The 72,089-nt window shown below is 43.0% G+C and overlaps 2 protein-coding genes across 7 annotated transcripts in view; both read right to left on the reverse strand.

The window, feature by feature from the left end:
- Positions 1 to 7,624: 7,624 nt before the first annotated feature.
- On the reverse strand, positions 7,625 to 29,757 carry Tbc1d7 (TBC1 domain family member 7). Of its 4 annotated transcripts, none has more exons than XM_015494024.2 (8): positions 29,443 to 29,755; positions 28,015 to 28,134; positions 26,783 to 26,863; positions 23,722 to 23,909; positions 18,276 to 18,413; positions 11,190 to 11,335; positions 9,072 to 9,201; positions 7,625 to 7,843 (listed from the first exon to the last, which is right to left on the reverse strand). In XM_015494024.2, exons 2-8 carry the CDS (start codon positions 28,124 to 28,126, stop codon positions 7,757 to 7,759), a joined length of 882 nt encoding a protein of 293 aa, XP_015349510.1. In that variant the 5' UTR covers positions 28,127 to 28,134; positions 29,443 to 29,755; the 3' UTR covers positions 7,625 to 7,756. The 4 variants fall into 4 exon arrangements, with proteins under 4 accessions (XP_015349510.1, XP_015349509.1, XP_048655769.1 ...); XM_015494023.2 differs by having other exon boundaries at positions 29,532 to 29,754; XM_048799812.1 differs by lacking the exon at positions 29,443 to 29,755 and adding an exon at positions 29,059 to 29,270.
- A 34,336-nt stretch (positions 29,758 to 64,093) lies between these two features.
- Gfod1 (glucose-fructose oxidoreductase domain containing 1) overlaps positions 64,094 to 72,089 on the reverse strand; it is a 98,057-nt gene continuing 90,061 nt past the window's right edge. For all 3 annotated transcript variants that reach the window (XM_015494025.2, XM_048799815.1, XM_048799814.1), the window contains exon 2: positions 64,094 to 70,624. In XM_015494025.2, the coding sequence (XP_015349511.1) occupies positions 69,705 to 70,624 (920 nt within the window). In that variant the 3' untranslated portion in view covers positions 64,094 to 69,704. The remainder of the gene's footprint in view (positions 70,625 to 72,089) is intronic.

Consider the following 72,089-nt stretch of genomic DNA (forward strand, 5'->3'; position numbering starts at 1 on the left):
GACAGCCGGGGTGTGGGTGATTCTGTTGTGGTTGAAAACACCTTACCATGGGCTCCCGTGAACAGGAGAGCCCATCCTCACTGATGATCAGTAGAATCTCTGGCCAGCTTGGAGCCCGCCGCTGGAGAACAGTCAGTGGACGGTCGTTTGGAGTCAGCAGCCGTGCAATGGGGGCAGCTGACGTGTTCTCTAGGCTCGCTCCCAGCCTGGCATTAAGCTCAGGAACTGGGAGGCGGGTTTCTCAAGGCCCTTGTCAAAGCTGCTGGTGCTGCCCTGGCCTCCCTCCAGACAAGTGACACTTAGCCCAGCCAGGGTGGCAGTGGAGGCAGCCTGCTCTGCAGCCCTCAGACATCAAGGTGGGCACACAAAAGAAAGTGCCAGAAGGTGTGTCACTGCTGGTGCCTAAGCATCCCCTCCCCTACCCTCTGCTCTGTCAGCGTTGCTCTCTGCTTTGCATCCATCCATCCGTCACCTGGGCCACTTCCTGAGACACACCCACTCAACACCAGTGTGACACGTTCTGCACTGGGACATTGTGCCAGTCACTCCAGGGGAGGGGACAGAGGCTTACAGAACACAGCACACAGGAAATAGCAGAGTTGAGAACTCCTGGATTCTGACTCAATTCAGTCCTCTTGTCCCCAAATAGCTAAAATATCCTGCGGAGAGGGGTCAGAGGACGATAGTTCTAGACAGAGGGTGTAAGGGTAAAAGAAATTGAAGTTAAAGCGTAAAAGTTAAAGTATAAAAGACCGGGCATTGTAAAGTTTCTAAGCTGCAAGGCCTGAGTTAAAATGTAAAGGACCAGGTATTGTTAAGTTCCTATGCTACATGCAAAACCTGAAATTCCTGCAGCTGTTAAGACAATACTCAAACTGCCCAGTAAATATTCCCCCTGACCCCCTGGTTGTTTAATAACTTAGGGCCCTGTGTGGCCTTGCACGTAGGCATCGCAGGGCCTGGACCAATCAGTTTGAATGTGTACCCCGCTTTAGAACTGACCTGTCACCCCCGCCCGACCTGTTCCCGCCAATGAATGTACTAATCATGTCTCAGAGTTGTTGTTTGATTTTCCCGTGGTGTACGATGATTTGTTAAAGGAGACTGTGATGTATGTAAAGTCCCGCCCTCCCCAAAAAGTGTACTTAAGCATTGCACAACCCCTGCTCTGGGCTCTGGGCCGCTGTCCCTTCTTGAGTGGGCACGGAGCCCCAGCATGCTGGATCAATAAATCCCCTTCTGCCAATTGCATGAGTGGTCTCTTGGTGGTCTCTCCCTCCAACGCTTCGCCGGTCCCTTACAAGGGAACCTGTGTCTGCACTGCCAAACTGCGTCTGGTCTGGTGGCGTGGGTTAGCATGGGGTTGGGCAGTGCTCAGCACTGGAAACTCACCCAACCGTGACTGGAATAAATCGTGCTTTGGGTATTTTTAAAAAATTTATTTAAAAGAAGTCTAGAGTTAAGGGAGAGCTTCTGTGGTGGCCCTGGGACACCACTGATATGTCACAGATCTATTCTGCCCCCTTGTTACTGGGGTCCTTTGGGGAAGGTCCCAACCCCAGGGGTCCCAACACACCAGGCTCAGCACCCATCCCAATGTGCCAAAGAGACGAGCGTGGTGGAGGCAGGAGAGGAGCTTTAATCAGCGTGGCTGTGCCGAGAGCACAGGTGCCAGGCCACAGTGGCCGACAAAGGTCTGTCTCCATGGACTGGCAGAACCCTGAGGCTTTAGAGAAAGGGGGACAGAGGCAGGGCTGGGGGCTTGCATGGATGGGCATTCACAGAGCTGGAAGATAGGACATCCTGGCCGGGCTGGTCTGGTTGACCATTATCTTAAGACTGATTCTGTGAAGCTCTGAGAAGGTCATCTGCACTCAGGGGGCAACTGTTCCCATCGTGAGATGATTGCTCCTGCTTAGGGGACAGTCTCAGCTCTGTCAGGGGGTAACGGCTCCCGCTCAGGGACCCCATCTCATCATGTGGTGATCTGTTCTGGGAGGTTTGCCATGGCTCAGGGGTAGTTTCGGTTCCTGATATAAAGATGCTTATCAATCAGACCTGTTGTTCCTGGAATCCAAGGTAACTGCAGAACAAAGTAGCTCATAAGGGAAAAAAAGTTAAAAAGGGCTTCAGAGAGAGGGACAAAATGGAGTTGGTTAGGTCAGGGACTGGGCCCTCTGTAACCACCAATCTTATTTTATTATGGAAGTTGCTGCATGTTCCAATACAGTTGATAAAGTGCCAGTCATTGTGTATGTGTTCCAGGCAGGAGGATGGAAAGATTACCTGCCAGCTGAGTAAATCCTCTTTAAGAACCTTGTCTACAAATTCTGCCTAATGACTCTGCACACTGAAAATTTAATCCCATGCAAAGCCAGCCACAGGGAAAGTTCAAGACAAAGGGGCCGAGGAGGGAGGCGTGGAGAGAGGACACAGCTGGCAGGAGGGGTCATTTCTGACCTTCTGTGGCACAGGAGGATAACGGGTTGGCAACAATTAGCTGAATCTTTCAAAATAGCTAATAGGATTTTGAATGTTCCCAAAACAAAGACATGAGAATGTGCTGATGGAGATGCCATGACCTTGATCTGATCGGTATGTGTTGTGTACACTTCTCAAAATGCCACATTAACATATTCAATTACTACGTGTCAACTTAAGATACACTTTTTTAAAACCAAGTTCGGTCTGTGCTGCAGCTCAGAGGGAGAGCACTTGCCTAGCATCTGCACGGGCCTGGACTCCACCCCAACACCAAAGCAAAAGAGGGAGTTGAACACGCCCAAGCTCAGTGGTGTTGGAAACACCACACGAGCTCAGAGGAAGGACAGCGACTCTCGCTCAGAAGTCAACAAGGGGCTTTTTGGAGCCAGCAGGGCTCAGTGAGGCCTTGAGGACAGAGCAGATGGTCCTAGGTTTACTGCTGCCAATGGGGCTGGTAAAACCCCGGACGTTCCATGGAGCGCCATGTTTGTTAAGAACGTCTTCACAGCCGCCAGGCCTGGTGCTGGCCAGTACTGGGGACGAGGGCTGGTCAGAGCCAGGCAGGAGGCTCAGGACCCTGGGACGCAGACAACACTGGGTGAAGGTGGCAGAACAGTGGAGGGGGGGGGGTGCAGAGGCTCCGGGCCCCTCCCCTGTCCAAGGTTCTTGTCACTTCTTCCATTATTGAGGGAGGGGACAAAACCCACTCATCTCAGAGAAATGCTAACCTGCCCTGGAGCTCCCGGCTGGCTCAGGTCACCTTCTCCCTCGCATGGAGCTCAGGACAAAACAGGTGTGGGCAGTATCTGTCTCCCCTGCATGATGAGAAGCTGCAAGAGGTCAGGTGCCACGCTTCTTCCTCGGCAGTTGACGCTCCGTACCTGGCTCCCAACTGCAGGTTTATGCACGTTTATTTCATGTCTCAGTGACAAAGACAGGAACAAAGGAGCACTCCAGGAGGGGGACAGGAGCCTGGAAGCGGATCACCCAGTCCACCTCCCGCCTGTGGCTCCTGTGGGCTCCCATCACGGGGAGGGAGGACGCTGGAACTGCCTAGGTTGGCACTCAGGGAAAGAAGGTGAGGTGTGCAGCCCAAGTTCTCGGTCACTAGGGAGGGACACCTGCCAGTCAGGCGTGACTCGAGGCCTGAGCCCTGAGGGCTGCTGGGGCACTTAGGGTCGGTCAGTCAGGACAGCTTCCTGGAGTCGACTCGCGGTTCTCTGATCACGTTCTCCAGCTCTCTGAGTAAAAGCAGCCCCCAGAGGTGGGAAGGGGGTGAACTGTCACCTCATCTCACGACTGTCCACTTAGTTTGAGCCCCCACAAGGCCAGGCTGAAAGGGGAGCCAGCGGGGAGGGGGAGGGGCAGTGAGGACAGTAGGGAAGGCCAGCCTCCCGGGCCTCCCCCTTCCTCCCATCCCTCCTTCCCGCTTCAGCTCTGGGGCCTGAGCCAAGAGCCACCGGTAGTTTCATTTGGCAGAGCCTCAAGGAGAACCGGCCTTTCAACTAGCAGAGGGAACGCCACCAACTGCTGCTACTCCCCTGGTCCTGCCCTCCTGTCCCCCTGCCCCACTGTGACCACTGTGCCAAGTGCAGAGCCAGGGAACCCGCCCACGGTCGCATGTCCACACCCCACAGCAGCCTGAGGCTGTAGGGCTGGGCTCAGGGATGGGCTATGCTCAGCAGTGACGCCACAGCAGCCACTGCCACATGGCCATCCAAGCAAGGCCAGGCCTGGGGTCCAGCCTGGGCATCTATGCTGCGAATCCCGAAGGGGACGTGCTCCCTCCAGCTCTGAGGACACAGAAGTCACAGCAGGGAAATGACAACCACATGACAGGGATGTGAGCAATCAAGACAGCAGGCCACCCATGCCAGAGCAAGCGGGAGGCCTGCCGGGCCCTGGGCCCCGCACGCACGGAGCTTCCATTAGCAAAGAGCAAGCCGTTTCCAGGGACCCCGGCCACCTCCGGAAGCCACTGCCACACACAGCCACGAGTGCGTCACTTGGCTACTCAACCTGTCATCAGGTAAAACCACACCACGTAATGGCCACAGTCCACCCAGAGAGCCACTTGCACACAGGCACATCACATGACACAAACACCCCCACGTCCACACCCACTGTACCACACAGTCCACACACAAGCCCACACACACCACACGACACCCCCACATACACACCCGCTGTACCACACAGTCCACACACAAACCCACACACACCTACACACCTCAGATAACACCCCCACACCCCCCCCACACCACAGTCCACACACAAACCCACACACCCCTACATACCTCAGATAACACCCACACACCCCACACTCCCCCACACCACACAGTCCGCACACACAAGCCCACACACCACATATCACACAAATACCCTCACCTATATACACCACACAAAACCCCCACATACACCCCCCATATCGCAGTTCACATACACCTACACACCACACATAACACCCCCCCACATACACACGCACTGTACCAGACATACCCTACACACACCACACAACACCCCCCCACACACAAGCCCCCACACACACCGCACCTAACACCCTCCACATACACCCCCATACCAGTTCGCACACACATATGAACACCCCCCACATAACACCCCCCACAGGCCACACACCCCCACATACCCTACACACACTATATACGTCACACACATACACATCCCACATAATGCCCCCTGCCCCCACATACACACTACATAACCCCTACACATACCATATACCTCCCACCCCACAAATATACACACTCCCACCCCCACTTGTACCTCACACACACACAACACCCCCCACATACATATAAAACCCACACACCCCACACATACACTTCCCACACACTCACACACGTCTAACACACACACACACAATTCTCCCTGGGTCCTCAGAGTCTCGTAGCCCAGCAGGTTGAGGCTTCTCTCATCTGCATTTAAGAACCTCCAGAGGAGAAGTGTAGGAACCAAACTGAACCACGTCAAACCCCGCTTTTCTGAGGCAGAGGGAGGATCTGCGCCTCAGCTGCAGCAGTCGGGCTGGGGCACACTCTGGGCTTTAACACAGAGGACCGTGCCATGGCGCCCTGACAGAATGTTCTGGAGGCAAGGAATAGGGAGGCATTTTTATTAGGAACTGTGCTCCTCCCTCGACCTCTCAGCAAAGTAAAATTAGGATATTAAATGAAATTGGGCCCTTACCTACTCCACGTGGGCTTTTAAAAATCTTCACTGTGGATTTTTAAATTCTCTGATGTTAAGTTTTTCAATAAGAAAGACTTTTGATGGTATCAAATTCAATCACTTAAAAAAAAAAAAAACAACCCTCAGCCCACCCCCATGGCTAGAAAGGCTTTACCACACTAGGTTTGAGACGATACTTGTGTTGACTTTAGGTCCCTAGCAGTTGAGCAGCAGCCTTCCGTTTCAGATCCTCTGGGCCTCAGCCAGAGGGTGGGGTAAGAGGTCAGCCAGCCCCAGCCCTCCTCCAGCCCTCCTCCCCGAGCCCCAGGCCCTGGCTGGCTCCCAGCCCTGCTCCCCAGCACCCCAGCCTTCCCCGATTCCAGCAGGGGTTCCCAGGAGAACCGCCTTCACAGCACCCTCTTACTCAGAGATGGTGGCCAATCCTTTCTCCTCTGGAACTGGAGGCCACTAGCATCCCTTGACTTCATCGCTTCTGTTCTACTAAGAACTCATCAGATGACACGTGGCTCTTGAACAGAGTAATGTGATTCCTGCTTCACCACCTCTCTGTGAATTTCACCTCCCTCAAGATCACTAGACAGCAGACAACTGGGGCAGGGGTTCCTCTGCGTGTCCTTTCTTAGTCCCCACAGTTCTCCAGGGGCAGAGGAGGTCACTGGACAAATGGTGGGTGGCCAGTTTTTAGGACAACTTGGGTCTGTGATGTACTGCCGCAGTCTGGCTGGGCACAATCAGGAGCCACTTGTCAAAAGAAACTAACTTTATTTTTAGAACCACACACGCCAAACAAAACAGCCTCTCAGGAAAAACCCTCAGAGCCTAAACTGCCACCACCGGCTTTCCACAAGCCTCTCTCTCCCCCACAAGCTTCTCTCCACCTCCCACAATCCTCCTGCTCTTGAGGCCAACTGGCTGGGTCACGTGGGCGGAGCCAAAAAAGTCCCCCAATGAGCAGCTCCGTGGTCTGAAAGGGCAGGGAAACAGCCCAATGAGCATCACCGCAGAGGAGCCAATCAGCTAGATGTTGCTGGGGCCGCTGTGAGCCAATCATCAGCCGGCAGCTGGAAGTTTGCTGGGGCCCCTTCGGCTGTGGCTCTCAACAATGTACAGAGGTCCCTGCTGGGTTTATCAGCTCCATTTTCTCTGAACTCTTTCTCAACAGGTATTTTACACCTTGGGGGCTCTGTTCTTGGGATTATAACTGTCCATAATTTCATCGTCTGCCTCCCAGTTGAGGGGCGGGCTGGGGTGGGATGGAGACTTCTATTCACTACTCAGGCCCTTGCAGGTCAGACAGCTGAGTAAATTTGAAACAAAGGGCCCCATTTCACTCCCCAGTCTCAAAGCCGGCAACTGTCCCGTGAACAGTGACGACTGTGTGGCACCATGTGCCCAGGGGTCACTGGCTATTAATCTTCACCTGCCATCCCTCCCACGCCCTTTGTGTGCAGCACGGCTCCCTCAAGTCTACCCGGCATTTAACAGCCAGTGAGGAGAACGCAAGGGTGCAGCGACTTCCAAACAAGCACCGCGCCTAATTGGTAGATCCAGACATATTTTGTTCAATAAAGGCTTTGTTCAACTGTCACAGGGAAAAAGAGCGAAACGACTATTTCTAAGCCTATTTAGCAAGATGAGGCCTGAGAAGGAAGCTTAGATTTAAACAAGTTCTGCACCAACAAAAGATAAAACTGAGGTGTCAACCAAAGGAAATTGCTTTTTATCCCAGAAATAGAGCTTCAACAGTGACGAGTTGGTGCTAATTAGAGAGAGGTGGGGCAGGCTGCTCTCTGCTCCTGAGTACACCCACCCCCAGACAGAACTGCTTCCAGAACTAGAAGCTTTTTCCTAACCACCCTTGAACAGTGAACTTGGCATTCCAGTGTGAGTGAAGATGCTGATCCACAACACGGCAACACCAGCTTTTTTCATTAAATTATTTTACTGGGGAAAAAAATTTCACGTTGAGCACCAGAGCAAGACAACTGTTCCAATCAGCTTAGTAGACTGGTGACAAGAACAAAGTGCCCAGAGGACAGACCATCCCCAACCATCAGGAGGCTCAGGCTGAATGCACCGGTGTCCCACAGTGCTTGTGCCACAAGTCAATGGCCTTGCTCACGATGGCATCCGAGCTGTCCTGGGGAATCTGTGAACAGCAACCAGTCTGGGTGAGACAGACGTGTGTGTCTGGAACTTGAGGACCTTCTCTCATTCACTGCTCACTGATAAAACTGATTTCCGTGGGAGATTTTACTACTGTTCAGAAAGTACAGCATAAAAGGATTGTTTTAAAGTCACCTGAGAACATACCAAGTAGACAGCCAGGTTCAAATTCTGTACTGCCCACTGATCGTGGGGCTCAGGGTGGGTTCAGAGCCCCTAGAATGGGGGAAATGACAGCCCAACCTCACAGAGCTGTTCACAGGATCATGAAAAATACTCAGCACAGACACTGATGTTTTTGATTCATTTGCTGAACACATCTTCACTTAGTACTAATTATTTTCCAAGCCACTATTCAAATGTTAATATTAATTAAAAAAAAATGGAGGAGGGGGGCCGGGGTTGTGGCTCAGTGGTGGAGCACTTGCCTGGCACATGAAAGGCACAGGGTTTAATCCTCAGCACCACATAAAAATAAATAAAAATAAAACAAAGGTTTTGTGTACACCTATTTTTTGAAAAAAGGATAGATTTGGGGTCCTATCTATGATATATTATTCATGCAGGCCTAGCTCTCCTTCCTTTCACCTCTTATATAGTAGAAGATACTTCAAGATACTCAGAGGGCAAAGCTGATTCATTTGGGTCTTTTTTCAATATGTATTAGATAATACTTTAGCACACTGACTAACCCTACTGAGATTACACCAGAGACAGTAACAGAAATGAAAGAATATACAAAATCTAAGACATCAGGGTTCTTACTCCATTGAAAAAATTGCAGCTACATCTCCAAACATGCCTGTTTGGTAGTCACTTAGGAAAGGCGCTCTGATCCCCAGTGGGCACACTAGAGCAACGGCCTTGCTGCTCAGACCAGCAGCCCCCAGACAGGGGTACACACATTACAATCCAGAGGCTAACTTTAAAAAGACATGTTTTAAGGAAAAAAAAAAACAAAAACGTTTATTTTAGTGTTAAAAAGATACTATATTATTTCTCGGAAATAATTTAATGCAATAAGAAATCTGGCTTGCTAACCTGACTTCATTTCTAGATTCAAAATTGAATCAAGATGTTGGGAGTGTGGCTGGCAGTGGAGCACTTGATTCCCACGTGGGAGGCCCTGGGTTCAATCCCTAGCACCAAAACAAAACAAAGAAACAAAGAGTCCCCGACACAAAAAAATGAATCAAATAAAGTACACTTACATTTTCCAGGAATTTCGTTATCTTCTCCGCATTGTTCAGTGCCATTACTTTTATTTTAAAAGTTAATAAAATTTCCACAGCTACAAAAACTAAGATTTTACAGGATCCACTTACAACTTTATCCCAAACCCTACAAAAATAAGGAGATATAATCAAATTACATAAATTTTAAATTTATATTCACCTAGACATCTCAAATTACAAAATAAGATTACATTACTCCTATTTTAAGTATAAGCTTCAGATAAGAACTACTGCTAAATAATCATCAAAAACAACAAAATAGATGAACCACTGAAATATATTCTTGACATAATCATCAGCAAAGGAAAGTGGAAAGTTCACTAAAAATTACTGCCCTGAAATTGGGAACAAATTTTTACCACACGCACATCAGATAGAGCACTAATCTCTAGGATATATAAGGAAGTCAAAAATCTTAACACCAAAAAAACAAATAACCCAATCAATAAATGGGCAAAGGAATTGAACAGACACTTCTCAGAAGAGGATATACAATCAATCAACAAATATATGAAAAAATGTTCAACCTCTCTAGCAATTAGAGAAATTCAAATCAAAACTACTCTAACATTTCATCTCGCTCCAGTCAGAATGGCAGCTATTAAGAATATAAACAACAATAAGTGTTGGTGAGGATGTGGGGGAAAAGGCACACTCATACATTGCTGGTGGGACTGCAAACTGGTGCAGCCAATCTGGAAAACAGTAATGGAGATTCCTTGGAAAACTGGGAATGGAACCACCATTTGACCCAGCTATCCCATTCCTCGGTCTATACCCAAAGGACTTAAAATTAGCATACTACAGGGACACAGCCACATCAATGTTTATAGCAGCACAATTCACAATAGCTAAACTGCAGAACCAATCTAGATGCCTTCAGTAGATGAATGGATAAAGAAAAAGGGGTATATATACATAATGGAATATTAAAAGAGAATAAAATCATGGCATTTACAGGTAAATGGACGGAGTTGGAGAATAAAATGCTAAGTGAAGTTAGCCAATCCCAAAAAACCAAATGTTGAATGTTTTCTCTGATATAAGGAGGCTGATTCACAGTGGGGGTTTTGGGGGAGGAGCATGGGAGGAATAGACGAGTTCTAGATAAGGCAGAGGGGTTGGAGGGGAAGGGAGGGGGCGTGGGGGTAGGAAAGACGGCGAATGAGATGGAAATCATTACCCTAAGTAAGTGTATAAAGACACGAATGGTGTGACTCTACTTTGTGTACGACCAGAGATATGAAAAATTGTGCTCCATATGTGTAATATGAATTGTAATGCATTCTTTTATCACATATAACAAAGTAAAATTTTTAAAACCTCAAAAAAAATTACTACTCTGCTAGGAATGTGCCAAAGGCCCATTCCCTCCTGTTACAAACCCAACATCTTCAGGGAAAGAAAAGAAGATCCTAAACCAAAGGTTTTGTTTTACTAACATCCCCCAATGCTATACAATTAGGCAACAACAAAAGAAGGACACGAAATATGAGATAAAGTCAATATCACTGCTATCTGGAGACAGATTCCTTAAACTTCTCCAATGGCTGAGGAGCCACTACCAATCTAACATGATCATTGTAATAATTCCTAAAACTTTGAAGGTTGGTGTTAGACTCTACACTTCACTGCCTAGTCTAATGCTCGGTGTCCAGCGTTTCTTCTCAATGAAGTCCTGGAGGGGTAGGGCTGGGACTCAGAAATGCCTAAAACACGTGCCTAAGAATGACTTGCTTACGCCTCATATCTTTGCCCTCAGCTCCTTTAAGGATGTCATGATTAAAATAAGACGAAGATTCCTGCTAGATTAGGATCTGCCAACTTCTGGAAAGAAGAGCTCACACTTCCGTGAACTTCTGGAGACATTTCAGGTGTGACTGCTGCACAGCTACACATAGGGGACCCTCCATTTTTCTAAGTGTGTATTCAGAAATAAGCAGAATCATGTGCAGATATGGCAGCTGCTGGAGAACGTAGCTTCAAACTACCCTCTCCTTCTAAAGCAATTTACATGCTGGGGGATGGTCACATGAAAACCAGGATTCTTCCTGAACTCCAGGTCTTTGGTCTGTCTGTGAAAAAAATACTTGCCTCTGTAAACTGGATTCAGGCAGGCATCCTGCGAAGCACCTCTTGAACCAGAGATCGTAAGGAAGCTTGGACACTGCAGAACATGCTCTCAGATGAGTCAGCAGTCTGCTATCTTCCAGATTCAAGTATTGTTCAAAAGCCTTTGGCTAAAATTCAACAGGAAGAGAGATTACTCATTTCCTATGACATAATGTCACCTGATATTATAGCCTGTGATGAAAAAAAGTTTGCATGCTGAATTCAAGGAAGTGCTAGAGGATGAAACTTCAGAATCTCCCAGTCCTATGTGACACAGCAGTGCCCAGGTCAGCAACGGACAAGACCGGAGACTCCCAAGACCGGAGGCCTTCCAGGGACATAATACTCTCAGTACTAAACCTGGGACAGTTCCAGGCAGAACAGAAGAGCTGGTCACTCTAATTGCATTAAGTCGATTCAACAGCCTAAGGCTAAATCCAAAACAAAGTTGGAATGTTATGGAAGCTGAAAAAGGCCACAACCTTAATGGCTGGTCTGCAGCAGCTGTACATTGCAGATGAGGAGGAGATAAGGAAAGGTCAAGCCAAATAAACAGAGTGGGGTTAAGGTGTGGAGAAAGAGGAAGAATGGGACAGATAAATGGTGGCAAGAAGGAGCCAATCAGCCACTGACCAGATATGCACCACTGCTCTACTGAGCACAGGAAGCTCCGCCAACAGGGCTTCCCGAGGATGAGCACTGTACCACACAAGCCTGCACGGGGATTTCTTGGAACAGATACATAACTCAGGCACCTGGATTCTGTCTGGTAGCCTCCCTCACCTGAGCCAAATCTGGAAGACCCGCGGAGCCAATAGAGCCAGCTCTCCAGACCCGCACTGGATTTAGGGTCCACTGGCAAGGAACGGACACTGAGGGGCAAACTCCAAGGTCTGTACTCACTGTCATGAAGAGTACACCAGATCCCATCTCACCAAAACAAATGCAAGTGTTTGTTACCAAATACCCATTCCTCTCCGCTCTGTCAAAAAGGCCATTTATACTCTTTCCAGTGTCCATTGAAGCAGATGTGTGCCATGCAAGGAATCGAGCAAAAGACAAGTTCAAGTCCCTGCCTTTAAGGAGCCGGAATGAGACAGACAGCAGAGATGCAGCTACAATAGAGCATGATGCTAAGACGTGGTGATGGGCAAGCAGGAGATGGGGGGCCCGTCCAGGAGAATCTTACCCACGTGTGGGAAGCAGAAACAGCTCCTCAGGAGAGGTGACAGCTGAGCTGACCCCAGAAGAATGAACAGGAGTCAGCCAAGGAGGGACCCCATATTAACATCTGGCCCAGCTCTCCCCTCTCTTTCAGGGCTTCTTTAACTACTTTCTGTTTCTGTAACTTCCCCATAAAATTATAGTTCCACTATTACAGTCCCCAAGCTCCTCAAGGATATCACACAGATTCCTCAAAACAAGGGGTGTTCCCAGAGGACAAGCCAAAAAGGGCAGGCCTACTCTGTTATTTGGGCCGGTTTTGCCAAACGGATCCATGTGCATGGGTGAAACACACACATCTTTATTTTATCTTGTGGTGCTGGGGATGGAGCCCGGGCCCTGCACACGCTAGGCAAGTGCTGGCACTCAGTGAGGCTCCGGCCCACCCATCTCATTACGAGTCCTGTGTCTCACTACGAAGAGAATTTCATCCACAAGTCAGCCCAGGTAATAAACAGGACACAGAAGAATGTTTTAAAATCATCCTCTGTTATGTCTCTTCTCCTTGATGAGACTATAAGCTCACTGAGGGCAGGGAGCACACCTATCTTGTTCTCTGCTGGATCTCCAGGACTCACAACATGACTTGGCATAGTAAACACCAGATATGTTAATTTTTGAGTAAGTGAATACCATGAATTAATATGAAGTTTAGGAATATACTGATAATCACTCAGTGTTCACCTTTTTGCTAATTTCTTATAAATTTTCCTTTCTGATTTATAATATGCTAGTATAAGAAATCTTGAAAATGCAGAAAATAAAGAATTCAAAGGTCACCTATAATCACACCATCCAGTGACAACCACCAGTCATGTGTTTTGCACTACATCCATTCTTCCTGCACACACACATGCACATGCACACATACACACATACACACACGCACACACACACACACATACTTCGGTCTGTCATTCGTTGGGCTCATGTTGAATATACAATTTAGATTCTGCTTTTTGTACTCAACAAATTGTGAGTATTTTCCCAGGTTAATAAATAACCTTAAAGGGTTAGTAGCCCTAAATAGAGCTTCTAAAAAATAGGAAGGAAAGAGACAAGAACGCTATAGAAAACAATACACACTGCTCTTACCCACCTGAAAAGATCCTCCACTCTGTGTATCATAAGGAAGTACAACCTAGAGCTACCCTGAGGCACGGATCAGCCTCAAGGATGGCAAAACTCCAAAAGACTAACCACACCCACTCAGGGGAACCGGCTGTGAGGAATGGATCCACTGGTCCCGAAGATACAGAAGACCATGAGCTCTGTGAGGGGGACGGGTCATCTCTAGGAAAGTCATGTATGCATTTACCCCTTGATCCAGCCAATCTGCTTCTAGGACATCTACACCAAAACTCTCCTGGCAAACGTGAAGAGACGTAGGCACAAAGCCGCTCATCTGTAACAGCGCCTCTGTAACAACTGAAAGGTGGACACACCCATGTGGCCAACAGTGGACAGGCTGAATAAACTAGGGAATGTACACACGATGGAGAAGCACAGAGCCCTGAAAATCTGTGGAGTATCGGTACCTCCCACTAGGGCAGGATCGCCAGCCACATCAGGCTCACGGCAGGATGGGAAAGAATGTGTGCTGCAGGCTACTGCTTAAGCTAAGAAAGCAGGTGAATTCAAACATGGATGTATATATTTTTAATGAACGGTATTGCCTGATATCTTTGCACTTAGCAAATGGTAAATAAAATCTATTATAATTCTGTTACCACTGAACCTTTAGGTTCTAAATTTTTCCGTAAAATTTTTTCCAATATTCCCATGCACCCAGATTCTTAACTTGTTGAAGATGATAAAGCACATCATCAACAGACGGTGAACCCGACAAGAGACGCACCCATAGGAAGAGGCTGCTGCCTGCTCGTTTTAACACGTCTGTTAGGCTGGCTGTGAGACAGGGTGACAGCCGCACAAAGACCACTCACATGTTCTGCTGACTGAGCACAACTGAGTTTGGGTGAAGAGGCCTTCCTGCCACGCGACTCGGGCTAGCCTCCACTCCCCGTGGCCACGAGAGGCCTTGCCAAAGAGCAGAATTCTGGAAGCCAGTGAGGAGGAAGCCTTGACGCAATCCTGGGGACGAAAACTATGCAACGTGACAAGCACGTCACTTGGAACCTCAGTGTCACTGTTGATCACCTTTGACAGTGGTGAGAAAGCAGCCTGCGCCTTGTGAGCACAAATTTCTCTGGTCAAACTACAAAAATAGAAGTAACAGACCAGGATAACGGAAACTCTGCTTTGACAACAGACCAAGAGGGAGAGATCCACTGCAAGACAACAAGGAATTTCAAGACAGCACCATTCAAACCAAAGTTCAACAGGCAAATCGCCTGAAGCCCAAATCAAACAGCAACAACAGGAAGTTCAGCTTTTCAAGACCTCCTTTAAAAAACTATACGTGTCAGGCACTATATTGTGTTTACTAAAATAAACTCTGCTTTTACCAATGAGGAGATCAAGGTTTATGGGACTTTAGTATTTTTCCCATTCTAAAATTCATTCCTAAAAAGAAAACTCAAGAATATCCAAGACATTTCTGAAAAAGAAAGAGGAAACTTTTCCTACCAGCTATCAAAATATACTAGAAATCTGTATTAACTGAACTATGTGGTATTGGCCTAGGAGTAGACAAATAACTCCATGGAAAAAAGAACCTGGAAAAGAGGTACAAATACAAGCAGCGATGCCATATATAATAAAGATGGCATTTTGAATCTGTGAGGGGAAAAAAATGGAAAAAGTAGTGTGTTCTGCTAGTTACTGTGTGACCTTGGGCAAATGACTGAATCTCTCTGTGCTTCAGTATTCTCTTCTGTAAACACAGAGATGACATGCTGAAAAGAAGTAATTGGTTAATAAGGAAATTTAGCACTCCTGACATGAAGAATATTCTCAGTGTGCTAAACAGAGGGGGAGAGGGGGCGCTGGTAGGACTGTGGTGTTGTAGGCAGGTATAAAAGAGTGGTGTCTGTCTGATACCTCTCAGTGAGAAATCCCTGGGAAGGGAGACTAAATTGAAAATGTTAAGCATTTTTTAAATGTTAAAAGAAAATATGTTTTTAAATCTTGGGATGGAAAGGTTGTTTTAACATATAAAACAAGCAAAAGAATACTGAAACTCCACTTTATCAAATCTTAAAAGTCTTACTCAACAGACGGGGATGATTCCCAACCTGTGCAATAGGTAAAGGATAGACTTCCAGACTATGCTCATGATTCCTGAAAGGAAAGAATAACCAGAAATATGCAAACTGCTCGACCTCTCCCAACACTGCAGATACGCAACTGAACATGAGAAACACTTCACCAGCAGATGGACAAATGCTTCAGAGATGGACACCATCAGGTGCAGACACTGGGGTTGGAAAGAGGAGACCTCGTAGTCTGTCTGGGGGGCATAAACTGACATGGAGTTTAAGATTTTAACAAGGCACACACAGATTTTAAAGATGTCTCCCCTTCACCCGCACACTGGCTTAGAGACCCCCACCTAGAGGAGACACACACACAGGGAACTTACAGAGAGGTCTCCTGTCAGCACGGCTCTGCCTCCTCATTATGCCAAACTCACAACAGGAAATACTATGAGTGAATTAGAAGGGAAAGTGGTTCCCACTACAGAACTGCCTCCAGCTTCTGAAAAATTAGCACCCAAGCACCCCACCTCTAGAGACTGATAAAACTGGCCTGGGTGAAGGACAAAAGGTGGCAGGAATTTTGAAAAGCTTCTGGGTGTACTGAAAGAAGCCAGGTCTGAAAACTATCTGTACCAACGTGGAAACTTCTCTAAGTATTATGTTAAAAATAAAAACAAACCCAAGAACTATAGGGCCACATGCACATGAATGATACTACTTAAGTGATTTTTTAACATCACTTTACACATGTGTGTGTGTGACAGTCTAGAAGAATACTCACCAGGTGACAGCAAGGTTTACTGCTTAGAGAAGGTAAGGGAGTGGGGGCAGGTGGTAAAGATTTAGGAAATCAGAGATCCATGTGGATTATTTAACTTCTTTTAAGAATATGTTCATATACTACTTACCTTCCTAAAAATAATGCCAGTGACTCCAATATTAAACAAGAAAAGCTAATTAAACCATATATAATTGAGATCTTCTGATTTAATTAGGCAACTAGCATTACATTTACTTATGCTCCCCTTCCATGATTCAGTTATTTTTATTGAAATCAATTAGGTGGATCAAATTTTAGAACCCTAAAAATCAAATTTTACTTAACTGAAATACATATTAACTGTTCTCATAAAAGCTCCATGAAGTTGAAGGGCCCATGGCCCTCCCTCTTGGTCAGTACTAGACTCCACCAGTGATCCCCAGGGCTCACCTGCCTCCACCATCACCCCACATTCCCCCTCCCCCCAGAGCACAGTAACCACATCCGTACAACCTTCAAATGAACAACTCAATAACCAAGGAAAACAGATTCATTCCTATACACTAGCTGACTAAGGGGGGAAGAAAGAGAATGGTCAAGGGAGACTGGCTTACCCCTCAAGCTAGTGCCCTTTGGCTGTCAGGATTCCCAAGCCAGGGCACGGCGCAGAGAGCTGGTGCCTGCCCCACGTCCACACACCCCTCCTTCACTAACTGCACCCCATTTTAACAGGAGATGAACATGTGCCAAGCTTTTAAAATCCATGTTTCCCAGAATCCACAGCAGGTGGAGGCCAGCAGCAGACTCCCCCCAGTTTATGATGGCTTAGCTTAAGATTCTTTCACTTTATGATGGTGTGAAATGATATGCATCCAGTGGAAACTGTCCTTCAAACTCTGTCTCTCGACCACTTCCCAGGACATCGCCATGTGGTCCAACAGCCCTCGCGCAAGAAGCCCACGATCCTGAAGGTGACCTCCACACTCAGTGCACAGGCTGCGGAGCTCTGGTGTCCAGCAAGTAAAGTGTATGAAACACCTCCTGACTGGAGACTTTCTTACCTTACCAGAAGAGTCCCTGCACACATGCAGAAGGAAATCTGCTTAAGGGTGGTAGGCTGGACAGACATGTCCCTCTTCCTCCTTCGCCTTTTCTTTTTCTTCCATTCTAGGCTTGAACCCAGGGGTGCTCTACCACTGAGCTGCATCCCCAGCCCTTTTCATTGACACACAGTCTTGCTCAGTTGTCTAGTCTGGCCTTGAACTTGCAATCCTTCTGCCTTGACCTCCCAAGCCGCTGGGATTACAGGCATTCACCACCACACCCAGTTCCTCCTTCATTTCTTTTTCCTTCCCTTCTTTCCAGCCCAGAATGTGGATGCCATAACTATCAGTCCAACAGCAACAGTAGAGGAAGAATTCTGGAGTGAAACAACAGGAGCAGAAGTCCTATCTTCCCCATGGCAGGACAGTCCCAGCTCTGGTCTGCCTCACCTCTGAACTTCTGATTACATGAAAGAAAACAAGCTTCTTGGGCTTCCATTATATGCAGGCATATGTACACCTTAACTAACACAGAGAGATCATTCTCAATATATTCAGTGGATTCTGGAACAGGGTAAGGAACACCACAGAGTAGGGATTGGCACACTCTGGCCTGCAGCAGGGCACAGCCAGCCCCAACCATTCTCCAGTGCACTGTTTGCTTTTGTGCTCCAACAGCAGAGCTGCCTGGTTACAACAGAGACCATCTGGCCCACCAAGCTGGAAATATTTACCATCCGTCTCTTACAGAAAACCTTGCTGAGTCCTGCAATAGAGGCTTCCCTCCTAACTGTAGCAGCGATAGGAGGTAAGAGTATTCACTGATGACCCCAGGACCACTGCTCACCCCTCAAAAGCCCCAAACAAAACAACCCCTCACCAGCTGGGGTAAAGAATCCCGGTACTTGTTGTTTAGCTGGTTCACGAAGCATCGGATGATCCAGCAACAGTCGACACTGTCTTCCACCATCTCTTCCATGGCTTTAGCAATGGCAAGAAATACTTCATCCTCTGGCTCCTGCAAGGTTAATAATAAGTCTCAAGAGCAAGGCAGGAGAAGGGAGGAAGACACATTTCTTTAACAAAAATGAAACCTTGCCCCCTAAATTTTGAAGAGGCTGCATTAATAAATCAAAGTGGGATCAAAAAGCAGAGTTCACCGGTAAAGAGCAGAGCAAGGGGGAGATGAGCATGGGCGTCCACAGGAATCCACTCCAATCAGCGTAGCTCATCAACAGCTGGGTTCCAGGTTGAGCACACAAATTCTCCAACTTCTAACACTAACCCATCACAAGTCAATGTCCATTATGAGCAAGGCACTGACTCTCCACCCCAAAATATTCTCAGAGCTGGATGAAAATTCTTCAAACAGATGTGATCAATAGAACAAACAGTACCCAAAGAGATCGTCAATACAGTAATTTGTAAATACTGAAGGACTCAAGAAACTAAGGTTTTACTATATTTCAAAGCATCCATACATGCCTTGAGAATTTTGTTCTAACTTTAAGCATCTAAAAAATTAATATCCTTAGAATCAGAACTTTAGGAATCAAAACAATGGCATTTCTCAAAGTATGCATCAACACCCAGATCTGAAAGTAAACCCTCAAGTAAATTTCAACAGAGTAATCTATAAGATTACTAGAACCTTATGTGGAAATGTGCTTTGTTTTAAAACACCATTATTATCTACAAAAGTTTTACATTTTCACCTCAGCTTTCATGTATGAAGGATTTTAATGTTAAAAAGAAACTAGTAAGTATCATTCTACTTCCCTGGAAAGTCTCATTTTATTAAAAAGTATCTCATTTTTAAGACTTCTTCCAACTTGTTAATATTCATAAAATGTCAAGAGTAGCAGAGCTAGGATCATAGAGAATAAATTTCCCTAACCATTTTTTTAAAATGTGTTCAGAGAAGGAGAGGAAAAAAAAGAGAGAAAAATCTCCTTTCTGGGGTTCCCAGGCAGCCCTGGGCACAGTGCAAGGTGGCCCCAGAACTGGCACGTCCCTGACTACTTCCTCTTTAAGGGAAGAGGACCTATGCCCTTCAGGCATCACATTCCTGGCCAAGCACCATCATACATTCTTTTTAATCACACAGATTAAAAATTTTAAAAAAATGATTGGGGCTCTATGCCAGGGGAGGGTGTGGTGTCACACTCAAAAAATACACTCCAACGGCATGTGTGCCCAAGACTGCAATGAAGGTGTCAGGGCTTAGAGCCGGGAAAGGTTGAACAGGGTGGGGTGGGAGCTGCAGCCCCTCATTTACGTTTCTTGAGCTACCAGATTATCTAACCTAGTCTAATGTGTAGGTTGAGAACTCGTGTGGTGCTCGCAACCCCACTGTACTAGTCAAGTGAAAAATTCTAGTTATTATTTAGGGATCTTCTCTCTTGACAAATTCAGTAGAAGTAGATGACCTTTATTAGTTCTGAGGTTTGTCCATGGGTTCCACAACATTAACTGCAAAAACAAAAATAAGTCAAAGCCCAATCTACAATAAATGAACATTTTATAGAATAACCAGGCTCTCAAACAAATCCCTGCTTGGACCATGCAGCCTGTTGACCAAACAAACACATAAAACCTTCATTAAAATGCCCAGAGAGGACTACCAAAACAGCCAGAGCTTAGATTCTATAGTTATTCCTTCCTCTTCCCTCTCTCACAACGGTAAGTAGTCCAAGTAATGAGAGTGAAAGGTTTGCTACGGATGAAGTTTAAAAAGCGGTTGGGATCCAGTGAGGTTAGGAGAGGAAACAGATAAGGCCAAGGAGGTGTGAGGGGTGACGAGAGGTCAGGGTTGAGGAGGCGGTGAACATCCAAGACCACCTGCACCCCGAGGGTCAGGGCCAAGGAGCCCAAGGGCCTGCAGGCCAGGGCCAAGGGGGCTGTCAGGGTTGGTTACACACAGGGAAATGGGTAAAGAAGTAAACACACTGAGGCCCCATCATGGGGCCTCTCCACATAGGCAACCAGAGGAACTGGGAGCACGGACATGGTGACAGTCAGAAAGAACCTGAGACACTGGAGTGGGAGTAGACCCAACAGGTGAACTCGAGGTTTTTAATATAGATAGATAGATAGATGGAAGGAAAGAAGGAAAGAATGTGATGTACAGGGTCCGAGCTCAATGTAGAGGACACATAGCATGTGAGGTACCGCGTTCAGTCCCCAGTGCCACACAAAACCACCCATCCATCCACCAACGGGACGTGGTGAATACCAGTGAGAGTGAGTGTGTGCACAGAGATTTCCTAGCTTCTGCTCAGAGTGCCTGGAAACAAAGACAGCCCAGGAAAAAAGGAGCACATTTAGTGCCAGGTTTGCGGTCTGTGAATATCACATCCCCTCCAAAAAGAGAGGGCTGGTACCACAGTCACAGCACAGAAAGCTCAACATGCAAAATGATGGGAACTTGTCAAAATGACACAGGTGTCAGATGCAAAGTGCTCCCACCAGCCAAATCTGGGACATTCTGAACACAAAAAGAAATAGGGCAGTAAAAGATTACAGGTCACTGAATAAGAAAGGATCATACATCCATATTGATATCTATAAGCAAGAGAGGGGAAAAGTTCTCCTGATAGAAGAAAAACAACTAATAAGCACAGAAGGAATAAGGGAGTTAGAAAACCACCATTTGGCAATCAGAGGACTAAAAACTTTCAGACAAGAATTATTAGTTGTTGGGTATTTATAAGCCTCAACCTCACCACAAGTTACATATTAATCACAAAGAGGAAAACAGTAACACTGCAGTGGAGAAGGCTGCAGACACCACCTTCACCAGATGATCAGGCCAGCAGCAACAGGAGCGATCATCACACCTCTGTGGCCTTCTTGAACAACGCACAACCAGACTTTAATCATGAGGAAACATCCGACAACTCAGATGGAGAGAAGCTCTACCACCAGTACTCTTTAAAAGTTTCAAGATCATGAAAGAGCAAGAGAGACTGTGGAACTTTCTGGATTAAAGAAGACATGGCACCTGGGATCAGAAGAAGGGCATGAGTGGGACAGTCGGCAGATTTCACTAAGATCTACAGATTAGTTGCTAGAGTAGCATCATGGCTAGCTTTCTGGGTCTGATCACTACATCAGGGTCATGAACGATACAGTTGAGGATGCTGGTAAAGGCATCTGGGGACGCTGCACTACTTTTCCTATTTCCAGAAGTATTTAAATATGAAACATTAAAATTCAAAAACTTCTTGAAATCATCAACAAATGGTGAAACTCATGGGCAAAAGTTTAATAAGAAATAATCATGTAGCTGAGATGAACATCATTACCCTAAGTACATGTATGAAGACACGAATGTTGTGACTCTACTTTGTAAACAACCAGAGACAGGAAAAGTTGTGCCCTTTTTGTGTACTACAAATTGAAATGCATTTTGATGTCTTGTATAACAAATTAGAATAAGTAAATTTGAAATTTTTAAAAAATTTCTCACACATACACACACACAAAATCATGTAGTAGTTTTATAGTCTCCACAAAGGGAACGATAACTTTCCAGTGCCAACCCCAGCAGGCACACCATCACCAGGTGATCAACGCTAGCATTACTTCTCATGGGACAAATCTACATTCTGTGCCTCCTGATACAACACATGGAGAAGGACGTGCATGACCCATGTGGTATTCCCACTGAGTGGACATCCTGGATCTCGTCAGGAGGAAGCATCAGCCAGACCTAAAGTGAGGGGCTTTCTACAAAATGACCTATACCCCTCAAAATGTCAAAAGCATGAAAGATAAGAAAATTGAAGAAATTGTCCCAAATTGAAGAGAATAAAGCAACATGACAACACAATGCAATTCATAATTCAAAATCAATCCTCATCCAGAACTTTCATTGTTTGTGACAAAGGGCATTACTGGGAAAAATTGTCAAGTTTGAATGAAGTCTGTAGATTACATGTTAATATTCTATCCATGTTAACTTCTTAGTTTTGATGACTGTACTAGGATTATTTTATAGGGGTGTTCTTGTCTTCGAGAAGCATACAGTGGCCTGCATTCCAAAAACTGGTTAAAATATAGTTGTTTTCATATTAATTGTTCACCAAAAAAGTAACCCTTTGCTGTCTTCTTTATTGCTGTCCTGGCATAAACCTTGCCTATGTATACCCTGTCCAACTGCCACTGTGAACCTCTGGACTGCTGTGATGCTGAATATCCTTAACTGTCCATGCCCCACCCGACAGAAAACAAGGACTTTGGGTCACTTCCCCCCAACTTCGCCCTCTTTCAGCACAAAGTAGCTCAGAGATATCGTTGCCCACTTTTCCACAGAAATGGAAGGTAGAAATTGATAGTGGGGAAATGTAACAGTGGTCCCTTCACCTTCTGAATGTAGCCTTCATGGCTCTAAGGCTTATTTTTTTTAATGTTTTTTTTCTCTCTTTTCCCCTCTCGCCCTCCCTACCAAGATTAGGGAGACAGTGTTATCTTTTCTTCCCCTAATTAAGTGCCCTTGAACACACCCACTACAGGAAGGAGACGTCTGCTCAGGATCTGGGAAGTGAATATCTCCCAAATTAACCAAAGAATCCTAACAAGCCATCAGGGTGCCCTGGGACTGCCTACCAGAGCACACCTGGAATGTAACCCTCCACGGGATCCTTTAAAACTCTCCTGACTGGGAGAGCCTTTGGGACAGGAGTCCCCTGTGTTTCTCCTTTGCCAGCAAAGCAATAAACCTATTTTATCCTTTATTTCCAAAAAAGAAGAAGTACACAGTGAAGATATCTGGCGCATCATGTCCACATCTTACTCTCAAATGGTTTAAAAAAAGGAGTACGTGTGGATTTATAAGAAAAATGACAAAGCAGATGCCATAAAATGTTAACAATGGGAATCAGAAAAAACAGTATACAGGAATTCTTGATAATATTCTTGCAACTTTTCTATAGGTTTGTATACATTCAAGTGCCACATGATTACATCAGCAAGAGACCCAATATATGATGGTGGTCCCATAAGATTAAATTGCCTGGTCACGGTGGTCTTAGTTTGAGTAAATATACTCAGTAATGTCTGCATAACAACAAGATTGCCTTACAACACATTTCTCAGAAGTATCCCTGTTGGTAAGCAATGTATGACCGTACTTAAACTGTATTTTTAAAAAGTACACAAGGTCAGAATGTGCAAGGTCATGGATGCCAGATAAAGATGTGCTATTAATGCTACTCACAATGGGGCGTCAGTGAAAGTTTCTAAGGCAAACCTCATGCAATCAAAGGCTGGCAGACGGGACAGTCAAGAGTTGGGCTATGTGTTGAGCAAAAGTGACCACTAACCAGTGGGAAAGAGGGGCTTCGAGGCAACTTCCCACACTCCAGCTGATACATGCGGAGATAGACTTCAACATGAGGCGTAGCGTCATTGACGAAGCGAATGACTTTCAGAGCGTGAAGGACATCAGAATACTGCTCCTTGCGGTACATCATTACCTGGGCATGAGACTCATGGTGTGGAGGCAGGATCCCTAGAGACCCAAAAGGAAAACAAAGGCAGAACCCTGAGACACCACTCCAAATCTTTTTTATATTAAAAGAATCGTATAAGAAGCAGCTCATGAGAGACTAGAATCCACACAAATATTTAGTTACCATATAGATTCTTTATAATTTCTCACTGTAACAATCTGAAATGTTAAATGCTATCAACATTTGAATGATGACACATCATTAGTATTAAAGAGAAATGAAATGACACCACCAAAGCATTTGAATAAGTATGCCACATGATTTCAAGATAATAACCACATCAATTATAATAATGGTTTAAATCAATTTGGGTTGTCAGCCCGCGCCACTGTTAACTTTTAAAGGCCTCTATCTGGATCTGGCACTTAGCCTCCTGTACTTCAGAAACACCAACAGTCTGCTGAATCCTTCTCTTCCCAATAGTTAAAACTTATTCACAAAATATCAAATGTTCAGGGCCACACAAGTCCCTGATCTTCTTTGACGAGGTCAACTTATACTTCATCATCATGACATTTTATGCTCATCACTACATTAAATGTGGGATCTACTCATTAGCTTTGGCATAAAAACCACGTCTTTTTTCTTTTCTTTTTTTAACAAGCAAATGATATGGAAAAAAATATACAGGAAAGACCACTGGACAGTAATGCTAGGGTCTTCTCCCAGACGTGCTAACACCAGGACTCTCACAATAATGTCAGTCCCTCTGCACGTGTCTCCTCATCTATCAGAGGCAGGAAGTGGGCAAACACTTAACTGAAAGTTCTCTGCAGAATCAACACCCCAAGAGTCCTCATAAGAAAAAGTACCATCGCTACTAAGTATATCTGAGGACAATGAATTTTCAAGGCTTTCAGCTTTACTTTTTCCAGCCTCACTCAGTGAACCAGGCTGTACAGAAGCACAGACTATGGAGCCGAAGTTCCTGGGTTTAATTTTTTGCTCTACAATTAACTGACTGGGGGACCTGCAGCAATTTTCTCCATCTCCCTATGCCTTAGCTTCCCCATCTGAACGATGGGAACAGTAACCCCTAATTCTATACAGCTGTTGTGATGAATACACAGATCAGTGTACATAAAGCTTGGGCAGGCTAAGCTAGGATGAGCATTTTGACTATGGCTCCCTCTTCAAAGCACCATAGATCCAGAATTCCAAAGAACATTCCAGAAACAGCAGTTAGATGAGCTCAAAGTCTCTAGCTAAAAAACCTACTTAAATGTTCCTTTTCCTGAAATGAACCTACATGCACCGTAGCTTCAGGGCTCCATGCAGGCTTTCAGAGAAGCCAGGGGACACACTGAAGAGTTCTACACATCTGGGCTGATACACATGAGACAGCTGTAGCTGGACCTTCTTCACACCATTAACAGCAGCACAGTGCTTCCCACATTAAATCTTAAACCTGTTTTCTAAGAGTTGGTTCTAAAAAGTTTCTAACATTTACCCAAAATGTTACCAGGAAGCCAGCATCCAAAGATCCCTGAAAAATCAAAAAGCTGTTAATGTGACAGCTCTAAATTCCCAGTGCCTTTAACTCCAAACAGAGCAATGACTTACATGATAAAGGTAAGAAAAACAGAGGTGAGGATAAGCCCGATAGGCCCTGGCACTCAGGAACGCTGCAGAGCACAAGGGTACTGACTAATCCACTGGAGTCACTAAGACATGTGGTACTTCCCAGCAGAACTGAACCCTGCCATCTTGGAAGGAATTTATTTTGATGGTCCCTGGAAACAGTACGATTTAGGCAAAAACACTCAGACAAAAACTCAAATAGTTGTCCCCACATCTGTAGATTATGAGTGCACAAAGGCTGAAAGCTGCACAACAAAGTGTCATTGTGCAGTGCTTCCTGGGCGGTATTCTCTGCCTCCATATTATTCAACCACACTTAGGACTGCAGGTTTTGCAAGCCCTGAAAATATACACATTTTAAAAAGAAAGTGAGGTTCATAATCCAGCCTACCTTCAAGTGAGCTCTACAAAAAGCTTAAGCCCCAGCTCTATCTCCTGACAGGGGCTCTGAGGCCTTAGGCAAGTCATTTTCTGCACACTTAAAACGGGATACAGAGGCCTACCCCTGTATTGGGTTACTCTGAATAACTTAGGTACACTACTCAGCTGAGTGACAGGCACACAGGGAGGCCCAGCAAATAACAGTAATAGTTCCTATTCCTGATAAAGTACTACTATCCCAGAGCTGACAAATTTGAATTGTTTTTTAAGAAAAAATGGGAGGTAATAATAAATATGTATTATGTGCTTCAGTCGGCTCAGTAATGGTAGGGAAAAAAATCTTGGGCGCCAAGGGGATGCTGCCAGCTACTTTTGGTACCTTTTCTTCCAGAGAAACTAAGCAAGTCAGTTCTTCTCATTCTGCCACTCATCACTGAAAGTGACTCACTCACACTTCTAGTAGAGTGACTCCTTTTGACTCCAATAGCACTGGGCAGGATGTTATATCTCCACTACTGAGACTCACAGAAATCTACAAGCAATTTAGCTCAATATTCTAACTGTACAGATGCAAAAACTGAGGCCCAGTATCTTGGGTCTTCCTCCAGATTTCTGGGCTGACAGCAAAGACCAATTCTCTTCTCTCCTAGTCCAATGTTCTTTCCACATTTTATTTCAGGAACTTTATTTTGCATTACTAATAAACTGATACTCAAGAGTAATATTTAATGTATTGCTGCTAAAGTTACCATCTTAAAGGGTTTTATAGTGAGCAGTCTTCTGAGGAAGACCCAAGATACAGCAAAAAAAAAAAAACAAATAAATCCTCCTTGTTCTGACTGGAGGATGAAAAATGATCCCAATATTCAATATTTTTGAAGATACATTTACCAACTCCTAGGTTTCGTACCTAGGAGCACCTTCCATACCAACGCTCGGTACATGGATGGAAGAGGGAACCTCTGGCTGAAGGTGCAAAGTTTCTCAATATCTAAAGAAGAATGAAACAGTAGTTAGATGCTTTTCATGCTCATCACAGTACGTAAAATGCATTTCACTTTTTAAATCTGAAAGTACAGTTCAGACATTTCTTCAGGGGAATCGGCAAATTTAGGAAAGGCAAGGCAATATTGGTCTGGTTTTTAGATAAGGTCTTCCAACAACTTAGCTATTCAAAACAATTATAATAAATGGCATAAAAGAGATATTTGGCATATATTATTACATTCCCTATAATATTGGTAGCAGTTAAAATTATAGGATTTATTTCATTTAATCCATACTACAAGCATGTTGGGTAATAACAGTCCTAAAGATGCAGAAACTGAAGCTCAAGGTAGTTAAGTGACTCTGCCAAGTTCCGATAGCTTCTAGTGGTATAGTTAGCCTGAAAATCCTGATAAATTATACTTAACAGCTATGAGCCTCTATTTCTCTACTTATTAAAGGAGAAGATTAATGCCAGCATACTTAAAACACAGACTATATAATGAAGACTAATGACCAGATGATAAACATTTTTGAAACTTTATAAGCACTCTAGATGGGCTGAGGATGTAGCTCAGTAATGGCTTGCCTGCCTAGCATGCATAAGGCCCTTGAGTCAATCCCAGCCCTGCAAAACAAATAAACAAAAATTACTCATGTAAATAAGATATTATTTTTAACTATGGTTTAGCTTGTTCCACTTTGATCAATGGTGGGCTTTATTATTACTAGCCTAAAATATCAATATATAATGCAGCCTTATTATTTCCATAAAAGAATATCATGACTGAGTTGTTGCAGAAGTTTACCTAGAAGTTATGATGACATATCTGAAATTCAAGAAAATATGCAGGCATAATAAGAAAAAACAGTCTTGACTTTTTAAGAGGCCATGCAAAAACTTCTGACTCTCAGTTAAATATAAGTCTGAAAAACCTACAACTTTTTTCAAAATATACCAATCTGTCACCATGTCACGAACAAATGTATCAATAACACCCTGGATTGTGTGTGTGTGTGGGGGGGGGGGGGGGTAGTGGTACTGGGGTTGAGCCCGAGGCCTTGACCTCTCGATATCTTTTAAGGTAATTATTTACTTTAGAACACCTAGAATGACTGAGAATCAATGAGCTTAATTAAACATATAAAACTCACCCAGGCGGTCATCTTTCAGGAGGATTTCCAGTGATTTCTTTTCTTCAACTCCACGAAACCCCACTTTCTCATAATATACTGAACGAAAGTTTCTCTGAGAGTCCTCAGTCATGTTTCATTCTTGGAGGAAAAAGAGACAGACATAGGAAAACAAATAAATAAGTGAGCCTAGAAACAAAGAATGAAAATTTAGGCAATTTTTCAATGATTTTCTCCACCTTTTCAATTAGTTAGATAAACTGCCTCCCCTTGCACAGGATTCAATATTAAATCTTTCCATTCACACAACTCTAACACTGTTTCATCTAAGCACCTTGACCAAAAACCAAAACAAAAGCCAACAATCCTCTGCTTAAATAGATGGCACAAGGTTTATGCACTAGGGTTCCTATTTTTACTTATTAGAGCTCCTAGCACAATGGAATATTCTATGTCTATTATAAATGTGCAAAAAAAAAAAATTAGTGAAATGGGAAGACCAGATAAGATATGTTATCAGAAGGGGTTCCAAACAGTATATACTATAATTCTGGCTTTGTTTTCGCCAAAGACTATGATTTTTTATTAATTTTAAAAATTAAGACTATATTTCAAAATGCTAGCAATGGCTATCTTTCTGTACTAAGATCCCAGATGATTTTAATTTTCTTTCTTAGCAGTGCTTTCTAAAATGGGCATTTTGCAAAATGAGATATTATGTAAAAGTAAAAAGACACAAGTCCTTCCCTTATTTCTCTTTTACTCGAAACACAGTTCTAGCAAATGTAATTATCAAAATTCAAAACCCACAACAGATTAACAGCAGTAAATTACAACCAGAAGAGGGTAAGGAATTTAGGCAGTTGACAAGTGATACCAGAGTTAGAGGCAGAGAAAACGATTTAAAATCTGGCAAGAGAATTCAACCGCTCAGTGGCCTCCAGTTCTTTCAAAATATTGACATCATAATATTGATGGTAAGTCAAGAAAAAATGGAATTAATTTGGTGTTTCAAGAACAGTAAAAATGTAATGCACTTTCCAAAAACTTACTGCACTGCCTTACCCAAATGCTTAAAGAGCTGGTGCAAAAAAAAAAAAAAAGTAAGTCTTCAAGAGTTAAAAATCTTTAGACGTTCCCAATGACCAGAAAGGAGTTTTGTCCTTACTGAACAGATAGCTTCTAAACCGATTCAGACACAAGATTAGGATTCATTTAGGAAAATCAATTCTAAAGGACACTGAGCTTTGACGACCCATCAGATGTTAAAAAAAAAAAAAATCAACAAAAAAAGTAACTCTTTAACATGCAGAATGAGTTTGAAGATTTATTTTTTTAAAAGCATTCAAACAGCTGCACAACGATAAGGTCCTGTGGCCTGAGGACAAGCATTCTTAGACTGTACTATTAAGGCAAAGGCCCTTTTGAAGGAAACACTGTCCATTACACCTCCTGCTGCGAGCGTCCGCCCGGTGGGAAAGGTAAACACAACTGGCCCCAGACCGCAGGTCCCGCGGTCCCTGTCAGGTATGCTTCACCTCCAGGAATGGGAGCACACCGGGTTCACACTGAGAGGTCCCGGGGAGGCAGCGGAAGCCAGGCCGGCGGACACCGAGAGGGCCAGCGAGCGAGCGGGGGGGGCGAGTCCCAGCCAGCGCGGGAAGGCAGCTGGGACACCTGCCGGCTCTCGGCCAGACCCGGAGCCACTACCCCACGCCGTCGCCGCCGCCGCCGCCCCGGCCGCCGGACGTGACGTCACCTCCACGTGGGGTGGGCCCGAGCGCGCGCGTGCGCAGAGGGCGTGCGCAGGAAGCTCCGCCCATCCGGCGCTTCCGCTGCGACTCCAGACTGCAGCGGCTGGGGAGAGGCTGCTCCTGACGTCTAGCCCCCGGCCCTTGTCTTTGGGCGTGACCCTGAGGCAGGCAGAGGAGTGGGCGGGCTTCGGGGTGGGCCTGGCGGAGGAGGGCGTTCCGCTGCTTTGGTTAGTCCTAAACTGGAAGCAGGGGCAAAATTAGGAAAATTAAGTTATTAATTAAATCCGTGCCTTTCGGGGCTGGTTTTTATGTGAGTTCCTGTTCATCTTATTGGATTGCTCCTAAAGACCGCCGTCTGGCTCCCTGCAGGTGTGACTGGACAGCAGAGCGGTTGTAGACAAAGAGCTCTCTGCTCAGGTTGCAGCAGGTTGTGGGTCAGAATTCAGTTTTATTTATGGTCTGGTCATTATCGTTGTATATGCAGCCTCTCAAATGCTATAAAAATAAACTAGAAGTTACACCAAATGCAAACCCAAATTTGTATTAGATTCAGCTGTCACAAAGTTAATCTTTAAAATGGTTATCGAAGTTTTTGCTTACCTCCACTGGTTCTCAGGCTTGAATGCAGCCCTAACCAGTTGTTTTTGAAACTATTGTGGTCTAAAAGAAAAACAGGGTTCAGTGGTGGATACTGTCTCCTTTAAAACCTCCTGCCTTTACAAAACAGTATGCAGAGACACCACACTCTAAGAGAAAATCAGCCTAGTTACAGTGCAGGTAAGTCTGAGATGTAGTATCTAAACAGAACTTAAAAATGAAGAAGGTTTAACTCAAACTTTCATGCCCCTCACAGTCCCCTGCCAACATTATCTTCAGGTCTTCCTATGGAGATGCTAAACCCTGTTTAGGAAGTGTTTTTTCACATTAGTATTTAAAGTCTCCATGATCTCTGTGAGTTGCATTTAGCTAATCTAAAAACCTATTAGCAAGTCACTAATTTGCACAATCTCCTTTTTCTTTAACTTGGAGCTAATAATAGTGAGAGGATGTCATAGAAGTGTGTGAAATGCTTGGGACAAGGCCTTGCATGTGGCACAGAAGGGATACATATGGACACACTCACTGCTGTTTGCTAAATGGTGACAGCAATATGCCTACCTTTAACTGCCCTTCACTGTGCTTTTGGATGAGCTGATAAGCTGAATATTATGAAGCTTCTATAGGAGATGAAACTCTTTGAAGCTATTCCCAGCTCTCAGCCCAGGTGACCCTTTGAAAACGTCTCTGCATGAAATCCTGCATCACTGCACCTCACTGAGTAAAAACCATGGTCCTCACAGTAGCTTTTGCAGCTGGTCATGATCTGCCTTCTTTGACCCTGACCTCATTTTCTAATAGGTACTTTCCTACCCCATGTCAGTTCTACTGGTCTACTGGTCTTTTCTTTGTTAGCTGATGAATCCTGAATTCTTAGAACAGTGCCTGGCACTCAGAAAGTGCTTAATACAGACTCAGAATGAATGGGAATGGGCATCCACCCTTTCTTTAAGTTGTATATTTGGGCTGTGAGCTGTTAGAGGTCATTGTTATTTGTTGGACACACAAATTATCAAGACAGTCAATAAATTTTGTGGAGTTTAAAAGTCACAGATGCACTTCATTTGTGGTGCACTGTCCTTTTGTGGCCCCATCAGGCCTTACTGCCTTGTAATCGTACTGCCCTCTGGTGGTCAACTGTTTTTTTACCAAATTATGGAAATAATTATTCTGCTGGTCATAGAATAAAGTCTCAAGATCCTAAGGGCCTTACAGGTCACCTAGTCCCATCAAGTGTGGTGCGTATAACTAAACCTGAGAGCTTAATAACAGCAGAATGAGTTTAGAAGTGGCATCATATCTTTCGACTTTTAAATTCACTTTAATAGATAATCATTATCGAATACCATCAGCCTCAACCTCTTGCTCCTCTTTTTCTAGAGATGCGGAAATGGATGCCCAATGACTTTATGGCTGTAAGGCAACTGTCTTCATATTGAGTAGCAACTACAATTATTGTAGTAAAAATCCCATCACAGCCTGATTGGTGCTATGGTTTCAATCTAAAATGTCCCCCCAAAGACTTACATATTAAAGGATCTTGGTCCTCCATTTGGTGCTATCACAGATGGCAGGAACCTTTAATTGTGAAATAACCAGTTGCCCATGTATTTAGGGGGCCTAACGGAGATTTTAGGTCATGGGGACATGCCCTCAAAGAGGCATGTCTCACTGTGCTTATAGACCTCTATGCTTATTCACCTCTGTTTCTTCGTCTCACTATGCTTATAGACCCCTATGCCTGGCCTAAGCTTGGCATGATGAGACTCATGGGATTGTATGCACTCTATTACATTATGCCTGTAAATTTTTTTCTAATAGCTTCTGTTTTCATACCTTATCATTTGGACCTAGTGGTGAGTTTTCACAGTCCCTTCTTGGGAAGCATAATTGTACACAGGAAGTCCTCTTAGGGGGAAGCAAGGTTAGTTTACCTGTCCAAGCTGGTGGCAAATGTGCTATGTAGCTGTAGTCATAGATGTCCAACCGTCCTGGTATAGAACCTCTGATTAGGGCCATAGCTTGTGTATTGCACTTGGGGCCATTTAACAAGTAAGTGTTCCATTAACCACTGGTGATAGTTCTGCCTTGTCCCTGTCTTATATTTGCATGAATCTTTGCCAGTTCTAGTGTCAAGACAGAGAATAAAGGTAGCAGGATAGAATGCAAACTTTATTTTAGTGGGAAAATATTAAGCAGGTGAAGTTTCTAAAAGCAATGGAGATCAAGCAGGACACAGGTAGGAGAAACAGGGAGAGGTCCAAAGCCACAGGTCTCAGAGCCAGCAGGACACTCATCCCAAAGGCAAGGGGCTTATTTTGAGAGGCAAAACCTAAATTTGCTTTTTTTAAATAATGGGAACAGAACAGACAGATGGTGACAGAGTCATCTCATGACCCAGCAAGAGGCTGTGGTGCAAAAGAGGAGCAACTATCCTACACATAGTAGTTATAAAATTTGGAGACACACACACACACACACACACACACACATCTGTTCCTTGAAGGCACTGGGGTACAACCAAGAGCAAGTGGACTCCCATGGGCAAGTTGGCTTTTGGGAGAATGGACCAGTACTGCGTGAGTTTCAAAGCTCTGGGTGTGCCCACCCTTTTCCTGAGGGGCAGCTGTTTGCAGGGGCTGTGCCTGAAGCTTAGACTTGCAGTCTAGGAAATCTGTACACATGCAGAATGAACTCCTGATCGTGAGGTGGGGGTGATGGAAGGAGAAGGAAGGCTGAAGTGGTGAACTGGAGATTGGTTCCAGATGCAGTTCAGGAGGGAAGCTCGATGACCCTTTTTGGCCCCTGTTCCACAGCTCATTGTTTTCTTCTCCTATCTATCATTTTTATTGTGTGTTATGAAGGTTATGCACCTGCTTTGACTCTTTTATTGCATATTAAAGTCTCGAGGAGAGATTTTACAGTCTGCTAATCTTAGAATGATTCATAAAATATGCCACACTTCGACTTAGGATATAAACTTTTCCACTGGAAAAAATTCCTCATTCAGTAAGCATTTACTGAGTGCCTGATCTATACAGATCTCCGCAGAAGGCACAGCAAGAAGTCAAAGATCATAAAATCAGATAATTTTTAGCTAAATGGAAATTTGGTGAGGAAACAGTTTAACTTACTCATTTTACGGAAGTGAAAACTGAAGCCCAGTGAAATGCAGTGAAGGGAAGGTCAGCTCTTGGTTTGACTGTAGGATCTTGAGTCCTGATCTACTGCTCTTTACCAATTCTGTGAACTAGCTGCCCTCAGAGAGCTTGCAGTCAAGTGAAGTGATCACCAGGAATGGTACTGCAAGTGAATTTCCAATAATGAGATATATTTAGGTGAATAAACAGCTTAGCAATTAGTATGTTCAGCATGATCCTATTTATAGTCAAATTAAGCAAATAGTAATACACACAAATATTGAATAAAAATTTTTGAAGTCTGGAAAAATGTGTGTTAAGATGCTATCTCATCAAAGAAACTCTTTGGGGGCAGTTACAAATAGAACAGTTAAGATTAAAAGAGTTTTAAAAATTAGTCTTAATGGGGTATAATTAACATGTACAAAATTGCACATATTCAAAAGTTGTACAATTGGGCAAGTTTTGACATGTTTATACACACGTGAAACTATGACCATAATCAAATTATTCCTCGAAGTTTCCTTGGGCCCTTTTGTAATCCCTCTGCCTCAGGTTCCTCACCTGATTTCCTGTCCCACAGAACTATCACCCTGCAGTCTGTCACTATAAATCAGTTTGCATTTTCTAGAATTTTATGTAAATAGAATTATATTGTATGTATTCTTTAATTATTTTGAGCTTCCTGCATATTGTTGCATGTATCAATAGTTCATTCCTTATTATTGGGGAGTAGTTTTCCATTGTATTAATATACTACGGTTTTTAACCATGCACCCACTTGAAGGACATTTCAAGTTATTGACTATTACAAATTAAGATGCTATGAATATTCTTATACAAGTCTTTGTAGAAACTTGTATTTTAGCTTTTCTTGGTAAACGTCTAGGAGTGGAATGACTGAATCACATGATAGATGTGTATTTAACTTTTTGAAGAAATTACCAAACTGTGTTCTAAATTGATTATCATTTTTTTATTCCCACCTGTCAGGGTACAAGAGTCCCAATGCCTCTATACTCTTGTCAATACATGGAATAGTCAGTTTTAAAAGTTTTAGCTCTTTGAGTAGATATGCAGTGATATTTCATTGTGCCATTCATTTTCACTCTTCTAATATTGAATATCTAGCATTGTTATGTTTTAGATATGAGGTGTGCCTCAAAAGCTCATGTGTGAGATAATGCAAGAAATTTAGAGGTGAAATGATTGGGTTATGAGGACTTTAACCTAATCAGTGCATTAATTCCCTCATGGTGATTAACTGAGTGGTATCTAGAGGCAGGTAAGGTGTGGCTGGAGGAGGTGGGTCACTGGGTGTGCCTTTGGGGTACATATTTTGATCTCCCTCTCCCTCTCCCCTTCCTGGTGCCATGTCCCCAGCTGCTTCTTGTGCCACATACTTCCTCCATGATACCCTGGTCTAAGCATGGGAAGTGGAGAGGCAAGTCATCACAGAAACTTCTGAATGGTGGCCTCAAACACATGTAAAGGGGAGGGACTTGGAGGCCAGAGGTCTCTCTGGAGGTGCTGCAAGCCTTGAAGAAAGTGGAAGGAGTTGGCCTGTGCAATGAAGAAGATATGAAAGAGGAGCTCACAGCTAACTTGGGACTTAAGTCTGGATATTTTATGATGCACAAAAAAAAAATAATAAAGTTAGGAGCAGGTTTGAGAATTGGTTCTAATTGGTTATCTGTAGGCTGAGGTCAAGGTACCAAGGAACAGCATCAATAGCAGTGTCCAAAAGTGGTCATAGATTGTATGCTCACATAAAACTGTAGAGCTATAATGCCAAGGGCACTCCAATCCTGAACTAAATATCAGAAGCCCACCCTTCTGCTCTGCTCAGGGTTAAATTTTGCCAGCCTTGCAGCTGCAGGAACTCTGCCCCATGTAGTTTTCAATGTTAGCAGCAGAGGGCAGCAGCAGTAACAGATTGGACCATCCTGACCCTGGGAGCCAAGGGAAACTTCATTCTAAAGGGGAGCTGGGGGCTTTGCCTCCACCAACCAACAGTGGATGTTTCCAGGTGCAGAGGAAAAGAAGACTGGCCTTGATTTGCACAGTCAACTGCAGATCCATCTTCATCTTGCAGATGGAAATGCTGAACAAAGCAGTAGGGACTTCTTTATTCCCCCAAGCAAAAAGCATAATAGTAGACTGTGTGTATTCAGTGCCTCCTTGTCTACGAGCTGTATGCATGTTGTTGTTCATTGTCCCAGCAACCCTGAAGAGTCCCTCTTTTAATTACCAGCCACATTTTATAGTAAATGAGCTCAAGAGGACCTGACTTATACATGTCAATATCCAAGATGCATAATCCATACATTTAACCGTGATACTGTATTATTGCCTCCCTGTGAAGTGGTAGTGTTCTTGGAGTACATATGTGTGTGTGTGTGTGTGTGTGTGTGTGAGCACACTTGCCCTTTTGTGCATAGATGGCTTTGTTGGCTTGTTAAAATTTGAGGTAAGATAAAAAACTTATAGGTGTTTTGATCTTCTTTTAATCCAAAACACTCTATGGAAGAAACAAGACACAGTTTTACATTGCTTAACAACTGGGGTACATTATGAGGAATGTGTCTTTAGACAATTTTGAAGTTGTGAAAACCTCATAGTGTTCTTACATAAATGAAGACAATTATGATGTCACTAGGTCATATAATCTTATAGGACCACTGTCATATATGCTGTCCATCATTAACCTTAATGTTGTTCATTAGCAATTAACAAATACAGTAGTGTTTAAAGTGTGGTCCACAGAGAGTGCTGGTCCCCAAACTGTTGATTCCTGATTGGTCTGTTAGGTAAGTATGGAAATTGAGAGGAAGCATTTAGATACTTTTATAACAATTTGAGAGAGTAATTTTGTCTATTGGATCTAATGATAAAAATCAGGGGCATGTATTTTGCATGTTTTTTTAGTTTCATTTTCTAGTAATTCATGGCTTGTCCTTTGTCGTAGGATTGTTCAAGAAGCTGTTGGGCTGGGGTTGTGGCTCAGTGGTAGAGCACTTTCCTAGCATGCATGAAGCTCTGGGTTTGATCCCCAGCACCACTTATTAAAAAAAAACTAAATAAACAAGATAAGGTATTGTTCATCTACAACTAAAAATATTAAAAAACAACAAAAAAAGAAGCACTGCCATAAACGTCATACACAGATGTAGAACCTGTTCAGGTTTTAGATATGTTCCCTCAACAGGGGAAATGAAACCTAGCATCATCATCATCATCATCATTACAGTGCTGGGGATTCAACGCAGAGCCTGGTGCATGCTAGACACATACCCTACCACTGAGCGACAGCACAGTTTTCCCAACTGGAAGGAGCTGCTATCTGAATCCTCCAGCAGCTCCACTGATCCTTGATGAGAAAGAAGGAGGAGGGAGGGTGAGAGAGGAGAAGGGACAATCTTTTGGAGGTTTGGGTTCTGTTGTCTTTGTCTGCCAACATTGCCAGGCTGGTCTTGAACTCCCACCTCAGCTCCTGAGTGCTGAGACTGCAGGTGTGTGTGGCCATGGGGGGGATAATCTGACAGCTCTCCCAGAAGAGGATCCTTTTCACTTCTTAGCCTTTGGCCAGATCACTCTGATGAGAACAAGGACACATTAAGAAGAAAGGGAGAATGAGGAATCTGTTTCTAAAAACAACAATGCTCTTGGAGATCACTGATGTCCCTTTTACATGGACATTTGATAAATCAGAGGCCCCAGAGCAAACCAAGTTTTCATATTCGTTTTTCCATTCACTTATCCCAAAAATCAACGTCTGATTTTCAGCTGAAAGATGAGCCTTTGGCCTCATGCCAGCTTGCCTTCAAAAGTTGCTATTTAGAAAAAAACAAGAAGTTGCTGTTTAGGAATATGGGGAAAAATGTTTTTCTTCTAAGAGAAGTGGAGTTTCCAGGGGCAGCAGGGAGCAGCCTCAAAACTCAAAAAGGGAACTTGTCAAAACACAAGTAAAATTTTGAGAAGGAAGATGGTTGTTAACGGAGGGGTAAAGGCACCAGTCTTTGTTCACTCGCAGGTGTTTTCTTGTTTTAGAAAAAAAGCTGAAAAATGATTGGAGAAAAAAGTAAATGTCCATCATACAGCACAATCTGCCAGGAGGAATTTCCCACTCTCCCCAACTCTTTCTTCTTCTGCTCCTCCTCGGTATTCAATGCAATTTGTTTAGCACAATTCTTTTCACTATTAAAACAACAAAAAAGGAGTTCTGGAAGGACCAATATGTTCTGCCCAAGTGATCACTTTCGCATGAGTTTGTGAGGTCCTTTCCAGAGAGCCTGATTTGCTAGGACAGATGGGGCTGGAGGGGACTGCCAGTTCCTGTTCCTTCCTCAACTCACCTGACTTCCTATGATAGGCCACACACTGGGAACCCAGGCCTCTACCCTATAGGAGCTTAGAGCCAGCTGAAGGCAACATGAGTCACTCTGGTTTGGATGTCCCACAGCAACTCATGTTAAAGTTTCACCCCCAATGCCAGGTAGAAACTTCGTCCAGGGAAGTTATTTGGGGTGGGGCCTCTGGGAGAGAATCAGGTGTAAATGAGGCCATAAGGATGAAGGGGACCCTAATCCAATGGAATTGTGGCTTTATAAGAAGAGGAGGAGAGACCCGAGCTGAGATGCTCAGTCCCTTGTGCCATGGGACACACGGTGCTTCCTCAGGACTCAGCAGAGTCCCTACCAGCAAACCTGATTTTGACCTTGCCTGCGTCAGACCTGCAAGTGAGTAACCCTCTGCCTTATAGATCCTCGGCCTGTGGCATCACCCAGAGCAACAGGAAGTGGACCAGGACAAGAGAATCCAGAAGAGACCCAGATGCCAGGTGTTTCAAGGTGAAAAATTGGTGGTTATGTTGGGATCAGAGAGGATTCTTTCAGACTGGGAAGGGCCATAGAAAATGAGGAGGTGCTGATTTGCTGATGGGTATGTGGATAATTTGTTTTAAGACGACTGAAAGCCATAGATGGAGAATGGCACACCTCAGGTAGGACTGGGGCAGACACAGCACGTCAGTCCTGGGCCAAGCGTGGGAGCCCAGGATGATGTCACACTGTTCTGGACTTATGAGAGTAAGCTAGGTAAGGGTGTTAGTTCCAGTGGTTATGTCTTGACTCCCACCTTCTGTAACCTAGCTCAAACTCAATTTTTAACTTAAGTTCAATTCATATTAGCTCTCCAAATTATTCATTGCCATTTTTGTGACATAAAACTTTTCTGGCAACAGGTCAGAGATATGTTCTGGGTCCTCAGATTACTAGTTGGCAAAGTTCTTAGCTTCTCAAGGCCTCAATTGACTCTCTGTAAAAGGGAGAAAGCAATATTTACCCTCTTGGGTTATCATGAGGGTTAAAAGAAAGAAACACATAAAGCACTTTTGATTACTTTGGTTGCTAGAGATTATGCCTGTACCCAGTATTTGGATTAGCAAGGGGCTGTGTGTGGGGAGGGCCCTGTTCTCTTACTCTGCATAAGAGTTCCAGGGTTTAGGAAGAGGTGGTTAGGTCAGAAGAGTTAGCAGCCAGATGTGTGGCACACGCCTAACCTTCCCAGCAACTCAGGAGGCCGAGGCAGGAGGATCACAAGTTCAAAGCCAGCCTAGGCAACTTAGTAAGACCCTGTATCAAAATAAAATATAAAAGGGATGGGGATGTGGCTCAGTGGTTCAATCTCCAGTACTGGAAGGAAGGAAGGAAGCCAGGAGAAAAGAAAGGAAAGACAAGGTAGCAGTTATACACCTGAATGGGTCCACAAGGAAAATTTGGAACCACTAAACAGGGTTGTTCCCCAGATTAGACTTAAGAAGGGGCTTTGGTAGAAGATAAGCTTTTAACAGGAAGGCAAAGTCAGTTTCTGTAGGTCATGTGGGGAATTGGCAGGAAATGAGCAGAGGACCCTGTCTTCTGTTGAGGGTGTACAACCAGAGAGTGACCAGTGGTTAGTTAGCTCTTACTCTGTTCAGGGACTTTTCTAGATGCTTAGATTGTGTCCAAATAGTTAAAAACATAAAAAATAAAATCCCTCTGCCTTGTGAAGTGTACATTCTAGTAGAGAAAACAGAAAACAAACAATACATATGATAAATGCATAAATTTACTTTTTAGAAGAAAGAGGTAGATCAGGGCAATGCTGATGGGTGTTTGTGGTGAGGTTGCACATCTGTGTACTTGAGGTTTGACGAACACGTTGGGAGCGCCAAGGGAGAGCTGTGGTAGCAGTAGTCAGAAAGGGTCATGGGAAGGGGTGAGCTGATTTGGTCAATGTGAGAACTTTGGCCCTTTCTCTGAATGCAATGGGAAGTTTTGAGGCAAGAATTGATATGATCCAACCATCTATTTAAGGAACCACCTTGGTTGCTTCTTGAGAATACATTTCAGGAGCATATGGGTAGAAGCAGGGATACCTGTTAGGGACTCAGTTGAGGAATTATGACAATGATGATGACAACTTGAGTCAAGAAGGTCATAGGGGATGGGGTCACAAGTGGTCAGACTATAGATCTATTTAAGGTAGAGCCAACTAGTTTTCCTCATAAATTAAATGTGGACTATGAAGGAAAAATAGAGTCAACAGTGACTTCTAGGGTTGGGCCTGAGTGACAGGAGCATGTTTGTGAATGCTGGTTCAACTTGGGCATGGCAAACCATGTCCTTGACACCCAGGTAGAAATGTTAAACAGTTGATAGTGTGTTAGTCAGCTTCGCTGTGGCTAAAAGACCCAACAAGAACAACATAGCAGAGGAAAAGCTTATTTTGGCTCGTGGTTTCAGAGGTTCAGTTTGTGGTTGGTAGGCTTCAGAGTCTGGGCCCAAGGTGAGGCAGAACATCATGGCAGAAGGATGTGGTGGAGGAAAGCAGCTCAGGCTATGAGAGCTCGGAAACAACAAAGTGAGATCTCCACTAACCAGGAGAAGATATAAACCCCAGACATCCCCCCACACACACACCCATAACCTACTTCCTCCAGCCAAGCTCTAGCTGCCTGTAGTTTCTGTCCAGTTACCCATTCAAGTGGATGAATCCACTGATTAGTTAAGACTCTCATAATCTGATCATTTCACCTGTGATCATTCTTGCATTTCTCACACATGAGTTTTAAAGGACACCTCACATTTAAACCATAACAATCAGTCCTAAGTCTGGAATCTAGTAGTTACCAATTAATTGCCTCCAGCTCCAAATCCACCTGTCATTTCCTGCTCTGCAGTAATAGAGCTGGACCCTGTAAATATTTTTCCTTTGCCCTCTAGCATGATGTGAAGCTCTCTCTGCAGAATGTGCAGAGGGGAAATTTTCTGTTTGGACTGCAGTGCATGTTTTGTGGTAGGTTCCTACAGTGTGCAATGTCCACAGTGCCCAACTCCTCCAGTGGGTCACAGCCAGCAGCACAAGGCAGCTCCATGTGGATGACCTCCCAGGTGTCCTTTTGTGTGGCTTTGTAGCAAGTTCCAAGATGCACAAACCAATACACAGCTTTTCCCAGTGCCCGGGAGATCCACTCTCAGTGAATCCCATCAGTGCAACTTCATCCTGTGAGCCATGGCTGGACCCTCTCCAGCCAGGTGTGGAGCTCAGCCCTGGGGGCAAATGGGACCCCTCTCTCAGGTTTCTCCTGTGGATGATGTATCTTAGTCTTAGAGTTGGTGGCTGTTCCCTGAATCTGCTAGTCTTATATTTTTTAATAGAGCATTAAAGTTAGTTATATATAATAGTTGGGTTTATTTTGACAAGGTCGTACATGCATGGAATTTGATTCATTCCATTTCAGTCCCCATTCCCTGTCCCTACTCCCTTCCCTCCTCCCTCTCTCTACTGATCCTTTACTCATTTAGCTATAATATCAACATGAACCCATTTAGCAATTTCTCTTAGCCTTCTAATCCCATTACTCTCTGTTGAGGGAGATGGAAGAGAGAGGAACACCAACCTATCTTGTTTTCAGGGAACAAAAGGACTAAACACACAAAATACACTGTCATACACACACACACACACACACACACACACAAACTGATTCAGGAAACAGTTGACCTATTCACCTCCTCCTCCCTGGAAACTTGTTCACAGGGGTCCACATCTTACTAGACAGGATGGATGAGCCGCATGAGGAGGAATTGTAGGCTGACTGCTGTGCGGCGTTTGCGGGAGGAGTCAGGAGTTGGGGAGAAGGACAGGTGGCAGGGTGGAAGTGGACATGGAGGAGCCAGGTCGAACATGGAAGTGTGTCTCCTAGAGGGGCTGCTGGGTGCCCACTGGAACATTTTAGGGCATGGAAAAAATATAAATCATTGCCATTGTTTTCTGTTGGACATCTGGTTGTCTGAGTGCCAACTTCTTTTCAGCACAGATCCTATTTGTAAATACTAGAAAAATACAAATCAACCAGCTCACAATATTTTCTGAAGCAGAAAAATCAATTATTGGCAAATGTTAAGCTGAAGACAAATTCAGACCTTTGAAAAGCTCCTGGAGTCAAAGATTTCTGTTTTGGGCTAAAAAGACCTTAAAAGACCATTCCGCTGGCTGTCTGGCTTAAGAAAAGAAAGGAATGGTTAGTATAATCCCATTTGACAGATGAGGCAACTGAGGCATAGAAGGAGATGATTTAATTCTCCCAGTCTGCAGCCAGCAAGGGGGTAGGAGTTAGAAATCCCAGTCTCCCCGCCCCCCGCATGCTGTCCTGCACCTTGTTGCCTGTCCAGCAGATGAGTGATCAAGAGGAATTGTAAGGAGTGAACTAACTACCTGTGTGCCGGGAGGAGGAGGCTGCCAAGCTCTGCAGAGCACTTGGGGTGGGTGGACCTCAAGCTCGTGTCTGTGCACCTGGAGTTGACAGAGCCCCTGGCAGATGAGTTAAGTCAGTTTGGAAAAGCTCCCCAGGTGAGACTAAGGTATAGCCAGAGCTGGGAGCTGCTTTTTAGAATGATGATTCTTAACAAGAGAAGGTGGAGAGCAAATGAAGCACGTGTCTCAGACTCACCTGGAAGGCTTGATGGAACAACGCTGTTTCCTAGGTCTGGGGCTGAAGGTTTGTATTTTAATAAACTCCCTGCATGCTGCTGCTGCTGCTGCCCTTGCTGAGCCAGGAGCCACACGCTGAGAACCGCTGACCTGGAGGTGACTTTTCCAATTACGCTTGTCTGGTCTCATGCCTTAAAGTCTGTTGCGCTGCTAGGGTGGACTTGGAGTGTGCATGGGGAAAAGGGCCATTCTGATTAAGCATGCAAACTAAAAAGAACTACAGAACCTACAACTCCAACTGTGTGGCCTGTGCCATCTCTTGGGAGCCTCGGAGAAGGGAAGAGTTGCAAGCCAATGACCCAGAATACAAAAGCAAGAAATGAGCATTGTTCATGTGGGTTTCCTGTGCTAAAGGTAAAGTCTCTTGAAACTCACCCTAGAATTAGTTAATTTTGGAAAAATGGGTCTAAAGAAGCTCTAAATGGCTATTATCAGGCTCCACAGTAAGGCAGCACTCAGAGCAAGACCTTTCTCTACAGACATCAGCCAGATCTGGGGCCTGTTTCTGCCCCTGCAGGGTTTGTCCCTAACTCCTTTACTTCACCTTGTGGAACAATTGCCAGGACTCTGGTCTCAGAGTGAGGTGTGAGGCAGTCTGTCTTTCCAGGGAAAGATATCAGGGAAGTGAAAATACTTGGGGTGTATGGTGGCCCCAGGTTCTCTGAATCTGACAGCCAGGTCTTGCCATGCTGAATTCCATTGACTGAAAATGACCACGCCTGGAATGATGTATGGACAGGTCAAAATCCAATAGAGGAAGTGTGGAGCGTGGTCCTGAATGCGTGTGCAGACAGGGCTGGTCATGTAGTGGGCAGGGGGCACCAATAGGTTGTCCAGAGAAGTGGCAATTAGTATAGGGGCTGCTGCATAAGAAAGAAGAATTGAAAAGAATCCCAAATGATTTTATAAGCTCAGAGCCACACTCACCAAACCTCCGAATACGTGGATGAAGTGTTGGTGTGTGCATAGCATAGTATACCACTCTGGGGAATGACAAAACATTGGAATATTCTAGATCTCCAACAGAGTAACCTCACCAGCCAAATCCTACTGATGAGTCTCAAACACAAAGACCCAAACTACTTGAATGTGGAAAATATTGGGGTAGATCCTGCAAGCTTTTTACTTATTCAGACAGAGTCATGAATTTAAATACTATGGTGCCTTGTCCAGGTCACTGAGAGCCCAGTTGGCAGGTGTCTAACTGTGTGGCCTCTGTCTGCCGGTAGCAAGGGCTTCTTTGTGGGACCAGGTTGACTGAGGACTGAGAGAAGCTGCCTGAAGATTGGATTTCAGTGATAGCTCTGTCCCTGACCTTGTTTCCTCAGACCCCAACTGCTCTGGGGTGTGTGGGTCAGTGGAACTCCACTAAACCCCACAGATCTAGCCCCATGGTGCTGGATCTCAGGGGATTTAGCTTATCTGAGCATGTCACTTGTGAAAGGGCTTTATCCTAAGCCTTTTAGCTGGCTTAAGAATGCAGAAACGCTCTTCAAGAAAGTACAAGGAGGCCCTCCCAGGTATGGGAGGGACCTAGGTGCTGCAGACTTTGTGGGCTTTGTGACCAGGCTTGAATGGCTCCAGCTCTGACCTGATTTCCCAAAGGATGAAAGGCATTCCAGAGCTGAAAGGACTCTAGCCTCAGAGTGGGAGGGCTGTCAGCGGCAACGTAGCTGTGTGCAGATGTCTGCCAGGCTAGGAAAGGATCCTTTCATACCCTGCAGCTCTTCCAACAGCCACCTGGGGGAACACGAGAATTCCTTGCTCTAAGGAAATACTAATCACCTTTCTGTTCTTAGGGTCTGCAAAATGGGGGGGGGGGGCTCAGAATGATGGCAAAATGAGAGTAGGTGTCCCTCAAACATCAGGCTGGTTGACATGGCCAGGGCCAGGAGGGGGCGCTGCGATTCAATTACTTGAAGAGCTTGAAAAACAATTTTTTAAAATTATGGTAAAATATACATGTCTTTGTGTAATGCTAAGATCAGGGTAATTGGCATATCTACCACCTTGGGCACTTCTATTTCTTTGTGTTGGAAACATTTAAAATGCTCTGTTTTGAAATATTCATTTAATTATTCTCAAACATACAATAACTACAGTAGTTATCCTCCCTTAGGAGTTATTCCTCTTACCCAGCTGCACCACCATACCCATAACCATCATCGCTCCACTCTCCCTCCTCCACACTCTTCCCAGGTAACCACTATTCTGTTCTCAACTTCTTTGAGATCAACTTTTTACATGTAAGAGTATGTTCTTATTTGTCTTTTTGTGCCTAATTTCATCCATGTTGCTGTCAATGATAAATTTTTATTCTTTTTATGGCTGAATAATATTCCATTGTGTATGCATAGCACACTGTCCTTATCCATTCATCTGTTGATGGACATCTTGGTTGATTCCATATTTTATATATTGCAAATAATGCCTCAATAAACATGTAAGTGCAGATGTTTCTTCAACATACTGATTGCCATAGTTTGGACCCAGAATGTCCCCCATGCGTTGAAGGCTTGGTTCTCAGTAGTCCGTGATGCTATTGGGAGGTGTTGGAACCTCTAGGAGGTAGAGCCGGCTAGGAGATCTTCAAGTCATTAGCCTCATACCCTTGAGTAAGGCTGGCCTGAAAACAAGAGGGCGACTCATCATGGACTGGAACCTCTGAAACTGTGAGCCAAATAAACCTTTTCTCTTCATCAGTTGATTATCTGTTATTTGTTATAGCGACAGGAATGATTCATTTCCTTTGGATGTGTTCAGTAGTGGATGTGCTGGGCCACAGGCAGTTCTGATGGTTTGTTGAGGAACCTCCATATTGTTTTCCATGATGACTGTACTAAGTTACAGTCCCACCAACAGTATGTGGGAGTTCCCCTTACACCCACGATCACTGACGTGTATCTTTTTATAGTAGTCATTCTTTGTAGAGTGAATTTGTTTATTTAAAAATTTTAAAACACATTTTCAAATATACGTGAATATCAAGGAGTATATTGAACCCCTGGGTACCCATTACTCAGCTTCAGTAATTATCAACATTTTCCAATCCCATTTAATCTGTTCTTCCTACCACATCGCCTGGAGGTACATTTAAAACACAGCCAACAATGATATTCTCTTAAATTAATTTTATGGGATCATTGTGATCATGCCTGGTAATGGGTTTCATTGGGACATACTCATTACATGCACATAACATAACTCGGTCGATCTCATTCTGCAGTTCCTCCTCTCTCCCCTGGTCCCCTTCCTCCACTTTACTTGTCTTCCTTACATTTTCAGGAGATGCTCACTCACTTTTTTCTCTCTAGCTTCCACATATGAGAGAACACATGACTCTTAACTCATGAGTCTGGCTAAATTCACTTAACATAAAGCTCTCAAGTTTCATCTACTTTTCTGTAAATGACATAGCCTCATTGTTCTTTATGGCTGAATGAAACCCCATGTTGGATACACACTATATTTTCTTTATCCATTCATCCACTGACAGACACCTAGGCTGTTTTCAACATTTGGCTATTGTGAGTTGTGCTGCCATATACATGGGTATGCATGTGTCACTATTGTACGCTGACTTTAATTCTTTGGTGTAAATTCCGAAAGTGGAATAGCTGGACCATATGGTGGTTCCATTCCTAGTCTTTTGAGGAACCTCAATGCTTATTTCCACAGAGGTTGTCCTAATTTACAATTCTGCCAACCATATAAAAGTGCACCAGAATTTATTATATTTTTATTCTTCATGGCCAACATTGTTCCTGGAGTGAGATGATATCTCAGTATAGTTTTATTTGCATTTCCCAGATTACTAAAGCTGTTGAACACTTTTTCATATATTTGTTGGCCATTTGTGTGTGTGTTTTCTTAGAAGTGTCTGTTTAGTTCATTTGCCCATTTATTGATTAGGTTATTCACCTTTCTGGTGGTGATTTTGAATTCTTTATATATTCTGGATATTAATCTTCTGTCAGAAGAGTGACTGGCAAAGATTTTCTCCATGCGCTAGGCTCACTCTTCATGCTCTTGTTTTCCTTACCTGCAGAAGCTTTCTGTTTTGATGCCATCCCACTTATTAATTCTTGGTATTATTTCCTGAGCTTTAGGAGTTCTAGTAGGAAGCCATTGCCTGCACCTGTATATTAGGGTGTTGATTCTGTTCCAGCACTTTCACCGTTTCTGGTCTAGTTTCTAGGTTTTTGATCAATTTTGAGATGAGTCCCACACAGGGCGAGAGGGATCTAGTTTTATTCTTCTACATATAAATATTCAGTTTTCACAACAATGTTTGTTTAAAAGGCTATCTTTCTCCAACATATATTTTTGTCAAGGATCAGATGACTGTATCTGTTTGGATTTGTCCGTGTCTTCTGTTCTGTTCTATTGGTCTATGTGTCTGTATTTCTGCCAATACCATGCTGTTTTTGTTACTGTAGCTCTGTGGTATAATTTGAAGTCTGGTATTATGATGTCTCCAGCATTGCTCTTCATACTGTGTATTGCTTTGGCTGTTCAGAGCCTTTTATTCTTTCAAATGAATTTGAAATAGTCAAAGGACTATTTTTTTCTACTTCTGAGAAGATTGTCATTGATATTTTGATGGAGATTGCTTTGAATCTTGTATGCAGCTTTGGTCATATGGCCATTTTAACAGTATTAATTCTGCCTATCCATGAACACAGGACTTTACATCTTCTGGTGTCTTTTTCAGTTTCTTTCTTCAGGATTCTATAATTCTCATTGTATAGGACTTTTATCACCTGGCTAGGTTCATTCTTAAGGTTTTTTGTTTTGTTTTGAGGTTATGGTGAATGGAATTGTTTTCCTTGGTTGTTTTTTTCCCCCAGAAGACTCATTATTGGTGCATAGAAAAGCTATTGGTTTTTGTATGTTTCGTGTCCTGCTACTTTGCTGAATTTGTTTATTAGCTCTAAAAGTCATCTGGTGGAATTTTTTGCTCTTCTAAGTATAGGATCATGTCATCAGCAAACAATCAAATGATTGTTTCCTGTTTATATACCTCTTATTTCCTTCTCTTGCCTAATTCCTCTGGCTTAAATTTCAACTACCACTGAGTAGGAGTGGTGGGAGTGGATATATAGAGAGGAACATATATTAGAGGAAATGCATTCAGTTTTTCCCTATTCATTGTTATGATGGCTTTGGTTTGTCACATGTAGACTTTGTGATGCTAAGTTCCTTCTATCCTTAATTTCTTCAGTGTTTTTATCATGAATAGGTGCTGAATTTGTTAAAGGGTTTTTCTCTATCAATCAAGGTGATTCTGATTTTTGTTCTTAATTCCATTTTTGAAGCAAATTAAACTTATTGATTTGCATATATGCATCCATCCCTGGGTCTCTGGAATGAAAACAACTTGATTATGATGTACAATCTTCTTAATGTGTTATTGAACATGATTTCTTAATATTTTATTAAGGATGTTGGCATCTATGTTCATCAGAGATATTGGCCTATAGTTTCCTTTTCTTCATGTGTCCTTATCTGGTTTAGGTAGCAGGGGGATACTGGCTTCATAGAATGAATTTGCAAGTGTTCCCCTCATTTCTATTTTATGGAATAATTTGAGGAGCCTTGACATTTATGCTTCTTTAAATGTCTGATAGAGTTCAGTTGGCAATCATCTGGTCCTAGGTTTTTCTTTTTTGGAGGTTTTTTTATTATTATATTACTGCTCCAATCCCATTGCTTATTACTGGGCTGCTCAGCTTTTCTATATCTTCTTGGTTCAATTTTGGTAGGTCATTAGTATCCAGAATTTATCCATTCCTTCTAGATTTTCCAATTAATTGGAGTATAAGTTTTCAAAAAAGTCCCTAATAATCTCCTGGATTTCTGCAACTCTGTGATGTTATCTCTTTTTTCATCTCTAATTTTATTAATTTGGGTCTTTCTCTTTCTTTTGTTTACTTTAATCTTGTTTATTTAATCTTGTTTATCTTTTCAGAGAAACAGCTCTGTTTCCTTGATCCTTTTAATTTCTTTAATCTTTATTTCATTACTTTCAGCTCTGATCTTATTTCCCTCCCTCTATTGATTTTGGAATTGGTTTGTTCTTATTTTTCCAGGGCCTTGAAATGCATTATTAGGTTGGGTGGTTTTTTTGAGGGGAGGAGGGTGTTAAATGTAGGCATTCACAGCTATCAACTTTCCTCTTAGAACCATCTTCATAATGTTCCAGAGATTCTGATATGTTGCGTCTCTAGTCTCATTTTATTCTAAGAATTTTTAAATTTCTTCTGATTTCTTCTATAACCCATCCATCGTTCTTTCCAATGTGATCTGATAAGATGCAGGGAACCATATTGGTTTTTTAATTTGCTAAGACATATTTTGTGGTGTAAAATTCAGCTGTTGCTGGATGAAATATTCTATAGATATCTGTTAGCTCCATTTGATTTATAACATTTTGGGTCTGAAGAATCTTTACTGATCTTCTGTTTGTCTAGATTATGTATCTACTTATGAGAGAGGTGTGTTGAAATCGCTTAGTGTAGCCGGTCATAGTGATGCATGCCTACAGTCCCAGTGAATCAGGAGGCTGAGCAGGAGGATCACAAGTTCAAGGCCAATCTCAGCAACTTAGTGAGAAGTTGTCTCAAAATTAAAATTTAGTTCTACTCACTCCAGGTACAATGGCAGCCAAGTTTAAAGTACAGATTCTGGGAGTGTAGCTCGGTGAAAAAGAACCCTAAGTTAAGCCCTCTATACCAGAAGGAGGAGGAGGAAAATAAATAATCTAGTATTATTATATTCAGGAATTATTGTATTCAGGTCCATGTGAGTCTTGTTGAGTAGAGTTTGTTTTATGTAATTAGGCACATCAATATTTGGGAGATAAATATATGTTTTTATGAGATTGTTCCATATTAACCAGTGTAAAGTAAACTTCTTGCCTCTTCTTCTGATTAATTTTGACTTGGAGCCTGCTTTGTCAGATGAGAGAGTAGCTGCTCCTGCTTGTTTTCAGGCTTCATTTGCATGGAATACAATTTTCCAGCCTTTCACTTTCAGCCTGTGGTTGTCTTTGACTGCAGGACGAGCTTCTTGCCAACAAATAGTTGGATCTTTTTTAAAAATACTTTCTTCAAGTCTGTGTCTCCTTTTAATTGGGGGCTTGAATCAACTGGCATCATTATATAGGGAGATTGAGTAATTCCTGCCATTTGATTCATTTGTTATGTTTGATTTGGTCCTAGTTCTCACTTGCTTACCTGCTCTTCTAATGGCCTTTCTTCACTCAAAAGTTCTGAAGTTTGTATTTTATTTTGTGTGTGTGTGCAGAATATTTTTTGTCTTTATTTTTTATTGGTCCTTTTTAGTTATACAAGACAATAGAATTTATTTGACATAATTATAAAATCATGGAATACAATTTGTTCTAATTCAGTTCCCAGTACTGGCTCTGCTCCTCCCTTCCTCTCACCCCTTTCTCCCTTCCCTCTACTCCATTGATCTTTATGCTGTTTACTTATAGTTATTTTTTTTTAAATTGGTGTCTTACTGTGGTCTATTTATATATGTACCTAGGAAAGTTAGGTCAGATTCATTCCACTGTCTTTCTCTACCCCACCCCTTCTCCTTTCCTTCATTCCCCTTGGCCAACTCCACTGATTTTTTCTTCTATTATTTTTTTGTCTCCCCACCTTATTTTGTTTTTATTGGTTCTTTTTAGTTACACATGACAGCAGAGTCCATTTTGATGCAATTATTATAAGCATGGAATATATGCTTTTCTAATTAGTACTCCCTTCCTGTGGATGTACATGATAGTGAGATTCACTGAGGTAGGTTTATACTTGAACATAGGAAAATTATATCAGATTCCTTCCATTGTCTTTCCTATTCCCATCCCTCCTCACTTCCCTTCATTACTCTTTTTCTAATCTACTGCACTTCTATTCACCCTGTGGGTTAGCTTCCACATATCAGAGAAAACATTCAACCTTCAGTTTGGGGGAAGTGACTTATTTTGCTTAGCATGATAATCTCTAGATCCATCCATTTACTGGCAAACATCATAAAGTCACACTTTTTAATGGCTGAGTAAAATTCCATTGTATATATACACCACATTTTCTTTATGCATTTATCTATTGAAGGACACCCAGGTTGGCTCCACAGCTTACCTACTGTAAATTGGGCTTCTATAAATATTGATGGGGATGCATCACTGTGGTATGCTAATTTTTAGATCCTTTGGATATATACCAACGAGTGGGATAGCTGGGTCAATGGTGGTTCCATTCCTAGTTTTTTGAGGAATTTTCATACTGCTTTCCAGAGTGGTTGCACCAGTTTGCAGTCCCACCAACAATATATGAGTGTACCCTTTTCCCCACATCCTCACCAATATTTATTGTTAATTGTATTCCTGATAATTGCCATTCTAACTGGAGTGAAATGAAATCTCAGTGTAATTTTAACTTGCATTTCTCTAATTTATAGAGATGTTGAACATTTTTTCATATATTTGTTGAGCGTCCATATTTCTTCTTTTGAGACGTATATGTATAGTTCCTTTGCCTATTTATTTGGGTTTTTTTTTTTTGGTGTTTTTTAAGTTCTTTGTATATCCTAGATATTAATTCCCTATCTGGGGAACAGGTAGCAAAGATTTTCTTCCATTTTGTAGGCACTCTCTTACACTCTTGCTTTTAAGAAGCTTTTACATTTGATGTCATTCCGTTTATTGATTTTTAAAATTTTACTTTTTGTGCTTAGGAGTCTTGTTAAGAAAGTCATATTCTAAGCCGATATGTTGGAGTATTAGGCCTACATTTTTTCTAGCAGGTGCAGGGCTTTTGTTCTAATTCTTAGGTCTTTGATCTACTTTGATTTGAGTTTTGTGCACGGTGAGATAGAGGGGTTAAATTTCATTCTACTACATATGGATTTCCAGTTTTCCCAGAACCATTTGTTTAAAAGGCTATCTTTTCTCCAACATATGTTTTTGACAGCTTTGTTTAGAATGAGATAACTGCATTTACATGGGTTTGTCTCTATGTCTTCTATTGTGCTTCCTGCCAGTTTGGGTGCTAGAACCCTGCTGTTTTTGTTACTATAGCTCTGTATTATAGTTTGAGGTTTGCTATTGTGATGCCTCGTGCTTTGCTTTACTTGCTAAGAATTTCTTTAGCTGTTCTTGGTCTCCTCTTTTTCTAAATGAATTTCATGGCTGCATTTTCTATTTCTGTGGAGAATGTTATTGGAATTTTGATGGAAATTGCATTGAATGTATAATGCTTTTGGTAGTATGACCATTTTGACAGTATTAATTCTGCCTATCCAAGAACATGTGTTTCCATCTTCTAAGGGCTTCAATTTCTTTCTTTATGTTCTATATTTTTTATTGTAAATGTCCTTCACCTCTTTTGTTAGATTGATTCCCAAGTATTTTATGTTTTTAGGCTATTGTGAATGGGATAGTTTTCCTACTTTGAGTAGATTCATCATTGGATTATAGGAACACGATTGATTTTTTTTTATCTGCTACTTTGCTGAATTCATTTATGAGTTTAAAAGCCTTCTGGTGGAGTTTTTGGGTCTTTCAAAAGTAGGACTGTGGCTGGCAAACAGATGATTTGAGCTCTACTTTTTCTATTTATATGTCTTTAATTTCCTTCTCTTATCTAATTGCTCTGGATAGTTTCAAGGACTATTGAATAGGAGTGGTAAAAATGGGTGTCTTTATCTTTTTTTCTGTTTTTAAAGGAAATGCTTTCAATTTTTCTCCATTCAGAATAATGTTGGCCTTGTGTTTGTCATCTATAACCTTTACAATGTTGATGTTTATTCCCTCTCTCCCTAGTTTTTCTAGTATTTTCAACATGAATGGTTACTGTTTTTTCTCAAATGCTTTTTCGGCATTCTTTGAGATAACCATGTGATTCTTTTTTTTTTTTTAAGTCTATTTATGTGCCAAATTACATTTATTGATTTCCATTTGTTGAACCCACCTAGCATCCCTGGAAGGAAACTCACTTGATTGTGGTGCACTATCTTTTAAATGTGTTTTTGTATGTGGTTTTAAGAATTTCTACATCTGTGTTCATCAAGAATATTGGTCTGAAGTTTTCTTTCCTTGATGTGTCTTTGTCTGGGTTTGGTGTCAGGGTGATACTGAATTTGTAGAATGAGTTTGGAAGAGTTTTATCCTTTTCTATTTCATGGAATAATTTGAAGAGAATTGGTATTGCTGCTTCTTTAAATGTCTGATAAAACTTGATTGAGAATCCATGCAGTTCTGGCTTTTCTTTGTTAGAATGTTTTTGATATCTGCTTCAATTTCCTTACTTGAAATTGATGTTTAAGTTTTATATATCCTCTTGGTTCAATTTGGGTTGGTCTCATGTCTCTAGGAATTTGTCCATATCTTCAAGATTTTCTAACTTATTGGAATATAAATTTTCTGATATAAATCCAGATGTTTCTGATGAGCATCTGGATTTCAGTAGTGTCTATGGTGATATCACCTTTTTCATCTCTCAGATTTTATTAATTTGAGTTTTTCCCCTCTTTTTTGATTAGTTTAGCTAAAGGTTATCAATTTTGTTTGTTCTTTCAAAAAAAACAATCAATTGTTTTGTTCTTTTACATCTCAATTTAATTGACTTTTAGCTTTGATTTTCATTATTTCCTGTTTTTAACTATTTTGGCATTGGTTTGTTGTTCTTTTTCTAGGGCCTTGAGATGTAATGTTAGATTATTTATTTGATATACTTCTATTCTTTTAAGAGCTATGAACTTTCCTCTTAGATCCACCTCCATACTGTCCCAGAGATTCTGATATGTCATATCACTATTCCCATTTACCTCTAAGTATATTTTTTATTTCTCCCTTAATTTCTTCTGCTCTCCATTCAAAGATATATTATTTAATCTTCAGGTGTCAGGGTAATTTCCATCTTTTATCTTATTGTTGATTTCTAACTTCATTCCATTATGATTTGATAGAATGCAAGGTAGTATTTGTATTTTTTTATTTACAAAGATTTGCTTCATGACCTTAAATGTGGTCTCTTTTAGAAAATGTTCCACGTGCTGCTGAGATGAAATTGAGTTTAGTCATTGATGGATGAAATATTCTATAGATATCTGTTAAGTCTAAATTATTGATTATATTTTTTTAGTTCTATAGAATCTTGGTTTTTGTTTTGATGACATATCCACTGATAAGAAAGGTGTAGCTTACCAGTGTTTTTTGTATTGTGATCTGTTTGATTCCTAATATTGAAAAGGGGTTGTTTGTACATTGATGCTCCATTGTTTGGGGCACAAATATTTATGATCTTTATTTCGTGTTGCTGTGTGAATCACTTCAGTCAGTATGAAGTGAGCTTCTTTGTCTTTTCTGATTAATTTTGGCTTAAAATTTACTTTATCTGATGAGAATAGTAACCCCTGCTTGTGTACAAGATCCATGTGAATGGGATGTTTTTCCCCCCATTGTTTCACCGTTATACTATGGGTGTCTTTGCCTGTGAGGTGAGTCTCCTGCAAACATATTGTTGGGTATTGGTATTGATTTTTATCCAATCGGCCAACCTGTGTCTTTTGATTGAAGAGTTTAGACCATTTATATTCGTTATTATTATTATTGAGAGATGATTTTTATTTCCTGTCATTTTATTTATAGTGTTTAAATTGGATTTGATTCTCTTTTGATCGACTATTGTAATTCCTTCCTATGCTGATCTTCTTTTTATTTTTCATTTCTTCTTCATGAAATATTTTATTGAGTATATTTATGGTGCAGGCTTTCTGGTTATGAATTCTTTCAGCTTTTGTTTTTCGTGGAAGATTTTTATCTCTTCTTCAATTCTGGAGCTTAATTTTGCTGGGTATAGTATTCTTGGTAGGCATCTATTTTCTTTCAGAGGTTGGTAGAGTCTGGGTTTAGAAATCAGTTAAAATCCAGAATGGTTTATCTGTGACCAGTCATTTTCCCCTTGCAGCTTTTATATTCTATCCTTATTCTATATATTAGGCATTTTCACAATAAGGTGCCTTTCAGGGGAGGGAAATGACAGCCAGTGTCTCAATAAGGAGTCCTTCTTTCTGCCCAGGAATCCAATCCACCCTAAAACTTACAATCTCAGATAATTAGTAAGTAACAAAACAGAAGATACACAGAAATATATTAACATAATGCAAAACCCCCGATAGATCTAGTCCACCTGGGTTCTGGAACTAGACAAAGAGAAAATAGCTCTGGTGGTTTATTGAAGAGAGTACATCAAAGGTAGGGTTGAGGTTTCAAGGGCAGAGTCTTGCTTCATGATGTCTTGCAGTCAGCAGGTTGATTGACATCTTGGCAGGTCACACCCATCTCAGGTGCTGTGTGGGCTACAGGCAGAGTGGGAAAGAGATTCACATTGTCCCTGGGCAGTTGACCAGAGGAAATGTCCACTGGTTATTCCCAGATACCAGATGTCTCTATCTACAAGGCTTCCATGCACGGTGACCCATATGCAACCCATGAATGGCTCATGACAGGTGCCTTGGAGTGGATCTGTTGTGATTTTGTATATCTGGAGTCCTATATGTCTTCTGAGTTTGAGTTTCCATTTCATTCTTAAGGTTTGGAATTTTTTCTGATATTATTTCATTGAAAAGATGTGCATTCCTTTAGTTAACCTTCATCTACCCTGATGAATCTTAAATTTGGCATTTTAATGTTATCCCAGATTTTTAAAATATTTACATTGTCTCTTAATATCTTTTCTCTATGGAAAACTTTATTTTCAAGATCACGTACTTTGTCTTTGAGGACTGAAAATTTATTTTCAAAGTGTTCTAGCCTATTTTGATACTTTTAAATTGACTTTTGATTTCTGTTTGGTTCTTTTTCAGAATCCAAAATTTTTCAAATTTTGAATTTCTGTTTGGTTCTTTCTCAGAATCTCTATCTCTTTATCAAAGTGATCTTTCACTTCCTATTCTTTTCCTCTGATTTCAGTTTTTACATGGTCTTTTAGCTCATGTAACTGTTCAACTATGAACTCTCTACATTCCTTCTCTGACATTTCCTCCACTGTGGTGTCCATGAAGTCTGTTGTTGACACATTTGGGGTGTTTGGGATGGTTTGGTCCCTTGTTTTTCATATTGTTTGTATGCCTACCCATTTATTGGTATGGTTCTGACTTATTTTAAGTGAAGGACTACTTTGTAAAGTTCTTAAGAGCCCTGGGTCAGGTGAATATCAAGATAAAATGATATTTTAATTCAATGCATGACCTCTGTTGATCCCAATGTCAGTACCACTTTAAGAGATGCCACTGAGCCTTATTTACCATAATCACTTCTGAGCCAAACGTCATTCTGTTCAACCTTTATAAGAACAAACACTTGTTGCAATTGTTCTCTGCAGTTCCTCGAATTCAGGTAAGTACCTATAATAAAGTTGTAGAATATGTCAAAAATTTAGTTGTTAAATTTAGTGAACTTAACTGTACCCTTAAGTGAGGGCCAGAAGGAGGGAAGAAGAAAAATGGGCAAATAGGAGACAGAAAAAGGGAGATTTTATATTTATTTTATATATATGTGTATATATATATATATATATATATATATATATATATATATATATGGTGTGTATATATATGTATATATGTGTATGTGCGTGTGTATATATATATACATACATATATGTATATGAGAGAGAAAAGCTATAAAATGGTAACTTACACTAAGATAAAAAAGGGTGATTGATGGGCTGGGGATATAGCTCAGTTGGTAGAGTGCTTGCCTTGCATGCACAAGGCCCTGGGTTCTAATCCCCAGCACAAGGACAACAACAAAAAAAGAGTGATTGATGAATGGGTATTATTTGAGGTTGTGACAGAGCGTGCAAGAGGATGAGTACAGGGTAAGAGAAGCCGGTGTAAACTAGAACTAGGAAAACAGAGATACAAAGATTGGTTCCAGTTAATGCTTTAAACCATTAAATAAAAAACACATTCAAATGAGTTGAAGGCACAAGGTTGGCTATTTGGCTAACAATTATCATTCAAGGAATTATTTATATGATCAAAGTTATCTAGGTGAAGAAAATTCTTGTTGAATCTTGATTTGGATTATATTGGGATTTGGACATTTAGCAGATGCCCTTTAGTTTTGGGCTATGGATCTCTCCTGAGTTGCAGTGACACAGAAGTCAACATCTTAGCTGATGTGAACCTGCTATTAGCAGCTCAGAGGCCTGCAGCTGACTGCTCAGAGGATGGAGTGTAGAGGGCTGGCTGTTTCTGATGTGTGCAATAGCTCAGGACGCAGGTTTTGGAGTGCCCCTGTGATTGCTGTGGGTCATTGTGTACCTCTTTCTCTCTACTGGATCCTTTCATAGTAGTGAGGATCCTGGTGGCTGTCAGTGAGTGCCAGAACTCTGGTTGTGGATTTTCCATGGTGTCCTGTAGTGCAGAAGCATCCCCCACAGCTCACACAGCTCTCTGAGGTACTATAGTCAAGGGTCTCCAATGGTTCACCTGGACTTTAGTGTCCACTGTCACAGGTCGTGAATGGTATGCATCAATTTCCTTTGCTTACTAAGTCTGATGCAAGGTCCCACAACTATCTGAACAATGCCCTGTCACTTGTCTGTTGTGATCACGGTTCAGGCTGTGCACCTGTTAAGCCTAGTATCAGCCCCTTTCTTCTGCATAGCCGCTGGCTCACTTCCGCCACCTTCCGTTCCCTTCTGTGTGAAATATTTCTTTAAGTACTTACTGCAGTGCTGGCTTAGTAGTAATGAATTCCTTTAGTTTATGCTTATCTTGCAAGGTTTCTATTTCTTCTTTGATTATGAAGGCCAGTTTTTCTGCATATTGAAATCTTGGTTGACAGTTATTTTCAAGGTTTGGTAAAATTCAGCAGTGAAGCCAGCCAGCCCTGGACTTTGATTTGTGGGAGACTTATTACTGATTCAATCTCTTTACTTTTATCAGTCTCTTCAGGTTTTCCTGATTATCAAGTTTCAATTTCTGTGGGTTACATGTATCTAGAAGTGTATCCATTTCTTCTAGATTTCCCAATTCCTTGGCTCCTAGTTGTTCACTGTGGTCCCTAATGACTATTTGTCTTCCTGTGGAGTCTGCTTCTGTTTGTGTTTTGTTTGTGTTTGTCTGCTTCTGTCTGCTTCTGTTTGTGTTTTGTTTGTTTGGGTCTCCTCCCTTTTTTTCTTGTTTAGTCTAGCTCAAGCTTTGTCAGTTAATCTTTTCCAACAAAACAACTCTTCATTGATCTTTTGTAATTTTTTAGTCTATTTTATCTATTCATGTTCTGATCTTTGTTATTTCTTTCCTTCTACCAATTTTTGGTTTGGTTTGTTCTTGTTTTTCTATTTCCTTGAGTTGCAGTGCTACCTTGTCTATTTGAAATGTTTTTATTTTTTATGTAGGCACTTATTACTTCCTTCTTAATACTGTCTTGATTATATCCAGCAGGCTTTAATATGTTATGTTTTCATTTTCTTTTGTTTCAATAAATTTTTGACCCATTGGTTATTCAAGAGTGTTGTTTAGATGTTTTTACAATTTCTAAAGTTCCTCTTGTTGATTTCTATTAATATTCCATTGTGATCAGAAAAGGCACATGCTACAATTTTAAATTTTTGCATTTGTTGAAACTTTTTGAAACCATAAATATAGTCTACCCTGGAACTTGTTCTGGTGCTAATGAGGACAGTGTGGGTTCCACAGCTGGTGAATGAAATGTTCTGAAAATGTCTGTTCAGTCCAATCGGCCTGTAGTAAAGTTTAACCCCAGAGTTTGTTTCCTTGTTTACTTTTTGGTCTAGATGATCTGTCCATTGATGAAAACAGGATGTTGAAGTCCCCGACTACCATTGTCTTGAGTCTCTCCGTTCAGATCTAATAATGTTCACTCTGTAAAACTGGGTACTGCATCATGGGGTGCATATATATTTAAAATTGTGGTTTTCTCTTGTTTGGGGTACCTTTATTATTATACAGGTGACCTTCACAACTTGACGTCAGGTCTGTTTATCTGATATAGGTTCAGCAGCTGGCTCCTGGCTTCCATTGGCAACATGTGTCTATCCATCCCTTCACCTTCAGCCCATGTGTGTCTTTACTGGCAAAGTGAGTTTCTTGCAGGCAGCATATTACTGCTTCTTTTCTTTAAGGGTCCATTCTGCAAGTATATATATTTTTAATTGGGAAATTTAATCCATTTCCATTTGAGGGTATTATTGACAAGTAAAGATATACCCCTATCATTTTAATTTTTTTTTTCTGGCTCTTTTGTATTTCCTTTGTTCTTTTCTCTTGTTGTTTGGTGGTTTTCCTGTGCTGATTAAGTGATTCTCTATTAATTAATTAGAATTTTAATGCAGATTTCCTTTAATACAGTCATTAAAATAATTAGGTCAATCTTATATGCTGATGTGGAGAAATGTCTTTAAAATCCATATTAGGCAAGCTCCAGAATAATGTGTAGTTTATATACTGTCGGAGTTTGGGCTCAGAGGTCTTCAGTAAGACAGGGGTTCAACGCCTCTAGATAATGGAATTGAGGGTTTGGGATGGAAGGGATTTTAACTTTTATTGTATACTTTTTTGCACCGTTTAAGTTAACAGATTCCTGTGTTGTTTGAACTTTAAATTTTTCTACTCATTTAATCATTTTATTTGGTGTGCTTACTGGGTGGTAGTAATTAGAGTTGGGATTTGGAATCCAGTTTCTACCTGAATATTGATTCAGACTGTGTGGTTTAGTACCCAGACCTGCCTGTATTAAGATAGTCCTTTTTGATTATGATATACACCTTTTTGAACAAGATCTACCCATAGAAGATGTTTGTGGGCTTAAATGATCAGAGAGTTCTTTGTATGTCAGAATATTTATTTTAAACTAATTATGTCATTATTCAAATCATATTTAGTAAACATTGGAAACTGTATAGTCTGGAATAAGGATTAGGCAAAGGCCATTTCTGCCAAATTTGGGGTCTGAACTATTTTTGGTGCCATATTTACCTATAATCTGGTGAGATTAGTGACTAGGAATAATGACTTCCCTCTCTCCCCGAAAAAGTTTTTAAATGTGTAAAATAATATGCATATTATTGGTATCAAGTTATATTGCCACACAGTTACACAAATTCAAAAGGAAATTGTTGGTAGAGCAATATGAGTTGTTTATTGAAATATTAAGTGATAAAATCTGGTTCTACTCTAGCGATTTCCATAATTTCAGAGAAGTGATGAAAGTAACTGATATTTTAAGAAATCTCAAAACCAATAATGAAATATGAAAATATATATGAGTTCTGTTGGTGATAAAATCACAGATAGTGTCTTCTTGTGATTCTTTTTTTTTTTTTTTCGTAATACTGAAAGGAAACACTAAATTTCATTAGTGTTAGTGAAAATCAAAATTCGTTTTCCCCCTCTAACTTCAGAGATTCCTGAATTCATACGCCAGGCCAGGAATCATCGGTCTCACTGAAGGATGGAGGGAAGGGGCAGGTAACAGAGCGAGAGCAAGGTGGGACAGGAGAGCAGGCTGGGAAGGAGCAAGATCCAGCATCAGGAGAAGGGATGCCTCTGCCTTGGTTTCCCTCCTCGAGGATAGGGAAGAGGGTGGATTCACATACATCAGGTGATGGAACAGGGAAGAAGGCTTTTCTTGAATGGCTTCAGACTGGATGCATGGATGGATGAAAGAAGAGGTGGTTGTTTTCAGGGAGGGGAGAAACCTGCACTTCACAGAAAAGCCAGGGAGGCAGAGGACCTAGGGTGGATCTGGGGACTGAGTCAGCGAGTCCAAGGCAGCAGAGACCGGGGCCTAGGTGGGGCTGATGAGCTCCCACTTCTGCCGGCCAGGCCTGCTGTGCTGCTGAGGAGAAAGCAGATCACAGTAACAGCGTAGAGGGGAGGTTGTGTGAAGGCCCCAGAGGCGTTGGGGGTGCCCATCAAGTGGAAAACTACTGAGTGGAGAGGGTGTCCAGGGGGATGAGCAGCCTGGGAGAAATGGCAGATGTTGAATCCATGAAGATGTCAGGTTTGGGGGATTTGCAAGTAGGAAAAGGAACATGAAAGGGGGTGGGGACGCAGGGTCACTGGGGGTCTTAACACAGTGTGACACCCTGGAAATGTCCCAGCCAACAGATTGGTAGCTCCTGTCAGAATTCCTCCCTCGTTCCTTCTTATCTGCCATCCTCCTCCTCAGACAAGCTGTTCCCGGAGCAGAGTTGCAGGCCTGCCAGCCACAGAGGAAGCAGATTTCAGAATCTTGTGCCAAGTGTACTGATCTCCACAACCTCCGTATCTTAGATTCACAGCTCTGTGGTCTTCCTCTGTTTATTCCCTTTAATCTATTTTTACCAGTGGCTTGAGCTAGCCTCTGCCTGCCGCGCTCTCCTCCCCTGGCTGCCCAGTACCACCAGCTCCTTCCTTTTTTTTTTTTTTTTCCTCTAGCATCTTCTTATCTCCCTCCTACTTCTCCATGATCTGTATGATTCTGGCACTCCACAGCTGGATTCATCCACAGCTGCTCTCACGGGGTTAGTTCTGTTTTCTGCTTCGTGGCAGAAACCTGAACTTCACGCTCAGATTCCCACAGCTGCACCTTGAGGAGCTGCCTCGGAAGACACAGTGGGCCCTAATTCTGCCTTCCCTGGGTTTCAGTTGCCATTGTGTCTGCTTGGTTTTTGCTTGTGAGAAGTCTGGAGTGGTTCACCAGTTTCCAAAGGAGACTCAAAGAGCCTCCGTCTGATTTAGTCCTGTTTGAGACACCTTACGTTTGCCTAAGAGAGAGTTAGTGACTTGGGGAGAAGGGTTCTGAACCAAGCCTGACCTATGAGCTCAGTGCATGTGGTCTGCACAGTTGCTGTAGCCACGTGAGGCCTTCTCACAGCTCCTCCCTCCTGGGGCACTTGACAAATGGGTTGGAGACAACAGGGCGCACATACAGTGCATTTCAGATTGTAATGCTAGGACTGAACCCTATCTATGACCAAGGAATGAGTTAAGCTATACAGTTGGTCCTCCACATCTGTAGGTTGGTTGGCTGCAGATACAACCAACCATGGATCGAAAATACCCACCCTCCAAATCACATAGCTATGAAACATCTAAACTTTTTTCCTTTCATTATTTACTAACCAATATAAAATAACAACTGTTTACATGGCATTTACATTGTTTGGGGTATTATAAGTAATTATGAGATTATTTAAAGTGTACAGGCTATGCATAGGTCATAGGCAAATGTTATGCCATTTATAGAAGGGACTTCAGAATCCATGGATTTTGGTATCCCTGAGGAGACCTGGAATCAGTCCCCTCACAGATATTAAGGGACAATATAACTGCCCAAGAAAAGCTCCAAAAAAGTTATTTAATTTTTCACTTTCACACATGGCTGAAGGGAAAGAGTTTGGTTTGACCCAAGGGTATCAAAACTTGCATAAAATTAGGAAAGGTATTTCTGTGCTTAGTGTGACATTTTAGAGGAAGCCTAACAACTAGGTTAGCTATGGTGGGGTTTGTCTGGCAGAGCTGTGGTCAGACCTCAGCAGTGCTACAGAAGCTGACATAGCGAGTCTTTACCCAGCAGATGGAGACTCGGAGATAAGATTCAAAAGGAAGCCTGACTGAATGAATGAGGCAAAGGATTTTGAATGGTTTTAACTTGCAGCAGTATTTTTGTTTTGTAGTTTGGGATCAAGTAAGCTGCAACACTGTCTCTCTGATTGTGACTTGGCACCAACCGTTTGCAGTGATGCCTGTTTTTCATCTCTGTTGTCTAGACTTGTTGGACAATCTTCCAGCAAGAGTTGGGGCAAAGCCTAAGGGGAGATCCGGGCAGAGGGATCTTAGCAAAGAAAAAGGTGACTGTGGGCCCATTAAATGGGACCCCCTACTTAAGGTGAGGTGAGCTTTGTGTTTTCATTTCTATACAGATTTCTGCAGACTTTGCACATATGTAATTCATTCTCATAGCAATCATGGCAGTCAGTTTATTTTTCAAACTGAATCACCCAGCCTTATCACAACAGTGCTAAAAAATACATGAGATAAAAGCAGCAGGCAGTGAAACAGGAGAATGGTTGTATTTCTAGGTGGTGGGTGGACAGACAGGAGAGGACACGCAGAGTTCTCCTTTGACCAGCAAAGGACACCGTGATGCTGGGCATCTGACTGTTCATTTCCAGCAACAGTTTGGAGATAGTGAAAGCTGTGCTCATCATATTTTGCAATGTAGTAGGAGGCAAGGCCAGTTGAGTAGTCCTTATACAAGATGCTTGGGACCCAGTGTTTTTTAGGTTTCAAACTTTTTTTAGATTTTGGAATATTTGCAAATGGTTGAGCATCCCTCATTTGCAAATCCAAAAATAAACAAAATCTGAGATGTTTTGAGCATGATGTTTCTACTCAAAAAAAATCAGATTTCAGAGTATTTGGGGTTTCTGATATTCAGATTAGAGTGTCAACTGTATATTCTCTGGTTTATAAAGCAGGAAATAGACCTTAACTGGGAGGAATCGACATCATGGAGAACACTTACATAAATGCTCAGGAGATATGAGGCCTATTGAAGGTTGGTTGGTTCTTCACTCTGATGGAAGATACAGAGAGACTGGACCTTAGACCCCGTCTCAGCAGTTCTTCACATCAGGGCAGATGGTGCCTTCAGCTGTGACACAGCGTTTGTCCTCACTGCCCTAAGCAGAACCATTATGAGAGTCCCTGCTGATTGCGCACAGCATGGAACATTCTCAAACTTTATGATCTCTGTGGATGCAGAGGTTTGCAGCAATCTTATTATCTTAACAGATAGACTGAGTTCTGAATGTTAGGTTCAGCCTGCTTATGAAGGAGAGAATAATGAGATTTCAGGCCTTGTGATGGTTAATTATCTGTTTATATAAAAGGAAAACGTGGACCAGAAGCAGCACTGTACATATTCTGTAAGACTCAGCAGAGTGTGGAGAGGAAGGGGCCGCCCATCTGTGGGGAACCCATATATGCAAGCTTCAAATTAGGTGCACAATGGCTGTCATTGAACACTGATATAAAAGTAAGCAAAGATACTCTCTTACATAATCGAGTGAACCTGTCGTAAGTGTCTTCAGAGCTTGGTTGTGGGAACTTAGGGTGTAATATTAAGATGACAAGCAAATTTCAAATTTATTCTCCCAATCTAAAACTGTGTCGCCACCCTCCTCCCTGGTCTAGTTTTTTGACAAATGCATGAACACATACACGCATGTACACACACACACACACACCCCCCAAGAGGCTCTAGGGAGCTTCTCTCCTCTCCATTTCCACTTTTCCAAAGTGAGGGTTTGAAGCAGCTGGCTGTGAAGTGCCTCCCACTCTCAGATTCAATGATTCCGATCAAAAGTGGAAGGTGAGTTGACCCCTGACTCAGCTTCCTGGGTGCTGACACACGAGAGCTGCCTCCAGCACACACACCCCTCTAACATACCCATTCACGCTTCACATCCCACAAATCCTGCAGGTACCTAAATTAGGAGCACCTGAGCTGAGAAAATGAGAAAGAACTGGAACTGCTGCTGCTTTTAAATCTTTATTTGCCACTTGTTTTCTTTATCCCACCAATGCAAATTGTGGAGAAGAGCGAGGGGCCGCCTTTGGAGCCACACAGGCGAGCAGGCAGAGGGATGTGACCCCCTGGCCCCAGCGTCTTGTAAGCAGTAACGGGGATCTGCTGGGTGGGCCAGGGTAATGGTCGCCAAACCTGCTGGAAGGCCCAGCAGGGAAGACTGCCTCCCAACTCCCACAGTACTTTGTCTTTTAAAACACTAGGAACAGTTGCATTCATTGTCCTTTTCTTTTTCTTTTTTTGCTTTAATAATAAAAAAGAAAAACCAAAACCTTCTATAATTTATAAGCTATTTTTGCTATCTACATTATATATAAAATATAGACTCTGTTTATAACACACATCTTTTCCCCTTGATAAATAACTCTTTAAAATATCTAGTATACATGCCTTGACTTTTTATATATAAGTTTGCTTTTATACATATACATACATATATACTCATGTTTGTAAAACACAATAAATACATACTTGACAACGACGACCCAACCAATGCAATTTTGGTTTAAAAAAAACAAAACACATACACACAAAACAAATTAAAAGCACCAGGCAGCAAACAGAGAGTCAAAATTGCTAGAAACTTCTCCCACCCCTGGACAAGGCACAGGGCAGAATAAGGAGCAGGTCAGATCACAAGCCTTTGTTTCTTAACCTGGGATTAGACTCAGCATCACAAATAAATTACTGCGTTTACAAGGAGGAACCAAGGGACTCATTCAATGATTTAGCCCTTGAGGTGGCTGCAGAGGACAGCAAGAACTGGACAGAGAAGGGGAGAGACAGAGACGTCAAGACTCCATGGCTCTGTGTACTTCCTGCCAATACCTGCCCAGGTGAGCTTGGATGGCTGCACAAAGCATCAGGCCATGGCATTCAGCAGGTTCTTTTTGTTATCCTATTCACTGCTGGTGGAAACAGAGAGGACTGTAGCAGATTCCAGAGTTTTCAATAATGCAACACCTTAGGAGCCTGAAGGAGAGCCAGCCTCTTTGGCCTGCCTCAAGGGCTCTAGCAGATAAGCATGGGGACACTGGAGAGGAAAATGTCAGCAGGCTACTACTTTCCGCTCTTAACTGATATGATGGTGCTCACTCAGCTATGGCACTGACTTTACAGCCAGATTCCAATGGGAACACCAAACCCATCATTTACTTAGAGAAGCACGGGAGGTCTCAATTCCTCTGTAGAGAAGTTCCAGAAACCCCAGTCCATCTGGACTGTCCCCACTGGTGGAGACTCTGGGCTCACAATGCAAATACATGAGACTTATCTTTCATCACCCTCCTTCCTCTCCCCAAAAAGGAATTGAAATGTGGAGTTCTGATAGTTGATCCCCCCTCACTCCACAAGCTACTCAATGTCATGACTTCTGCCCTGTCAACTCCAGGGCTTTACAGGCACTGAGTGGAGAAAGAATCCTGAGCTAGTCCGAGCGAGCCTCAGGAAATCCCAAAGGTGAAAATCTGAATGAATGTCCCCTATCCTTGCCAAAGAAAACGCCAATTAGAGATTACTCACATTACAATTACAATGGAAAATTTTTAAAAGCTAGTTTTCTGAGTATATTTGAGATATAACTGAGTTCATGAAAAGTGAATTTACCTGTAAGAGCTCAGGGAATATAGTGCCATGCAGTCCCAACCTCTCTACCAAATAGGGAACCTCAGACCAGTCACTGCCCCTCCCTTAGCCACCATTCCCCATCCAAATCTGAGGGTGCTGTGTGAGGCAGGGTGAGACTCAGAGTCAGGAAACTGGGCTGGGGTGACGTTAGCCACCATTTACCCTCTCTGGGATACAAGATGAGGGACTAAATGTATTAGATGTTGAAGTCCCTTCACATGAACTGGATTTACTATGTCCCCAGGATGTCATCAGCAAAGCTGATTTCCTCCTATGCTCATCAAAGGAAAAGAGATCAGATCAGAAGCCCCATCTATAATCACAGGTCAAATCCAAGAGCTGCAACTATAAGACAAGATGTAGAGAGTAAAAAATACAAATGTACAAATGCACGGCTCTAATCCCAGTCACAAGAAATCAACCCTGAAAGCCCCACTCCCTGAGAAAAGATATTTTCCTATATTATACTCATGCCCCCCAAAGCAAAATCTAAGGCCATCTCTGATAGTCAGCCAACAATGTTTTGAAAATCTCCAACTCTGTGGTTTTCTAAGTTTTTGTACATTTTTTTGTACTACAACCAAAGATAAAATTAGGAAGTTCGTTTTAAAGGAAGTTGAGTGCTATTTCCATTTGGGGAGGAAAAGAAAAATTGATCATTTCTATTTGCAGCTCTAATAACGAACTTTCTGGCAAAACACCAAATGTTGAATCCTGCTCGACAGGAGGGAGCCTCAGCAGAGAAGTGGACTCCAGGTCTCATTGGCGTCCACTCAGCACAGGGGGAGGGCAGCCCCTCTCCAGGGCTTGAAGGGCAGAAACAGAACTGGGTTTGGAGAAAAAGGTGGTAAATTCCAGTGAGTTCACTTCTGCCTCCTGGCTGGTTTTCGGACAGTTGCTTTCTAGTGTGTCAAAAGGGATGATAACACCCAGTAGGGCTGTTCTTATGGACTGAATGAGATGCTCTGCATACTGTATCTGCTGCCAGGTAGGCCACACTAGATCTGAGGTGCCCCACGATGCAATCCTCCCAGCAAGGGGAGAAGTCTTGGAGAAACAGTGATCCCAGCCTCCAAAGTTTCCAAATAAGCCCAGGGCATTCCCTTAACACTGTGCCTGCCTGAACAGAACCCTGACCTGCATCTTCTCTGAGAATTTGGAATTTAGGACTTTTGTAGAGGCATCTACACAACGAAAGGTACCAGACAGTCAAAGGGAAACTGAACGTGAAGACCTTAAAGGGTTGCCTCCATTACAGCAGGCCCTTGAAACACATTAAAGAAATGTGCTGGGTTATTACTGGGAATTAGTCCTAGATCAAAGTCAGCAGATGGTACCCAGACCCCTGAGGGTGCCAAGCTGAAACAAAGTCTTCAGGAATTTCAGTCTCACCTTGCTGCTTACCAGTCTTTGCATGTGGTAGGACAAGTGCAGAAGGAACACTAAAGTATCCTAAACTCATTTGCTGTCATTTTTGTACTAAAATATGAGCTACCTAGGTCTTTTCTTCCCCGTTTCTGTATCAACCTACTACATGCATTTCAGTAGATAAAATTTGAGTATACTTACTAAAAGTATTTTTCATGCTTCTTTTAAAGTATATGCCTTTTATATCCCCTGGCCTCAAACAAGAATTTTTGTATATTACAGAGCTCAGAGGCCTTTGCGTGGGGTAGGGGGAATCTCTACAGTGTTATGGTTAAGTACAGAAACACAAGATGGAAACTCAAAGAACATCTACTTAGACTTCAAATGATGTAGAAAAATGAAACCTGTGGAGTCACCTAGTTTTATTTCCCTTCATCCTTAATCACAGCCTTTCAGGCAAGCTAGGAAAAAAATAATTCTTTCTACAGTTTTCACAAAAACTACTTCTCCAAAGGGCAATTTAGAACAGAAACCCAAATAGTCCAGAAATGGGGCCCTTTGCTCCAACTAGCACTGGGACACTTTTCATCCACCACATCTCCCAATTTTGAAGTGTGTCAACCTATCAGGGAACATAACCATGTCATGGAATTTCTGCTAACAAACCCCACCATGTTGCAGTAGGGGCCCAGGGAACAGGGTGATTCTTCCAAGAAAAGCAAGATTTATTCTTTTGTCCTAGAAGATGAACATTTCCCTGGTGCTTAGATACATCCAGGACTATTCCTGTGTGTAGGAGCAGCCTGGGGGCTTTGAAGTGTATCGATTCCAGGGAGGAGGACGGAGGACACCTCTATTGGGACTGTTCCTTTTCAAATGTTGCCCATTTAGAGGCTGGGAGTGGCCTCCAGGGCCTTTAATTCCCTTCTAGTTCTATTGCTGGTTATCCGAAAGGAAGTCTACACCCCAGCTGTATGCCAAAGACACCTGTTTGACTTCAGAAATCTGTGAACAAAAGCTACGTAGACTTACGAGGACTAGTCCCCACACCCAGCCTCACAAATGTATTATGGGATGGGGGGGGGTGTGAAAAGTTAGCAAAGACAACAATAATTCCACATTTCAAAATGTACTTGACTTGGTCTTTCTTTCAAGGTCAGACCTGAATTTTAAAAAACTGATTTGGGGGACATTTGATGATGGTAAGTATTTACAAATGAGTATATGGGCCCATGCGACTAGCCATTCCCTTTTGGCACTGCCCACTCTTGAGCTTGCAGTTGGCTGTCGCTAATGGAAGCTGGAAAAGTGGGTGAAAATACAAGAGAGCCAGGGGGCAAGTAGAAGATTTTCCACCTTCAGCCTGATCCGCCCTGACATACAGCCCTCCGAGGCCTCCAAACCCCCATTTTAGAAACACTGAAAATCATGTTCCTTGTTATCTTTTTTGATAGATATTCAATAGTTTTCAGGTGTCAGAATTCTAGAAGCCAAAGCTAAGGGAAAGAGCCTTGTCTTCTCATCTTAAGAGAATTCTGAGTGGAACTGAAGGCTTCCCTTTTCAATCTACCAAGCTGGGAAGCCCAGCTTGGTGTTGGAGCCCAAAGCAACTCCAGGGCTATGCTCATTTTCCCTGTTTGGGGACTCACACTGCAACCCTGGGGCACAGTGGCTGACCCAAGGGCAGTGTGGGAACTTGCAGTCAGACCCACACTTGGTGCGGCGTTGTCTGAATGGCTCTCACTCATTCCGCCCTTCCTGGAAAGGTTATAAATCAGTTTTTGCATTGTTGACAAGCTCAGAGGGAGGGTTTACTCTCTGCCTCACCTGTTCCCGTGCAGTGTGTGTTCTTGCTCACCCCTTTCAGCTTAAGGGAACCCTGCTCTCTGCTGCCATTCCTGATCTTTCCAACATCAGCCAAGGGACAATGCTTCCTTACCCCACAGGGAGAAGGATAAGGAACCAGACATGCCCTAGGGCTCCCCATGAGGAAGATCAATCAAGGAAGCTAAACCCTTTGCTTCTAAGGAGTTTCCCTTCAGACACTTCAAGTAGACTAAAAAGTGGCCTCACCTACCCAGCCCACTTCCATCTCTCCCTAGACTGATAGGCTTATGAGGACATGAGATGATGTGCCATCTCCTGCCAGTGGCAGGTGTCGGGGGAGCCTGGCTCCCATGGCCTTGCCCCCTGATGCAGGGCCATTTGGCTTGCAAAGGAGGCCAAGGTGTGGGGGTGGATGAGGTAGGGAGGGAAGCAACCCCTCCTAGCTTCTCAGTAAAGGGCAGCAGAGGCAGCGAGCCTTCTTCCCACTCATGCAAAACCTGGCAAAAGACGTGTGGAGGACGGCAGGCTCTTCTGCCTACGCCCTGGCTGTGAGCTCAGCCCACCGAAACTCTTTATTGGGGGCTCTTACCTGGGCTGGGGCTCACCTTCTCAGATACCATCTACTCGTGTTCTGTCCCCAACTCCCACGATCCCCATGACCACCACCCTCTCACCCTTATGTGTTTCCCCTTCTCTGGGCCCCGCACAGAAGGTCGAAGTCCTGCAGGTCCTTAGTCTGTGCTAACAGTAAAGGGACATCCGGCTGCGGCGCATGGCCTCGCTGATCAGGTAGGCGGGACTCAGCTCCGGCTCCTCCGTCATGATGGCAATGTTCTGCCACTCGCCGGTCTGGCTGGACCTCTTGATGGTGTCCACCACACACAGCGCGTACAGGCAGTCGTCGAAGGTGGCGGCCATGGTGAGAGGCCGCCCGTCCCACGTGCGCCGGTCGTCCTGGTCCTGGAAGGCCTGGCGCACGGCCTGCATCATCTTCATGGTGCCACGAAGGTAGGGCGAGGGGATGTCGCTGAAGGCGTTCTCGGGCAGCAGGGAGTTGCTCACGGGCGTGGCATCCTGCAGCAGCAGTTCCTGCTCGGGGGCACTGTTGCGCTGCCCGTACAGGTCGGTGCCCACCGCCAGCAGGCGCCCGGCCGAGCCCACCACAGTCACATCCTGCTTGAACTCGCCGGGCACATTGAAGTTGAGGGTGACGGTGCAGCACACCCCGCCCTCCAGCACCATCTGGAAGGTGCAGAAGTCGTCACTGGTGATCTGGCGGATGCCCTTGATGTGGTCTGTCTGCTTGACAAAGGTCTTGAGCAGCCCGTGGACCTTGACGGCTTTCTGGCCGGTGAGGAAGGTGAGCAGGTCAATGATGTAGGTGCCCACCGAGTGCAGGCCGCCGCCGCCCATCAGGTCGTCGCAGCTCCAGTTGTACTTCTTGCCCAGCAGGCTGCCGCTGTGCACCTGCACCTCGCACACCAGCAGCTCGCCCACGTAGCCCTCCTCGATCAGCTGCTTCATGCGCACGAAGGCCGGCAGGAAGCGCAGCACGTTGCCCATGATGCTCATGAGCTTGGGGTAGTAATGTGCTGCTGACATCATGCGGAAGGCATCCAGCGGTGTGGCTGTGCGGTCACAGATGACGTTCTTGCCGATGCCTGAGGGCGGGAGCAAGAACAGCGGGTCAGTGTTCACGGTGGAGTGAGCGGTAGGGGGCGCTGTGGCCGCCGGGGCGGGAACCACACCTGAGCAGAGCGCCCCCTGCCAGGTTATTTTTAAAAAATATTTTCTAACACCTTTCATTTATATAAAAAATACATCCTACATATTTCAATATTAATTTGGGGAGTATTAGGGATTGAACCCTGGGACACTTTACCACGGAGCCACATCCCCAGCTCTTTGAGACAGAGTTTCAATATTATTTTAAATAAGTTAAGGTATTTAATTTTAATATAAAGCCATGGTATTGACTTAAATAGTAAGTTTTACTTTAATGTATTTATATAGCCTGTATTTTTAGAAATATTTTAAATGTCTGGCATAAAATGCTCTAATATTTATATAAATCTATATTCATTTTACATGTATAAAATATATTAATTTATATTTTAATATTTACATATAAATTATGGTTGTATTAATACATATACAAAATATTTTGCTAAACTATGAAATGCTTTACAATAACTTTTACTAAAGATCTATTAATTTAAAAATCCTACATAGAATATAATCTGGATAGAAACAGGATATAAGCAAATCCTAGCCCAGGGAATGTGATTGACACCCTGTGAAGGTGTAAGCTTTGGGTACTGTCTCCCCCTCCCTCCCCCAAGTCCCCCAGGATGGTATCTGGAATGTTATCTTGTTTATTTTGCATTCTGGATTAAGACTGGCCCTAATCACGGATGTTTGTTTAGTGTTTTTCTAGTCCCATAAAGAACACATATTCATTATATCTGGGGTGGGCAGAGCCTGGTTCCTTCCCCACCCCCATCTGCCTCAGGGTGGAGTTTGTTGCTTTTGGCCAGCAGAGTGCTGGCCAAATAAGAATTAGTCTTGTGTGATGTCTATGGTGGGTTTATAAATTACACGGAGCTGCAAGATGAGCCCTTTAGGAGACTAAGTGGTTCTGGATCTGGAGAAAACAAAGGATCAAAGGAAAGCAGAGTGACAAGGAATGAGAAAGGGATTTATTCTGCAGAAGCAGAGTCAGGGAAGAAGAAAAACAACCCTACTAGCCTGGGGAAACAGCCAACTGGAACAACAACAGAAAACTGTACAGGTGCTAGCAAGCCAGATAAGACGGATGCCAGGTGAGAGGACGTGGGGGGCGGGGACCGGGTCAAGTTCTCTGTGGTGCCCTCATTAGACCTTCAGATGGAGACCCAGGCACTCCAGCCACAGATGAGGGAAGGGCCCCAAAGAAACTGGGGTAATGAGACACATCCCCAGGTCCTAACTGAACATTTGATTGACAAAAATTGATAAGCTCTTGAAACAAGTTGAGCTGAGATGGGGTTTTGCCCAAGTCTGCAATTACAGATGCCTGACCAGTAGGGGGCGCCACGACAAGGCTGTAGACTGGCACTTGGCACTCTCATTTTCTCCAAGGAAGAA

Source organism: Marmota marmota, unplaced genomic scaffold (genome assembly GCF_001458135.2).
Source record: "Marmota marmota marmota unplaced genomic scaffold, marMar, whole genome shotgun sequence".
In the NCBI taxonomy this organism is placed as follows: Eukaryota; Metazoa; Chordata; class Mammalia; order Rodentia; family Sciuridae; genus Marmota; species Marmota marmota.

Coding starts and splice junctions, on each gene's coding strand:
- Tbc1d7 (XM_015494024.2), bottom strand. CDS start 28,126: ATGACTGAGGACTCTCAGAGAAACTTTCGTTCAGTATATTATGAGAAA. Junction 26,864..28,014: donor CCTGAAAGATGACCGCCTGG/GTGAGTTTTATA, acceptor ATTCTTCTTTAG/ATATTGAGAAACTTTGCACC. Junction 23,910..26,782: donor GGTATGGAAGGTGCTCCTAG/GTACGAAACCTA, acceptor TTGGGTCTCTAG/GGATCCTGCCTCCACACCAT.